At 53.6% G+C, this 55230-nt stretch overlaps 1 protein-coding gene across 5 annotated transcripts; it reads right to left on the reverse strand.

Annotated features, from left to right (window-relative positions):
* Window positions 1–3105: 3105 nt before the first annotated feature.
* ACOX3 (acyl-CoA oxidase 3, pristanoyl) lies at window positions 3106–51245 on the reverse strand. 5 transcript variants are annotated; one of them, XM_060106461.1, is made up of 18 exons: window positions 51093–51245; window positions 44119–44274; window positions 43581–43811; window positions 42474–42548; window positions 41905–41994; window positions 39372–39515; window positions 34556–34644; window positions 29011–29107; window positions 26976–27158; window positions 25158–25280; window positions 23514–23634; window positions 21307–21429; window positions 20954–21067; window positions 16054–16169; window positions 10499–10673; window positions 9288–9355; window positions 6865–6951; window positions 3106–3719 (listed from the first exon to the last, which is right to left on the reverse strand). In XM_060106461.1, exons 2-18 carry the CDS (start codon window positions 44260–44262, stop codon window positions 3600–3602), a joined length of 2100 nt encoding a protein of 699 aa, XP_059962444.1. In that variant the 5' UTR covers window positions 44263–44274; window positions 51093–51245; the 3' UTR covers window positions 3106–3599. The 5 variants fall into 5 exon arrangements, with proteins under 5 accessions (XP_059962444.1, XP_059962436.1, XP_059962453.1 ...); XM_060106453.1 differs by having other exon boundaries at window positions 26961–27158; XM_060106470.1 differs by lacking the exon at window positions 25158–25280.
* Window positions 51246–55230: the final 3985 nt, after the last annotated feature.

Raw genomic sequence — 55230 nt, forward strand, 5'->3', positions numbered from 1 at the left:
ATTTCCTCACAGGCCTGGAGGCTGGAAGTCCAAGATCAAGGAGTGGGCAGGGTTGATTTCTTCTGAGGCCTCTCTCATTGGCTTGTGGACGGCCGTCTTCTCCCTGGGTCCTCACGTGGTCACCCCTCTGCGTGTGTCTGTGTGCTGATCCCTGCTTCTCATAAGGACACCAGTCTTACTGGATCAGGACCCATGTGTATGACCTCATTTTACCTTAATCACCTCTTTAAAGGCCCATCTTCGAGTACAGTCACATTCTGAGGTGCTGGGGGTTGGACTTTGGCGTATGGATTTGGGGGGACACAATTCAGCCATAACGTCTTGTGTGGTCATTACTTTGGTGAAGAAGGGCATCAAATCCAAGGTGCAGTAGCACTGTGGTCACAAGGGAAACCCCCGGACGCAAGGTCCTCCCTGCTGAGCTCCCCCAATTCAGAAGATGCCGAGGGCTTCCCTGGTGGCGCAGTGGTTGAGAGTCCGCCTGCCGATGCAGGGGACACGGGTTCGTGCCCCGATCCCGGAAGATCCCACATGCCGCGGAGCGGCTGGGCCCGCGAGCCATGGCCGCGGAGCCTGTGTGTCCGGAGCCTGTGCTCCGCAACGGGAGAGGCCGCAGCAGTGAGAGGCCCGCATACAGCAAAAAAAAAAAAAAAAAAAAAAAAAAAAAAAAAAAAAAAAAAAGAAGATGCCGAGGATGCTCCTTCCCTGGGGTTGCTCTTCCCACCTGGACCTCCCTTTTGCATTTCCCTTCCTGTAAGTTCTCGTGGAAGGTCAGCATCTGCTTGCTGAATGACCAAGCCTGAGCATGACCACTGCTGCTTCCCTGGCCAAGTCGAGTTTGTGTTCACAAAGCCTTTATCCAGCGTTCTGTCATTTGATACATGATTTTCTACATAGGAGTAGAAATACACTCCTTAAAAAAACACTTGGTTACTGAGACGGGCAAGTGAGTAGCTCTGGAAATAGCATTTGTTCATTTAATAGGGCTGGAGGGGAGCAGTGGCTTTGGTTTTTTTTTTTTTCCTTGTGATGGTTTTTTTTTTTTTTTTTTTTTTTTTTTTTGGCGGTATGCGGGCCTCTCACTGTTGTGGCCTCTCCCGTTGCAGAGCACAGGCTCCGGACGCACAGGCTCGCGGCCATGGCTCACGGGCCCAGCCACTCCGCGGCATGTGGGATCTTCCCAGGCCGGGGCACGAACCCGTGTCCCCTGCATCGGCAGGCGGACTCTCAAGCACTGCGCCACCAGGGAAGCCCCTTGTGATGAGTTTTAAAGAATTTCAACTGCAGTGATATTGCAAGATGAAAAATGGATTTTTCAGTGGCTGGTGGGCTCCGTCTGGTCATACTGTACTCCAGCATTATTTTCACGGCGGTCCACACATGCTGCCTGCTGTAGATGGGATGCCCTTGGTCTTCAGTGTGAAGGACGTGCCCACCCCTCTGCTCACCTCTCCCTCCACGGAGCACCTCATGGGTGGCACCTTGTGAGGGGCAGAGCTAGGAGACCATCCCTGGTCCCAGGGATCCAGAGGGGAGGCAGCCCCACCCAGGGTAGAGAGCCCTGGCTACTGCCTTGGAATGGGGCTGACCAGGAGCTACAGCCAGTACCGGAGCTGGAAAGGTGGGCGGGGGTCAGCATGGGCTCAAAGCAACAGCACAAGCCCAGGTTGGAGACAGGAAGGCCCGAATCTCACACAAGAAGGCGAGCAGCCCCACTTGATGGAGGGATTGGGACCATGGCTGTACCTGCCATCGCTGGGCACTGGGGCCAAAATGGTCCTTCTTCCTTCAGCAGCATCTAAATCCACCCCAATTATTCTTTTACTCATTCATTCATTCATTTCTTCACTCATTCATTCATGAGTTTTTTCATGCAACTCATTCACTCATTCGTTCATCCATCCACCCACTGATCCACCCATCCACCCATCCACCCACTGATCCACCCATCCACCCATCCACACCTCCCTCCAGCACTTGCCAAGCTCTTCCCGTGTGTGGCCTCGAGCTGGGAACTGGAAACAGGTGATTCAGACCTGGTCCCTGACCTCATAGAGCTTCCAGACCAATGGGAAGACTGACTACAAACCAGTCAGTGCTGTGCTGTCCGGGGAATTGGGCTATGCATGTGGTAAAGGCAGCATGTCACATAACTCCTTCTGGCAGACGAGTGACAGTTCAGCAGGGCAAGGGACAGGCCCCCCGGCTCAGATACCAGGTGGGAAGGGAGTCTGCTGCCAACACCACATCCGTGTCCACACAGAGGCCGTTGGTCAGTCAGGGAAGGGGGACACGCCAAGGAAGGACGGAGGGAGCTGGGGTTGGGACGCCACGTGGGCAGCCCTGGGACAGAGCAGATCGTCCGTGGGGCCCCTGGCCCTCGACAGCCAGGTGTTGAGGGCGCTCACAGACAAAGACCACGTGACAAGGGCTCCCCCGGAGGGCAGGCTTCTGTGCAGCCCAGTATTTGCAGAGAAGGGCTGGCCTGGAGCCACGTGAAGCTCCTCCTGCAGCCCCACTGGTCCCTGGTCCTCAGACAAGACCCTCCGCCCAGGCAAGAGGGCTGGACGCCAAGGGCAGAGCCAGACCCGGGCACACACAGGAGGTGAGGGGGCCGCACCTGGTCAGGCTCCATCCTCCATCTCGGCCTCTTCGTGAGGCCACAGGACGGCCCCTCCCCTGCCCCAGAGGCCAGGGGGAACGGAGACGGGGTGTCGAGTGAGAACCCACCCACCAGCCATCGTCCTGACCTGGGACACTCGAGTGACAGGTGGAGACGCCCATCAACCTCCTCCATCTGTCTCCCCCCGCCACCCCATCAGGGCGCTCAGGACCGTGGAGCAAACGCACCCCCCCGCCACCACTGGCGGAGCCAGGCAGCAATGGATGTTCCACTGCCTGTAGGAACAAACCGATTCACGTAACAAAGTGACAAAGCACACAGCTGGGAGGTCAGAACTTAAGGATGACCAGACGTTCAAATCATTATGCATTTTTTTTCCTTTGGAAACATTTCTTTGATGGAAGCTTCCAGTTCCACACAACAAAGTAATAAAACTGATTTTCTTTTCCTTCAAAATCTTCAACTGTGTCATTCGGGTGGTCCATGGTGCAAATCAGTAAGGTTATAATTTAATTACATGAGAAAGTCAAACCAGAGTGAACAAAGAATCAGACTGGCATCATTTAGGGCTTAGTGAAGCAGAGGCTTGTAAGAAATCTCAGATGAAGGCAGAATATTGCCTGACCCGAATTACCAGTGGCCAGTTTCATAATCAGCATATGAAAATAGAACGTACAAAGCTCTAATTATCAAAAAGTGCTCAGTCCATCAGGAAGAAATGATCTTACAGGTTTTCTTTTCACCCAGCAGATCAGGATGGACCCAAATCAGCCCTGCCCTTCAGGCGTTACCCATCCTGCTGGGACTCGGGATGGGGGGCAGGCCAGGATGAGCCAGTCCCGCCTTGGGCTCGACAGGACGAGCAGCCGGGCAAGGGCAGAGCTGTGGGTTCAGAGAGCGGCAGCCATCTCTGGGGCCTCCAGAACTTAACTCGAGGTCCATGTCTTCACGGCTTCATCATAGTTAGCCAGTGCGACTACAGCTTTGATTTCAAACTTCCTATGACGGGCTTGTTGGCAGAGAATTCCGACCACCACGATGCCCTCTCTAGCACCTTGCTTTCCTGAAGCACAGCACTCCAGAGGTTTTTATAGAGCTGCAAAAAATACATACAGAACACACATGTATGTAATAAGAAAGATTTTTGAGTGTGCCAGTGCAACTGTGAAAACCCAGGGAGTTCTCTCCTGACACTTCATGGAAACATTTTAAGATGATTTAAATTTAATTTACGTAAATCAGTCTTTGTCAGTAGAGAACAATTGTGGAAATGCAACTATAAAGGACCACAATGTACACTTAATGATGAAGACATCCTGCTTGCCCTTTGCTTTGGAAATTCTCCTGGAAGGTGGATTCTGCAAGTCGACGTTTCTCTCGCACCCACGTGGCTGCTGGCTGGCAGGTGGCGGTGCAGCCAAGCAGCAGGATGATGGCTTGTCCCCTGGGCCACAGGGCCTGGGCACACACTGTCCCCTCTCTGCCTGCCCCGTCAGACTGTGCAGACTGGGCCAGCTAGCCGTCGCCTCAGGGCCCCCCAGGCAGAACTGCTCTCAGTTGTTCTCTTAGAGGAAGGTCCTGAGAGTGGCAGGCAGCTGCCTGCCACCTCCCTGCTCCCAGCACGGCCAGCACCCAGGCTGAGGTCCGTGGAGACAGGGAAGGGGCCGATTTTGTATCTGGCTGATGTTGACAAGTGTTACTTTTAAGAAGCCACCCTCCCCTGCACCTGCCAAACAAACACACTCAGCAATTCTGCCCACGTTCTGCTATTCTTGGCTCCCAGGGAGACACAGAGACAGGCTGTGTCTCCACAGGTCATCAATCCGAGGCGACATTGCACAGCCTGGAGCGTTATGCTTCACTTACTGATGATCTCAATCTCCTACAGCTGTGCTTGTTCATCTAAAATGAATTTCTGGGACTTGCCTGGTGGCGCAGTGGTTAGGAATCGGCCTGCCAATGCAGGGGACATGGGTTCAAGCCCTGGTCCAGGAAGATCCCACACGCTGAGGAGCAATGAAGTCCGTGCGCCACAACTACTGAGCCTGCGCTCTAGAGTCCGTGTGCTGCAACTACTGAGCCCGTGCACCACAACTACTGAAGCCTGCGTGTCAAAACTACTGAGCCCGTGCTCTAGAGCCTTCAAGCCACAACTACTGAGCCCACACACCACAACTACTGAAGCCCGCATGCCACAACTGAGCCTGCGCTCTACAGCCTGCGAGCCACAACGACTGAGCCCACGCACCACAACTACCGAGCCTGCACTCTACAGCCCGTGCGCCACAACTTCTGAAGCCTGCGCACCACAACTAATGAAGCCCACGCACCTAGGGCCCGTGGTCCGCAACAAGAGGAGCCACTGCAATGAGGAGCCCGTGCGCCGCAAAGAAGAGTAGCCCCCGCTCGCCGCAACTAGAGAAAGCCCACGCGCAGCAACGGAGACCCAACGCAGCCAAAAATAAGTAAATAAATAAATTTATAAAAAGTAATGCCTGACATTAAAAATAAAATAAAATGAATTTCTTACCTAGGAGCACCTAGTTCAAACCTCAGCCCTTAACACTAGGAAAAACGCGTGCCGTGTCAGGCTCCCTGTTGCGTGAAGCCTCAGGCTGGCTCCGGTGTCAGTGTGGAACCCGGGGCCCCCTCTCGGGACAGGACGGGATGGGACGGCCCTCCCCTACTCTGCCGCCGCCCGCGAGCCAGGGCCGCCTTCTGCAGAGCCGCTCGGCGCCGCCTGCTCAGGGCTAATGCTCCCATGCGCCCGTGTCGCAGAGGCCGGCCCCTCTCCCGTGGGCCTGTCAGGACGTCGTCCTTGTGCTCCCACGGGGGCCCTGGCCAAGAGCAGGGTTCACTCTCTCCTGCCCTCCCTCCAGACGGTCCATCTCCGCCTCAATCCTGGCTCCGCTACAACCCGCCCGGCCCCTCCGGAGGCTGGGTTTCTCCCTGGCGAAGTGGACGCAGTAACACACACCGTGAGCGGGGACGCCCCGCCCAGCTGTGCAGCCAGAGGACAGAGGCCCTCCACAGATGTACGGTCCCCGCCGTTCTGATTCGATGGGGGACTCGTCCAAACTGCCCACCCCAGCGCCTGGTACTCCTGTCCCAACCCCAGGTGTGGCTTGGGCTGGTCAGAGGTCCAGGCGCCTGCCCCCCCAGACTGATTGCAGCGTCCCCTGGGGACAGATGGAGGGTTCCTAGCACCCTACGTTCAGTCTCCTGGGTCAGCAGAAAGAACATGACAGCCCTGGAACCTCAGCACGTGACTTCAACACTGTGAAATGCCATGTCTCCATGGAAACACAGGGACAACCACCCACAGGTAGTGGGAGGCACTGGGCAGACCCGTGGGTGTCGTCCAGCATGGGCGTCTCCACGTGGTGGAGGAGGTCAGGTGGGGATACCCGTGGGCACTGTCAGGGTCCCCCAGCAGGACCAAGTGGGGCCACTCTTGGGGGTGGCACTTCAGCTGGAGGCTGGAGAAGACGTCTCTGAAGAGGCGGCGTTCCGCTTAGAATGAACAGAAGCGCTCCGGCAACAGGAACACAGGTGCAAAGGCCCTGGGGTGGGAAGGAGCCCAGTACGACGGAGAAACAGGAGGACAGGGAGACTTTAGTCCAGAGGGTGGGAGGGGCACGGTGTGAAATGACCTTGGAGAACCGGGCAGAGGTCAGGCCGCGTGGGCTGGGGACGCAGGAAGGGATTTGGGTGCCATTTCAGGTGTGGGGCTCCATCAGAGCAGTTGTCTGACAAGGTCTGCTTTTTAAGCCATCACTGTGGAGCGTGGGCAGGAGGGGGAAGAGAGGAGCTTGGGAAGCCACGTGAGGGCTGCCGGCGAAGCACAGGTAGAAGGGTGAGGGGTCACGAGCTAGTGCCGTGAGACGGTCAGAAGACCCGGGAGCGGAGAGGCTCCCAGGAGAGCGTGAAAAGAGCGAGACAGCTGCAGGGCCCCGAGCTTCACACAGGCTCGGGCTGACCTCGGCATCACGGCCCAAGAGGGCGGCAATGCCATCCCCTTTCTCGGAGGAGGGCAGGCTGGGGGATGGCTAATCCGCCCATGACCACCCCCACGTCTCCCAGCCGCTCCCTCCCTGCTGCCCACGTGTGACCAGAGACTCCCGAGCCGCCACGTCATCATCTCAGGCTCGGCACCGACTGCCATCAGGTCCCAGAGAACCCCTGGCTTGCGGTCCTGGGTGCAGTGCCCCCAGCCGCCATGGGAGGGCGCTGCTCTTTACCTCGCCGTCAGCTCTGCCGATCGGTGAGTCCAGGATGAAGTCAGGAGGGGCGATCACATCAACCAGGGCAGCAGCATCATCTTTCAGCTGTTGGAAAACAAAGTCCATACACTTGGCAACTCCCGGCATCTCCATGGCGACCACCGAGCAACAGAGCCTACAACCCACTAGCAACGGTCCTCCAGCAGGCAGGCGCATGCGGCTCAATTACTAAAGCATTATCTTTTCATTGGCCTGGATTTTAGGTTCCCTGAGTGTGTGTCTGAATATTTTCACCATGTTGCTATCCACTCAAGACTTCCAATGTTTTATTTTTTTTCAACAAGGTACGGACCGCTCGTAAAACTGATGATTCTGTGGCTCATTAATTGGCAACTGTCTTCAGAGGTTTGTCTCTGAACCCTGACTTATCTGGGCAATTACTGTTCCAACAAAGGAAAATATGTCTGGAAAAAAATGTAAGAGAAAAAGCATTTATGAGCACCTGGAAAAGCCATCATTCCAACGCTCTTTGGATCCCAGTAGTTTTATTACTCTCCCGTCCCATTATACAAATTATTCTTCAATATGACAAGTGGAATTTATATGAGAAGACTCCCAAGCATTTTCTTGAAATGCAAAAAATAATTTTCTTAAAATGACTGTGAAATGCCATGGCTGAACTGAAGAGAACGCTGGAATGGGGGCAACTTGAACAATGTATGAAAGCAGCTGTTGAGCAAAGAGTCACAAGAACAGAGGAAATGCAGCCCGCTTTGTGGTTCAGATGCTGCTCCACACACCCTCAGCACCACGGTGGGTGAGGGGAGATGAGCCTGCCCCACTGCAGGGGGAAACATCAGCACAGCAAGGTCCTGGTCTCAACCGGGGTCGGCCAATGTTTAATGTAAGGGGCCCACAGGAAAGAGTCCGGCTTTGTGGGCTGCAGGGTCTCTGTCTCATGCTCACCTCTGCTGCGACGGTGTGGACAGCCCCACAGACGATGCACAAGGGAATGGCTGGACCAGGGAAGGAGCTAGCGCCCTCCACCCGGCCAACCCTGGCCTCCCTGAGTCAGGACGAGCCTGGATTTGCCAGGTGGTTCGGGCTGCATTATGGCCCAGGACCACCAGCCACCAACTCCGTGGTGTAAGTGTCATGTTTGAGAGCAAGGAAAACGATGGTTGTATTTTTAATAATGGCAACTCACCACCTGTGGAACACACGAAGGAAAACCCTCTCCTGTTTAAGTAAACGTGGCCTGTGTATGCAGCACGATCACAGGGACACCCTTACCCAGAGCCCACGTGGGGAGAGATGGGTGCTTAGGAAACAAACCCAGGGAGAGCCTTAATGCCAACCACAGAGGCATCACCTAGAACTATATCAACTTGAAAGCCCTGAAAGGGGAGAAACGGAGCGGCCTGTCGCCTGTCGTGTGAGACACTGGGCAAAATGCTGGGGACTTTGGTTCATGTCTTACCATCAAAAGTAGAGAAATGCCTCTAACTGCACCGCCCAATACGGCAGGCATGACACACGTGACTGTTTCATTAAAATTAAAGAAAACTGGATTTCCCTGGTGGTGCAGTGGTTAAGAATCCGCCTGCCAATGCAGGGATCACGGGTTCGATCCCTGGTCCGGGAAGATCCCACATGCTGCAGAGCAACTAAGCCCATGCGCCACAACTACCAAGCCTGCGCTCTAGAGCCCACAATCCACAACTGCTGAGCCTGTGTGCCGCAGCTACTGAAGCCTGCACGCCTAGAGCCCGTGCTCCGCAATGAGAGAAGCCACTGCAATGAGAAGCCCGTGCACCGCAACGAAGAGTAGCCGCCGCTCTCCGTAACTAGAGAAAGCCCACGCGCAGCAACGAAGACCCAACGCAGCCAAAAATAAATAAATAAAATATAAATAAATTTGTTTAAAAAAAAATAAAGAAAACTAAAAATTCTTGGTCACACCGGCTGCCATTCTAATGCCAACAGCCCCAGGTGGCCAGTGGTGACGGTATGGGACAGCGCTGCCCCAGAACATGTTCACCCCCGCAGAAAGCTCCAGTGGTCAGTGTTGCCAGAACGTGACGTGGGGCTGGGGCCATCTGACTTTTCTGGGCGACAAAGGTAGAAGGATGCAATAAGAAAGGAAAATACCATGAAACGAACTAAAATTGGAGGCTAACTTGAAATGCTGGAGAGAATTATCGATTTCGCTGTAAAAAACTATTATTAGAGCGAGCTGAACATGTACAGATTCTACGAGAGTCCCTGAAAGTGATGCTTCCTGAAATTTCTGACATAAGCACATTCTCTTAAGTTTCCCGGCTGTGCTAACGGTTGCCCGCACACAAACGAGTGGGAAGCTAAGGTCAGTGAACGTTAATATACGGGTGATCGTGTGTAATGTGGAAATCGTATAAGGATATAAGGGGATTTCAACTCACCTGGGCACACAGGGCCAGGATGGCGTTCTCTACCATTTTACCTGCTTGTTCACCAGAAAAGTAGCCACCTGTAAGCAGAGCGCTGGTTACTCTGGGTTCAGCTACCCTAACTCCCAAATTACCCACAAACTGCAAACATGCTGAAACAGCTTTCCAAAAGAGCCCATTCTGTGAGAAAATGCCTCGCTACTGTTGCCCGAGCCCCGCTGCGACCCCTTCACAGAAAGGCACCGGCCAGGGCTGGGCTCCTGTGTCCCCCTTCCCGCCAGCTCACTGAGCCTGTGCTGGGGGTCAGAGCCGGGAGCTGGGGAGGCTGAAGCCCAGGAAGGCGGCCTCGCGGGGCTAGGGGGAGACCTGCAGGGCAGGGCCGGTGGCAGGCAGAGCACAGTGCGGGCGGTGGCAGGAGGCTGGGCTGGGGGCTGACAAGGGCTGTGGGCACACACCTGCACCTGCGGGCATGTGGGCGTCTGTAGCCACCAGGTGCTGGGCACGAGACCCAGCCCCTCAGCCTCACCTCCTACACTGCGGCGGGCTGTGCCGTGCCGTCCAACAGGCCTAAAGAGGTGGCCCCAACTTCGCTGCGGGACTGGCTTTTGTCTGACTTTTGCCACACAGAATGGTGCCCGCTCACTCGGAGTGGGTGGGCGCCTCGCCCCACACCCTGCTGCTCCCCCACCTGGGAGCCCTTGGGCACCACTTCCCAAGGGCAACACCAGCCCCAAGAGGGAAAACATGGGTTCTTGGCAAGGGGGAGGGGGAAAATGTACTCCTCACACAGCCCAGATGTACACACAGAACGTGAACAGATACACAGAATAGCTATAGTGTTAACACGTCATGGGGGTGGTTAGGAAAAAACATCTAAAAGGGCTCCTTGGGGGATAATAATGAAATTGAAGGTTGAGAAACTCAGGTTTACCCGCTTCCCACCAATCTTCCAGGAATCAGGCCATTCACCACCGCCTCCAGGAAGCCCTCCTAGATCCCCAGTCTGGGCATTCCTGGGGGTGCTGCCCCAGCAGCCCGGGCTCGGCCCTGTGGGCGCCACCCTGCTGCTGTGCTTTTCTTCTTGTGGCCTCTGAGCTCCTCATCTGCTCTTCACTCAACATGTGATGAGTGCTCAGAAAATGGCACGGAAGGAGCACCACACAGGGAAAGCAGAGTCTCCTGGGTAAAGCGGAGGGCGCACAGCTCCTGGGCAGGGGGCTCACCTCGGTAGAGCAGGGCCGTGTGCTGGTTCAGGGACCACAGGGCGTAGAGAGCGCTGAGCCTCCCAAGCACAGCCCGCAGCGGGGATGGCACGCCAGGCTGGTGCACGTGCTCGTGGAACCTCCGCACGACCGTGAGCTCCAGGAATGCCAGGGCCAAGGGGCGGCAGCAGTACACCTTCAACAGAACACAGCGCCGCGTTCGGGAACGCACACCAAGGTCTGCGTGCCAGCAGCACTAGTGCAGCAGGGGACAGACGGGGCCGGGCAGTGCCTCTGGGGAAGCACCATGGAAAGGCCTGCAGTAACACAAGCCCAGCTGCAGTGGCTCTGGACCTCAGACCCGGCGACCTCTCAGCTCAGTCCCACCTGGGACACGGGGTGACCCCACAGACAACACACAGGCACGGCGGGCTTGTCCAGCGCGGCCTGGCACTGCGGAGCAGTGGCGTCTCCAGGAGGTGGGCTCCCTGAGAGCACAAGGTCAGTTCTCTTGTACCCGGGGCCACGGACAAGGCTACTCCGGGGACTCACCTGAGAGTGACGTCAGCCCCTCCAAGGGCGTGGCCACGCCCCTGCCTCCCAAGTCTCTAAAGATCAGCCTTTCTCTCCCCCGTCTCCTATCACGTCCAGGAATAAGGGAATCGCTGAACAGGGGCCAAGATGTGCAGCCGTTCCCAGCCGAGTTTTACTTGCGTGTGAGTTCTGATGCTGGCTTTGTCTGTGGAAGCAGGAAGTCACCACGGATCTTCTGGTCCCAGTTTTTTCTTTTTTAACCAAATATCCAAACATCTGTTGCTCATCATTAGCTTTGCTTGTCAGCTTTTCCTTCCCCATCTCTAATTTATCAGTTTACTGTTTTTTTTATTAGAACAATTATAGATGCGTTCCTGATTTGTTATAATGAGCATGTGTTGCTTGTGTAATTAAAACAATAATCCAGCAAGAAGGTGACCGGGGATGGGGCAGGGTGAAGACCTTTATTCAGTGTCTGCCTACTTTGCCCCCGAACATCAGCCAAAATCAACAGAGCGTGGTCCAGAATGCCGTCCAGGGGGGCCGGGGGGAAGGGGGCGCAGTCACCAAGGGGCAGGGGCTATGATTTCAAGGCCTGCTCTCGACTTTCAGAGCAAACACTGGGTCGTACCTTGGTCACTTCCGAGGCCGAGGCTCTCCCAGGGCCTGCCCGAGACTAGGTGCCCTCAGGAGAAAATTCAAGGAAAGGATGCTTCCCCGGTCTCGTGCCAGTCTGCCTGGTCCGACCCCAAGACCCTGCTGGGCTTCTGAAGCCACGAGGGCACACATCCTGCGTCCCCGTGTCCTGCCTGGAGGGCCAGCCTGGGGCCTTCAGAGAGGCTTGGTCCCCTTCCCTCTCCACGCGCTGTGGTGTGTGCGCCCTTGGCTTTGGAGGGTGAGCGTTGGGGGAGGCTGGGTGAGGAGACGTCACAGGAGGGAAGCTGATGAAGCTGACGATGGAGGTGGGCAGGGAGTGCCCCACCCTCACCCCAGGCCAGGCACTAAGCTAACAAGAGCCAGAAGTTTATCACCTTGATCCTCCCTGGACCCCATGGATGAAACAAGGTCTGCAACGGGCAAGAGGTGGAGACACAGTTGAACCCAGGCAGGCTGGCCCCAGTGTTCACCCCTTCACTATGTCGCTAGAGCATGTCATTACAGTAACAACCAGCACCCCTAAACGTGCTCACGCGCTGTGGGCTCCGCCCTGCGTGAGGGCCCTTGCGAATCCCAAAGGCCGGGCTCAGAACTGAATCCAAACTCTCCATGCTCTCCACTTTACTCTCTCCTTTTCAACCACGTGGACTTTCTAGTATTAAATCACATTGCATTCATCTTATTTTCCCGTGCAAGCAGCGCACGTCCATTTCAATGGCATCAGCTGGTGAGGGCCTGGAAAGGCAACGCCACCTCTGACCTCGCCACCCGAAAAACGCATCCTGAGCCCCGCTGAGCTCTGAGTCACTGACACAGAAGTGATTCAGGATCGAGGGGAACAGCCTCCAAATCCACTCGGCTTTTCCAAATATGCACGTGTGCACAAGTGGTTTCCGCCCCAAGCCCAAGCTTCTTGGTCTGAGAAGAGGGGGCGTCAGCGTGCAGCCTCCAAGCGCTGCCGGGAGGAGCATCAGACAGCATCTCATGTGTCCAGCACCCGCTCGGAGTCCTAGAAGCTGCTCTGTGGTGGTGGCTGCTATTCTACTCTGTCTCAATGCCAGGACTCGGACACTCATGAAGCTGCTACGTGTGCTTCTGGAAATGTTCAGATGAGGCCATCAGCCGCCTGGGGGACCTGGGCTTTGGGGGTCCGCCCCACCGCGACCTCCATGCCCAGGACGCCCGATGCAGCAGCAGGCTCAGAAGCCCACGTCTACTCCCCACCCCGCTGACTGGGCGCCAGGGGCTGGCTGGCTGGCTCTCCTAGCCACTCATCAGGCCACCTGACCTGCTGCCTGAGAACCTGAATTAATAGCCGTGGAGAACACAGTGCACGGGCAGTATGTGCTGGGCCTGGGTGGTCACGTGGATGCAGGGTGACGGCCACGCCAGGCCATGGGCAGGCAGGAAGTGTCTGAAGGGAGACATGGCAGAGCCGAGATTCCATGAGCCACAGAGAACGGATCTGCTTCTGCTTCCCATCAGCTCCCCACTCCAGACAGGAGGCTCCACTGACTCAGGGGTCCTTGACAGGGGCCGGTTTGGGTTGTCACGACGCGGGGTTGTTGTTGGCATCTTAGTGGGTACAGGCCTGGCGTACTGCTGGGCACCCCACAACGCATGGACAGGTCCCCCCAAATCACACAGCCCGAACATGCATAGGGGTGAGGGCCTCACTCCAGCTCCCGTGCCCTCAGCTTCCCTCCCAAATCCTCAGACACAGTGCCCGTCCTTGACTTCTCCCAGACAGCCTGTCCTTGCCGCCAGCAGATCTGACCACACTATTCACAGATGTGGGCCAGTGCCCACAAAGCGTCCTGTATGGTGTCCACTCTGGGGCCATGGTGGGGACAGAAACACTCAGGGGTGGTTCTACCCCCCATAACACAAGCTGCTCCACACTCAATGTTTCTGCCTCTCTGTAATCATGAAAAGCTCCAGAGAGAGGCCAGCAGTCTGACGTGTGAGGCCAGGAAGGTCCGTTCCCCTCTCCCTGCACGGGTCCCAGTGCCAGGGTCCTCTCTCTCATGCATTCCCACCCCCAATAAACCTACAGCCCCAGGGAAAAAATTCGGATCCAGGTATCAGTTTCTGGTGTGCTCTGATTTCTGAGTATATTTGCATTTTAACAAGTAATAAATATTTTAGGCAAAAAACGAACTCTGAACTATCCAATTGTGGACATAAGCCGTGCAGTGTGGGGAAAAGAGCTGGGCTCAGGGGTCAGCTGGCTTGGGTTCGATGCTTGGGAGTTCTTACGAGCAGGAGCAGATAAAGAAAAGTTTATCACCTCCCCCCCCCACCCACCCGCTGAGTCAAAGAGTGAACACGCTTTATATTTTCACAAAAGCAGCCAGTAACCTCCCCCAAAGGGCACACTAGTTCACACCCTCGGCTGACAGCGCATGGAGTGGCCCTTGTCCATCAGACACTGTCCTCTGACCTGCACATCCCTGGTCCTGGTTCATGGTCAGCGACTGCTGTGGCTGCCACCTCGGGCCAGTGGCTGGTTTCCGGGCCAGGCTGACCCTCAATCTGTAGGAACTCTTTCTTACCGTCGGTTACGTACGTTTCATGCTTCCCCAGACTGGAATCTGTCTTCTGACTTCGCTTGTAGTATCTTTTGCTATTTAGAAAGGGTGAACGTATGTGTAGTCAGAGCTGACAGTTTTGTCTTCTTCCGCAGCCTCTGAGTTTCCTGTCGTACTTGAGCAGCTCGTCCCGCCAAGGGCACGTAAACATTCGCTGAAGTTTCCCTCTCATGCTCTACTGCTGCTCCCGTCACCATGCGGGCGGGGACCACATCTCCACAGGACCCTGAACGTCCGGCCCAGGGCTCTGAGGCGCTCTCAGCTGTCAGGATGACCCAGCGCTCACTCTCAATGCTCCGTGATCCAGACCAGGTCTGGAGAACGCAGCCCCGCTCTCGGGTCACCTTCCCCTCCAAGCCCCGCGGCTGCCTTCCAGTCCACATCACGGCCGCTCCGTCTGGCCACACCTCAGCTCTGAGGCTCTCCCCAGGGACACCCGTCTTGGCTGGACCCAGGCTGGGTACGCTGGCCCCTCCTGTCCTCTGCCACGAGGCTCACTGAAGTGCCGTTGCCAAGTTCCCAGTCGAAGGTCTAAATGTGAATTCCTTCTCAAACGACCAAGCCACACACTCGGGTTCTGTTGTCTGTGTGTGCAGGTGCCGGGCACAGGCCGGCGGGCACGGCGGTGTCACAGAACGGCTCAGACGAGACCTGTGGTGACCTTCTGGGCAGCTCTGCGGGATTCGGATGTGGTGGGAATGGGTGACCTCTGTGTCCTCCATCTCTTCGGGGTCTTGGGCTACAATGCAGAGAAAGGAGGAACTCCGCAGCCGTCGGTGTCCGAGTGACCGAGGGTGCCGTGGCCCCAGCCCACGTGGAAGGATTGTGTTCACACCTTCTTTCTCGGGTTCCTGCACTGAACTAGGGTTTCACCAACCTTGATGTCTGCTGAATTCATTGAAGACACAGGTTTGATCTGGGTTTATTCGCCCTCGGTCGGAGCCTTTCCAGTGAAGACCCGTCCTTGTGTGCTCCTCTCCCTTCCTGGGGCAGGCGTGCCCAGCAGGTCCCTGGATGCCTGCTCTGCTCTGGCTGCATCTGCTCAAGGGGGTGAAGCTGTCCCTCGCAGCACAGGGGGCAGGGCCCTCGGAGGTGATGGGCAGACGTGGCCCCAGGCTCTCGGGGGAGGCTCCATCGCCCAGTGTCCAAGGAGAAGGGATGACACCAGTTTTAGAAGTTTCCTGGGCTATGTTTTTCCCAAATGACACCCGTCACTATAGATGCACGGGGCCCACGGACCACTGCAGGACCAGATTCCGGGTAAAGAGGCGTTTAGAGCGGCTGTTTTCGTGCTAGGGATTCCAGATACGAGAGGCAGCCCTGTCCCAGAGTGAGAAGCAGAGCTGCCCTTGGGCCAATCTCACCGAGCCTCCTTGGAGAGAAGCACAATGACTAAGGAAGCAAATGCAGACAGAGCATGGTGGGACCTCACAGGAGTCACCGAGCCGTCACTCTGCTGGTCGGGAGGGACCCTGGTGGCTGATGGAGCCCATCAGCGCACCAGGCACTGTGTGCCTCAGGCTCCCACAGCCCTGGGTCCCCCCTCCAACCAGCACAGCTCTGGTCGACGGGCCACACACTTGTCGGGGACCTTAGATATGATGCCCACAACCTCTTCCACATGGGGCAAGGGCGGCGCCACTGTCCCAACAGCAAACCAAGGTGCGGAGAGGTCAGGCGAAGCGCCAGAGGTCACAGGGGCTGAGCACCAGGGCCTGCAGCTCACCAAGGACACGACAGTGCAGGAATTAGGAGCGAATCATTAGAAAAGCAACTTTTAAAACAAACACATACCTGACAGTTGTTTCTTGCTTCAAAGTCGTTGCTTCCTGACTGTTTCTCTTGATTTAATTTCTGATAACTCTCGCGGAGCAGGTAACAGACCAACCACTCATATGCCGCCAGCGGGACTTCAAAATGAGAAACAGAGAGAACTGTAACCGATGTAACCGTAGGGCGTCTCATCCTTGTCGAGAACTCAGCTCTCCAGTTTACAGGTGCGGAAACTGAGGCCCAGAGACGGGGGAGTGCCCATGGCACAGCCCGGGTGGTGGCCGGGCTGGGACAGGCGCAGGTGAGGGTATTTCCTGGCTCTGCTGTGAGGCCAGCCCGTGTTCTACATGGTTCTAGCAGCCACAGAGCCCACAGGGTCACGGAGGCACTCTGGGGGCAAGCATCTCATTTACAATGAGGATACACAGTCTGGAAGAAACTTGGATCCACATGGACGTCAGGACGACTTTCCAGCAGGTGGTAGGAGGCGGGGCGCCCTGTCCACCTGGCCAGCCCAGCCCTGGGGCCCTGGACCTCACACTGGGTCCCCTGAGGCCTTGCCCCCCTTGCCCGAGAGCCCTGAAGGGCAGAGAGGAAGCACCACGGCAGGGGTGTAGACAGACGGGGACGGGCTGGAATGGGCTGGAGGGAGACCCCTGTCCTCCTCCCCACGCCCCAGCGCCGTGCCCGCATCTGTGGGTCCTTCTCGTCACATCTCTGCTAGTTCCGAGGACTCGGCGACCTCAGAACAGCCTGCTCGGCAGGACCGCTACCGCCTCTTCCGTTAAGGACACAGGGCGTGAGGATGAGCCCAGGCACACGGCGAGTGAGCGGGGTAGGGGTGCAGAGTGTGGCCTGGCCACGTGGCTCTGCGTCCACACTTTCCCCCCCGACCCAGGCAGAGGGCCCAGAGCCAGGGCACCCAGGCCTGCGGGGCCTGCAGCTGCTCTTGGCTCCGGACTCCCAGGTGGGATCTGGCCCAACTGGGTCTGGGCACAGAGGCGGGACACGGGGGACCTGGGATTTCCTTCGATGTCACACAGCCCGTTCCCTGGGAAGATGACACATGGTACCCACTGCTACAGGTCCTGCTACAGACCCCCGACCGTTTCACGCTGTCGTATCCGTTACCTCATAGCCCAGCTGAGAACTTCATTAAAGAGCAAACGATCCATCTCACTGGGCTGAGGAATCGAAGGCTCAAAGGCTGCAAGCAGCCTGCCCGAGCTCACACAGCTGTTCTCAGGAAGCCCAGTGAGGCGGGGGTGGGGACCTGGGACGAGGCACCCCTCCCAGCGGCCTGCCAGGTGGGGTGGCTGGAACGAGGCCCCCCGAAGTCACATCCATGTCCTAAACTCCTGAAACCTGTGAATGTGCCCTTACTTGGGCACAGGACAGGGTCTTTGCAGATGGAATGACGTGACAACATGGGGTCATCCTAGATCAGGGTGGCCCTGAATCCAATGAGAAAAAGGAGAAGCGCACACACAGAAGAGAGGCCGTGCAAAGGCAGAGGCAGAGATGGGGGACGCGGCCACAAGCCCAGGGACGCCTGCAGACCCCAAGAGCTGCGAGACGAGGAGGGAGCCTCCCCGGAGCCTCCAGAGGGAGTGTGGCCCCGCCCACACCGGGACAGTGAGCTTCAGTCCAGGACACATTCCTACTGCTTTCACACCCAGTCCTGTGCCACGGGACGCCCACAAACCAGTGGCCCAGGGCGCTGCCCTTCAGGACATCCCTGAAAAGCCAGATGGACACTGGAAACCAGCTCTGATGCCGACGGGGCCCACTCTGACGCATGTGTGTCCCAGAGTCTTTGTGGTTAAACTCTTCCTGCCAGATGGACCGTCACCAAGACGGTAACAGGTGGGCGCCACGGGGACTCAGATTTTCCATGATTTATTTACGTGGCAACAAAACCCAGGAAGTCGCCAAGGCCAGAAGCAGCTCAGGCTAATTCCTGACCCCAGCCAGAGGCCCCGTCATCCCACGACGCAGCAACCGCGGCTCCTCCGGACTGTTCCCAGACACTGCCCGGGCAGGAGACCCTCTGCAGAAGTGACCCGGCTCCCCAAGGGTCCCACACCACGTGGAGCCACCGTGCCTGACGTCAGCAACCAGGTCACAGATTGCTCTGTGCTCCGAGTGAGAAGCAAGCTTGATACATGAGTTGCTGGAACGCTTTTCTTTAGAAATTCCACTTTTAACCCTTAGTTTTTCAGAGAAGCGGGTCATGCTGCTCTGTGTCCACACGGAAGGGCGGAGCCCCCAGCAAGCACACAAAAGGTACAATCATAGCTGGGTGGCGTGTGGGCCACTCGGAGAGTCCGTCTGGGCGTGAGGAGTCATCGGGAACAAACTGGGGGAAACTGGCACAGGTGGGCGGTAACGCTCTTGCTTCGGGGGCTGCTGAAGGCCCAAGACAAATGCTGCTTCAACTTCAGTCCTCAAGTCCTTCCCAGGTTCCTGGGTCACAAATGGCCTTTGAGACGCTGACACACAGGGCCTCCTCGGGGCTCCCCTGGCTGCTCCCCTGCACCCCTCGAAGGCCCTGGGCACTGCCTGTCTCCCCAGGCCGGCGCCCCCCACCCAGGCATGCTCCCAGGGCGGCCACTGTCACTATGGTCAATGACTACGGTCAATCAACTCCGAGGTCTGCCCACCTGCATGGCCTCTCAGCGTCGGGGCTCCCTGACACGCCCACCAGGCACTCAACGTGGGACCCCTGAACTCCCAGCTTCACCAGCACCCACCCCCCGGGGGGTCTCTCACCTGGCCCTCCATCGAACGTACCACTCAAGCCGTCCTTTCCACCTGACCATCCCCCCTGCCCTCACCCAGCTCCCGTCACTCTCTCCTGTGCTGCCCCTGCCCGGGTTCTGGTTTCCTGGCTGGTCTCCCGAGTCCAGCCTTGCTCTGCATCGGCAGCAGAGCATGCCTTCCAAAGTGGGGCTCTGGCCCAGGTGCGCCCCAGAAAGCAAGGCTTGGCCACCTGGCCCCAGATCCTCGGCTGGCACACAGCCCCAGGTGTGGGAGCCACCTGCTCTCCCACCATGCCCACCCCACGGCTCCTGTGTGGCTGACTGCTGTGACCAAACACACCGCTCGGAACCTCCAAGACGCACCTTGCAAGCCGCCTTCCTGGGAAACAGCTAAGCTCACGCTGCAGGGGTCACTCTGCACCCACCATTCCCAAGGGATGGTCCCAGCTCATGGCAGCGAGCCGCCCACGAGGGCGGGGGGTATCGCATTCCCTCCTGATACCTTACAGGGGAAACTGAGGCTCAGAGAGGTTAAGCATCTAGCTCGAGGTTACACAGCTGACTCCAGACCCTGAGCTCCCAACCTCTGGGCGGTGTGCTGACCGCACCATGTACCCCTCTGAACACGTGATGCTACACAACCCTACTGTCCTGTGTATATACACAATGGTCAGAGCAGCCAACACGCTGAACTCCAACTATTTAATATTTTTGCAAATAAGCCAACTAAAGGAAAGAACTGGGCCTCAGTTATTAAGCGACGTGCAGCTCCTCAACACCCAGGACCATTTGTTAAACCCATCCTCTCAGCACACACGCACCCTCAGCACATAAATCAGAGGAACCAGACAGAGAGCTGCCCCACCCAGCCCCTCCCTCTCCAAATAAACCTTTTAATCCCTGAAGGAAAAATCTCCTGACCTTGCAGACAGCCCTCGCTCAATACTGGAAAAGTCTTGAGTGTCCAGCCCTACAGAGCCCCAGGGTCATATGTCATTTATGGACTTTTTACCAAAGATGCAGCTGAGACAAAGGCTGGCCCCGAGATGTGGGATTTGATGAGCGAATGCCCTGGAGACACACGGCTGGCTGTGGGCTCCCTTCTCCGCGTGGAGAAGATCGTCAGTGTTGGATGCCAAGCCCCTTTTGTCAAATGAATTTTGTTTGCGTTCTTTGCTCCAGAAAATGTTTTCACTTTGTTGGAACGAGCAGAAATTAGAGCACCCACAGGAAAAACAGATGACGCTGCCCTGGCGTGCTTCCTGCTGCCAGCGCACAAAACAGCTTCTGCGTCCACAGTTCTAGTGAGCGGGGAAGGGACACGGCGGGCATAGCGGACACATCCTGAAGCTGGCAGACCACGTGTTTATGTTCTGATTTTACAGTGGGGGACAGTATTAGGGGAAAAATTCCGGTGGGGTTGATGTTATTAGAATGATTAGGTCATTTCTGGGGGCTTCCTGGGGCAACATTTGGGGAGCTCTGTAACCATCAGAAAGAGATTTCAAGTGTGTCCCTGCGTCCTCTTAGCACTTTAAAAAGGGAGATAAAGGAGGTGAGTTATTGTCAGAAAAGCTGTAACAAAGCGTGGTGAGGGAGACGAAGCAATTACTAGCAGCAACGTTTCTGGCTGATGATAGTGATGAAGAAGATGGAGGAGAGACGGCTGGCAAGTCAGCCCAGCCCGGGTCTGACGCCTGCTCCGGCCGCTGACACGCACTGGGGTGGACTGGGGTGTATTGGGCAGCCGTGGTCTCCTCTCCTGGAGACATGAGCAGCGGTGCAGCCCAGCGGGGTCCCCCAGAGACGGCACGCCCGGTGCCCGCAGCTGCTGATGCTGCGATGTGTCACATGCTCTCCATCCTCCGAGTAAGGGAGGGGGCGGCTCCTTCACCCAGAGGACCCAGCAACCCACCCCCGGGGGACACAAACACTCTGTAAAGCCAGGTGCCCTCCTGCCAGGCCAAAGGCTCTCTGCTAACAGTGTTCCGTGGAACACACAGCATCTCGACAGCAGTTTTTGCGATTAAAATCACAACCGTTAACACGGTGGGGGGCCAGGAGCAGACCCAGCACCCCTTGCTCTCTGGCAGATGGGCTGCCATTCCAGCTTCTGCCAGGCACAGTGCACCCTGGCGACACGGAGGGAGTGTACTTACCTGAGGAGTCCAAGCAGTCCTCAGGGCTGGAACCCTCGAACCTGTGGCCAAGGATATTGGGATAGGCTTCCAGAAAGTCCACGGTCTTCAGCGGGCTCTCGATGCGGGCACCGCCTAGGAGCACAGCCAGTGACTCGGGAGAGCCAGGGACCCCCCCCAACCCCAGGGGATGTCCGGCGGAAGGACCCCACCTGCCCCAGCCCATCACTTCAGAAGCTGGTCCATCGCCATTTAATCACACATTTCCTTCCTGCAAACCCAGAGTCCATCCTGGCAGAAGAGCTAACTCAAGGGGGCCTGGGAACCACACCCTCCCACCCCCAACTGGGCTGCAGGGGCGCCGGCCTCCTCACCTTGGTCCCGGCGCACCAGCAGGCCAAGCAGGTAGTTGCTGGTCTGCTGCAACAAGATGTTGTTGTCACCTTCGTACGTGCAATTTGGGTCGTTGTCATCTCTGAGGTCTCCCAGACGGTTCACTGCAAGGAGGGGAGGCCCCAGCATTCTCCTCACTGGGGGTGCACATGTGAGAAGTGCCCCCCAACCCCCAACTGCCACCTGGGACTCTGAGGTCCCAGGCCCGGCTTGACCAGATGAAGCACTTCCCACCCTGCTCCCGGTGCCAACTCCACCCCCGACCCGCGGTGTGTCTTCTCGATCCAGTTGCTCCCTCTTTAAGGACATATTGGTGACACCGCAAGGTCCCCGGGAAGAGAAGCGGGTGGCTCCCCATGAAGCCCCAGTGCCGTGCTCAAGAAGCATCCGCTGGCGTCAGCATCCCTGCCCCTATCATGAGCCTCTCAGGTCACCTGGCAAAGCGCCCTCCAGTGGGGTCACTGACAGAGCTGATTACCTGAGCGGCAGGAGGGTGCCCTTCTTCCTTTTCCAACTGAAGGAACCCTTCTTTTGACACGAGACATTTCAAATATCTGAAGACAACTCTCATTTTTCTCTTGTCTTTCCTACCAGTGAAATAACCCAATTCCTTTGCAGATTTTATAAAGTATGCTTCCCAGATCTTCACCACCTAGGTTTCCATCCTCTGATGGAGAATTTTCTCCAAACGTAAGGCTGAGATGGGAGAAAGGGTAGGACCCTAACTTCTCACACTCACGTATTGCTATGAACAGCCCAAGAGGGTGTAAGATGTTCGGCAGCAGACACCAGGCTTGTGGTCACCTATGACACCCTGATCATCTTCCTCTAACTTGCTGCCCATGCCACAGTTAGACCACTGAACATGAAGGGCTAAGAGTGCCCTTAGAGAAATGATTTGCAACTGATATTTAAATCTAGATAAACGGCTTTACATTTATCCCTGCTGAGTTGGGCCTCACTGGCTTCAGCCCTGTTTGTATTAGGTGATAACACTTCCTTTAGTCATTTTTGTTGTCTGCAGGGCTGCATGATTCAAGTTCCTCCTTCTAAACTATTTATAGTATCTCTATATGAGCTATAACAACAAACAAATACTACAAAGAGCACTGCACAGAGGACAAAACACACGGATGAGTAACTTCTGCAGCCCCACGGATACCCACATGTCAGTAAACGTGGAGTGTGGAGGAGGGGAGGGGCCCCCCTGCCTGCTGCCCCCGCACGAGGAGTAACTGGGACACATCCCAGTTACTAAAGGCTCCTAAAAGGCTTCTGGAGGAATAAACTGTCAAGAAGGTCTCTGCCAGCTCTGTTGTTGCCTTCTTTGAGTAACCAGACTTTAGCCAATCAGTTATTGAAGATTAGCACGTGGGGAGTTAGGCAGGTAAGCTGCAATAATGCTGACGATGACAATAATAATGATAATAATAATAGACCAAAATGACTGGGCACACGCCATATGCCGACACTGTGCTAGACCCTTCATGTGGGTTAGTTCACTGACTCATCGCAAAAACCCCCGTTGTGCTATCCTATCATTAGTCCCATTTTATGGAGAAGAAAGCTGAGGAGCAGTGAGGGTGAGCAGCTTGCCTGCGGCTATGCAGCCAGTGGCCGGCAGAGCCGGGGTCTGGTCCCGGGCTGTCGGTCTCCCCGTCTCTCCACCATCCACCAGCTGACCGAACAGCTGCCAGTGTCAATAAAAGCAAACTCTCTTTTTCTAAGTTTCAGAATTTTTCTTCGGAACAAAACTTGGTGCCAGTTTACTGCCAAAGTCATTAACTAAAAAGTTCCAATTCAGATGAACAGATAAGCTCCTTTCTGTTCTGGTTTTCGGTCTCCACGCTGCTTCGTGACACCCGGATTTCGACCGAGGAACATCAGGTGGCAGCGAGCCGAGGGACTGGACTAGGGCAGGGTTGGCAAACTTGCTCTGGAAAGTTCCAGCCAGTAAATGTTTTATGCTTTGCTGAGACGGCTCAGCTCGGTGGGTGGAGCGGGAACACGGCCACAGGAAGTGTGTAAACGAATGGGCGTGACCGGGGGCCAATAAATCTTTATTCACAAAAACCTTTACCCACAGAGACAGCCTTTGGCCCACAGGCTGTCGTTTGCCGACGCCTGGCCATGAGCCACATGGTGCGGGAGAGGACAGAAGACCAGCCCACGTGTCCCCAAAACCTACTGGCCAGATAGCCGTGTCCTCCGCACGCCTCCCGGCACTCCTGGATTCCGCGCTGGGCCGTCCACGAGGCCAGGGGCTTGCCGGCCGACGCCAAGGCGTGGATTTCGCGTCCCAGCTCTGCCTTGGGAGAGAGAAGCCAACGAGAACAGGTGAAAAAAGGCTCCGACCCCAAAGGTCAGGGGTCAGTTCAAGCACAGCCTCAGAGGCTTATGTCCCCTCCCGTCTAATCCGAGGTACCCGACAACTACAAAGGAAAGAAACCCAATTTTAGTTTAAAAAACAGGATTCAAGTAAGCACGGATACCTTGCAATACAGTCACACAACTTCATGACAGTGAAAATAAACGACCACAGCTCTGCCTAGTCGGTAAACACAGGGTGCGAGTGCGGGGGAGCGGGGAAGGCTGATCGCAGAAGAACATAACGTTATGACTCAGTTTACACGAAGTATGCAGCAGGGACTAAGAAACCCAAGGGGTGGGAGGCGGTGCTGAGACACTGCCCCCAGGGGAGAGGGTGGCAGGCGGCCCCAGAGGACTGCGCAGACATGGCCACTCAGTGCACACTGCGCAGAGGGCCCAGCCAGCATCCCCAGCCTTAACACGTCTCGTAAATATTCTTTCACCTCGAGTCAATATTCAATGCAAACAATTACAAGAAAGACACACACACACACCCGCTAAATAACGTGATGTGTTTTACCAGCATTTTCAACTTCAAAGAAGGGCTACTTTATAACCTGTGCCTGGGTTGAAGCACTGAGTTTCAGAAAGAACAGAGCTCGATGACGCTTCAAAACATTTTTAACAGGACAACTCCATCGTCAGCTGGCAAAAGTTTCAATGACTCACGCTTGGGAGAAAAAACACGCGTAACCCTGCACTCTTGATGAAACGGTCTTCAGGGTCACGGTCGTCACCGTCGGCCTGACTGCTCAGCAGTGCACACTGCCGGCAACCCCCACCCCCCCCGCCGCCCCCGCCCCACCTCTTGACTCCTGGATGTTTACGCTGAATATTCCAAAACGTGCTAATTTGATACAGGCTTTTCAGGGCATGGTACATAACCCCGATCTGCAGCATTCCTAATCAGTTTTCAGATGCCCTTGGTGTGATTCACATTTCACCGCTGCCCAGGAGGCAGCATAAGAGGGGAAAGAAACAATAATGAACCGTCCACATAGAAATTAGCCGAGGACCCCTTTCTAAGATCTCAGTGGATTTGCACGCTCATTTCTGGAGCAAAGCCTCGCCTGTCAAGTCAAATCCAGTCAGCTGGATTCAGACCTTTGTCGGGTTGTTTACAAAGGGATCAGAACCGTGAAATCGACTGAGGGGACGGTAATGTGGATTTTGCAAAACCATCATGTTCTCAGGAGGAGAACAGCAGCTGAACTCACAGACGGGAACCAGGAGACGTGTCAGCACATCCTTGAGAATCGGGAATGTGGACACGTGCCGGACACGTTCCCATCGCAGCGAGGGCTCCGAGAGGACACAGCCCACGGGTCAAGTCGGACGGAGCCTTCATCCCCGCGAATCCACGCACCAAGGTTGTTTTGAAAGAAAGGCTGAATCTGTGCTGCCCAACCCCAGTGAAATTTAAAGGATGATAAACGCTGTGGAGAAAAGCGGAGACCCTCACCTGCCTGGCACTCCGGTCTTTCCCCAGAAGGCCTTGCTGAAGCTCCACCAGATCCAGGAAGAGCGATTTGGAAAAGTGGTCCAAGGCATAGGCCGCGGCCAGGTACGGAAGTAAGCGCCATTGCTGAAACAGACAAATCCCTGCCTGGAGACCTCCAAGTGCCCCCAGGGCCCGCCTGCCTTCCGGGGTGGGCGACAGGGCTGGAGCGCCAGGAACCCGCTGCCCACCCTCCCCACTTGTTGCAGAAGGCCCTGCACGTCTCCCGGACCCACCCCCGTGACGCCTGCCCCCCGACGCTCTTCCAGTGCGGCCAGGTCTCCTGCACCACCCCGACGACCCCACTCAAGGAGAAACTGTGCCGCGTGCACCACGTTGCATGGCCCCCTCACCGCTCTCCCATCCACGTGACCCCTGAGCCAGAGCAAATGCTGATCTACAAGAGAACTAAGAAAGCCAGGCGGCCGTGCCCGAGTGTGGGGCCCACCCGGCGATGCCTGTGCTTTGGGAGCCTACGGGGAATGAAGCGACCACCCCCCGAGCCAGACGGGGAAACAGGCTCGTGGAGAGCCGAGGGAGGGTGTCTCTTTCACCAGCGCACATCCGCTGTTGCGCAGATGGAGGGGGCGGAGCCTGAAAGGACCTGGGAGGCAGGTGCCACCATCGGCAGCACCATGGTTACCTGCCGTTTCCTGGGTGTGGTCACGGTGCCAACTGCTTCTCATGCACTAACGTACTTAATCCTTACAGCCACTCACAGAGAGGTATTATCATCAGTCCCAACTTACAAAGGAGAAAACTAGAGCACAGAGAGGTTCCGTGGCTTGCCCAAGGACACATAGCAGGGAGGGGGTGGATCTGGGGTCAGGAGCCCAAGCATGTGGCTCAGGTGGGCTCTCGTGACCGCTGAGCCAGGCCTGATGCCCAGGCAGTCGGACGTGCCATGACCTCACCAAGGCCACGGGGTTAGTGGTGTGGTGGACACTGTGTGCCAGCCAGGCATGAACCAGGCACTGGGCTTTTCCTTACTTGTTTATTTGGTATTAAAACAGGTTCACGGCCATAGTAAAAGAACTGTTAAAAGAAACAACTTCAATTCAGTTACAATTTCCTGAAACTTTCACTCAGATACCTTTGCTCAGGCCTAACTGGCCAAGACCTGGGTCCGATTTAGCTACTGACTCTGGCAGGAGCCACTGACTCGATCCTCGGGGACCCACCTGGAACCCGGGGATAACCACCAGCCCACGCAGTGTGCAGGGCAGCTGCATGGTGTGCACGGAAGGGCTGGGGACGCAGGGGCACCGGTGGGGGCTCGCTGTGATAAAATGCATCCCCCGCCCCGCCCCGGTGTCCAGGTGATGCTCAGCCTGAGTTGCACCTTTGCCATCGAGGGCTGCCTCATCTCAGAGGAACTGGAAGGCAAGCATCCCCTCTGCTAAAGGACGTCACCACGAACAGCGCTGTACACTCAGGCGCTGTGTCCTGGGGTCACTTCCCAGGGATGGGACGAGTGCGTTGGAGCGAGGCCTGGACGTGCAGGGCCCTGCAGGTGGGATGGGCGTGCACACCTGCTCCCTCGGCCTCACCAGAGCGCCTCCTGCTGGTCATACACACTCCTTTTCAACTAAAGACCATTGATCGAGACCACGTGTGGCCCCAGACGCCGCACTCCTTCCCTGTGAGTGTCTGTCACTCCCTCTGTTAACTCCTGGAGAGGCCTGATCAGCAACCAGTAACCCAGGTGCAGCGACCTAAGAGAGAAGGTATTTCTGCACGCGGAACAGAAAGAAAGTGAACTCACACCTGCGGAAGCTGTACCTGCAACGGATACTCCAGCACCGGTACTTCCTCCTTGTCTGTGGGTCCAAACTGACGCCTGGTGGCTGAGAAACGCAGAGCTATGGATATGGCCAGCTTTAGGTTCACGACGGACATGCCCGCGATGGCGACCCGGCCGGAGGACAGGCTGCCCAGGGACTCGCTGAAGTGCTGCCTGGCGTCCTGTGGGAGGAAAGCAGGTGAGGGCGGAGCTGGGACCCGCAAGCTGCCTTGGGGACGGGCACAGACATGGAGGGGCGCTCCTTTATTCACTCAACACTTCCAGGCCCTGCCCCCAGGGCACCCCAGAAACAGGCCCCTGGGCCCAGGAGGCCAAGCTGCATGGGGGCCAGCGTCCCCATCACGGGATGCTGTGGGGAGGCACAGGGGATGCCTAGTGACAGGAGGATGGGGCCCCGGGCAGACGCACCAACTGCAGAGACCTGCAAACGGCCACCTGGAAGTACGAAGCCCTGCTCCCGATCCCACCGAGGACCGGAAAGCCGCGCCGAGAGCGAGGCAGGAGCTGAGGGCAGAGGGCATGGCTGGCACCGACATTTCGTTTATAAAACAAGCTCCTTCCCCCACCCCCTCACCCCCCAACCTGGGATCCCTCCCGGCCCATCAAACCACCTTCCTAAGGGCTGTGATGGTCAGCTGCTGTCCTTTGTGATTTTTGAAACTGGCTAATTGCCTGTGTGCATCTATTTTTAATGTGTTGTAGATCGCAATGAGCTTATCGCTGTTTCCAACAGTGGCTTGTGCTTTAAGGGCCGTCGGTGGCGTTTGGGTATATCCGCCCGTAAGCCTCACCAAATTATCCTAACATGTGCACCTCCCTTACCCCCTGCTGCTTCTCCTGGGTTCACTTATTTTACTATTCGGACTTTTCTTCCAAAACTATGTCCACTCTGGTATTTGTATGGCAACATTTCAAGCCTCTGGCTGAGAATATTTATTAGGTTCTCATGCACGAGTGACAGCCCATTTGGATTTAGAAGAAGCATGTTTACAGTTGTTTTCCCTCAATGGTTTGAAATGTCATCTCACTGACTTCTTGCGTTCAGCGTCGTGCCGGAGAACGCTGAGACTAAAGGGGGTTTTATTCCGTGGGAGCTGGCTCAGCATCCTCTCTCTGGAAGGCCTCAGCATCCTCTCTACGAGGTTCTGACATGTCTCTACAGTGAGTGTGGGATGGGAGACCCTGACTCCCCCTGTATGGGCCCCTCCGTCAAGGTTTCCTTCCTTCTTTACTTTAGAGACATTTATCTTCATCGTTTCTGCAAAACATTGTCTCCGTGGCTCTCTCCACTCTTTCCTGCCGCCTCCTTCACTCTGATTTCCCACCGCTAATTCACTCTCTCGCTGTATGTAGCCCATCTGTTGGGTTCTCTCAATGACTTACTTACATACTTTTCATTCAGTTTTTTATATCGACGTTTCCATTCTTGAACGGCTTCCTATGTCACCTCTAACTTCTCTCGTCATCTGAAGGTACCTGTCACACTCGTTGAAGCCCTGTTCTCTCGGCTCCAAGCAGCCGAAGCTCAATGTCAGGCAGGGTTCTCACACGCACACATGCTCCCGGGACTCGTCATCCCGGCTGTGGGTTCAGGCCCGGGAGGGCTCAGCTACCCTGACTTAGCCACGTCTGGAAAGCGCCCGAGGCCGTGCCACTGCATGTCTACACTCAATGAACTTAGGGGCGTGGTCAGCCCCAGACACCAGAGGACACTGTCACCCCCGTTGGTGCAGAGCCCACCAGGCGACCCTTCACTCTTAAGCCCCTGGTGGGAAACGGCACTGGCGGGGGCAACCTCCCTGACTGAAATGCCGGGGGGCTGGCAGGGGTGGGGTGTGGGGAGGTCATCGTGCTCGGGGCCTTGGGGGTGTGGCCGACCCAAGCACTCCCATCCCTGTTGGCGGCACTGGGACCTGATCCTAGACACGTTTGCATGGGCCACGGGCTCCTCTGGTGACTCTCCCCATCTGAGCACAGGGGGTGGGTGTCCTGTGGGCCTGGAGGCAGCTGTACCTTAACATGGGTGATGTAGGTGCCCTCGGGGGTGATATCTCCTGAGCGGTTCAGCAGGTCCTGGCGAGGAATCCTGACCTTGTGGAACATGGCAAATCTGTGTGGAGACACAGCGCTTCTGGTTAAACTGGGGTCGGCCCACAGGGCTTATCTCCTCTCCCTCCTGAAACTCAGTCAAATAAAAGCAAAGGACAGGGCTTCCCTGGTGGTGCAGTGGTTTAGAGTCCACCTGCCAATGCAGGGGACACGGGTTCGTGCCCCGGTCCCGGAAGATCCCACATGCCACGGAGGGGCTGGGCCCGTGAGCCATGGCCGCTGAGTCTGCGCGTTTGGAGCCTGTGCTCCACAACGGGAGAGGCCACAACAGTGAGAGGCCCGTGTACCGCAAAAAGAAAAAAAAAAAAAAAAAGCAAAGGACAGCTCAAAAGGTGACATAATCCCCTAAAGACCAAAAAAAAAAACAAAAAACAAACCCAACAAAACAAAACAAAACACAACGCAGGAGAGAGAAGGCACCAGTAGACAGGACATTTCAACAAATTTTTCTATCCAAAAAAAGCAGGCGTAAGCAAAAGGTGGAGTGAGTGATGGGCTCTGCGTGAGATAAAGCGGCCGTCTGTTGGTAATGATGGAGGCCAGCCCCCCGACCCCCCAACCCCGGCGCTCGGGCCTCAGGGCTGCACGTGGGCTCCTGCTACACTACACGCTGGGAGGAAATGTCCTCGCTCACTGCGGCCAGAACACCCGGGACCAGTCATTCAGCAGAAAAGGTGGGACCGTTTTCATAAAGATGAGAATCTCCGGTTCTCACACTTGAATCCCACACCAGGGTCCACACACAGTGACAAAGTCAGCAAACTGAGGTTTTAAACGTCCCGAGTCAAACAGGAGAACCGCACCATCCCATTAGGGCTCCAGGGGCAGGCGAGTCAGCTCCCCTGAACAGCTGAGAACACGCGTGCACACGCATCCCTGGGGATCACGTGTGTGTCAGTAATCGAAGGTGTTTTCTGTGGTTGTCAGGAAGGAAAATCTATCTCATGATAGTGCAGGGAACAAGGTTATGCGAAGTAACGGGTGGTACAGGCACTGTGCAAAAAAACCCAAACCATCTTAAAATATCAATAGTTCCGACAGCACCTTATCTGATTTCTAAGCAGTTTCGATGTCACACGGAACATTCTTTTACTGAACCACAGGAAGCAGTTCTGGGAAGAAGAGCAGTGCCCTGCGGAGAAGGGGGGCAGCTCCGCGTACCACTCCCCAGCTCCACCTTGGATCCCAGGCTGCGTGGCTCCCCAGGCACCGTCCCAAGCCACGGTGCTTACCCCTACCCCGAGCTGTGTCTTGATGGTCTGTGCCTCTTCTTGTCCCATTTCCTGCAACAGTCTCCCCCTCGGCTCTTTCCAGACCCCACCTCGGTCCCCTGTCCCGCACACGGGAGCAGAGGCCTCTCCAAACTTCAGCCCGGAATGGTCACACCCGGCACGAGAATCTTGGGTGCCTGGGACCAACAGAATCTAAACCCGTAGGAAAACGTGGTAAGCCCTCCAGCGGGACCCCTGTCAGCTGCTGCAACAGCACCAGCCTCCTCGTAGCCCGCAGCCCTCAGCTGGGTCACATCTGCCTGTGACCGTCAAGCCGTCCAGGCCCTCTCCTGGCCTCTGGGCCGATGGCCCTCAGAGCGCTGCCACCTCCTCCAAGATGCCTGCCACGATTCCCACCCCTGCCCCGAGGTGAGCACCCAGGGGTCCCACAGCACCATTAGATGGCGGTCCTGGCCACATTGCCCACTGAGCCACTTGCTTCTCGGTGGCAGTTAGTGACCCTGTTATAAGGGGGCCACATGCCTGGCACCTAGCAGACATGTAATAAGTGCCGGGGATGAATCAACAGCGGCGAGACATCGTCCTTAGGGCGCTGGTGCACCGGCACAGGACCCCGAGTCCCGGGGCAGCCCTGAGGGGTGACACAGCCAGTGCACCTGGGGAAGAGCTGAGACCCGGGGCTGGGCGTGGGGCGGCTGGAGGGGCCCCTCCCAAATTCCTTCGGAAGCAACTAGGATTTCTGCACGTGAGGCCACCAGGCCCCCACCAGCATCCAGGCCAGGGTCTCCCTCCGGCATGTGAAACGCAGGCCCGGCCCAAGCATCCGAAAGCACTGCCTGGAGGGAGCCACTTGTCAGGGCCTTTGTGGGGCAGCTCTGACTGGCCCCGGGAGCCTTTGGGGGTTCAGAGACCCACGTCTCTAGAACACCCGGCCTCAGTCCCTGGTCTGGTCCCGCTCGTCACTTGAAAGGCAAGGAATGCTTTTCCAAGTCTGATGCTGTCAACTCAAAGCGCCCTTTTTAAGGAGTGGAAAATCGTCACCCTTCCCTGCCACACGGGGATGGAACAAGGCTGAATATATTTATAGTTGCAAAAATATTCACTGGAGTTTAACTGAAATCAAAATTTTACACATTCTCTTTTGAGCACTGCCATGTGGCAAAGGCTGTTCCAGAAACAGTCGATGCTGGCCAGCCTGGTCCAAATCCCCAGTGTCCCCAGAGGGCAGGGGGGCGGGGGGCCGCATAGGTCGTATCTGATATGGGGTGTGCATGTGACACGAGAGTGTGAGCATACGGCAGGGCTGGGGAGCTGGCGGGCAGCAGGCCCTGCCCCCAGGCCCTGCACCCCCTTCCTCCTGGGCCTCCCGTTCCACGTCCCAGTGGCCTCCTTGCTCCTGGGGCCTCTCACTGCTGCCCCAGCCCCACCTGGGCCCCAGAGCCTCATGGGACGTCCTCCCAGCCGCTCTGGAGATGTTTCCCCGCCTCACCTCTGAGCAAGTGTGAGGATGCCCTGCAGCCCACCTCGAAGGTGAGGCTCAACAGTTCACTTGAAGGATCTTTACTGATTTGCTTTTACAGTTATTTGGCTAAAAGTAATCCGTGCAATTTACATCTGCCTCTGATTTCTAGACAGTCTTCCCACAGACTCGCGAATTCTTGTGACCTACCTATGAACTGTTAACGACTTTTTCAAAATAAAAGATCTCGGACAAAGATCACTCAATCGTGACACTGCTCTGCAAGCGGCAGGCAAGCAAGGGAAGCCAGGGATTCAGACCCGCACGCCCTCTGCTGGGCGTGCGCCCCGAAGCTGGCGGGGACAGCTGCGTTTCTGGCGGGGCGGGCACTGCCTGCGTCACCGCCCCTGGCCCACATCCCAGCCCCAGCCCAGGGGCCGAGGGACCCCAGGCACCACTGAACCTTCAAAGGCTCAGGGACCGGGTACGGCTGCTTCCACGTCCTGTCTGCCGGCCTGCAAGTGGCCCCATGGGAACGGCGACTCTGGTTTGGGGGCGCCGCTCTGAGCCAGCTTCAGGGTAGTCACCATGCTGCCCCCTGGTGGCACCCGGGCTGGCACTGCTGAGTCTCAGAAGAGCTTTGCCCTTCTGACATGACATGTTTATTTAGGAGAGCCTTTGCTACGTTGGCGTGACTCCCTGGGACCATCGCGATAAGAAACAAATAGTCTCTAAAACGGGACTAACAGTCTCTAAAACGAAACTAACACACCATTGTAAAGCAATTATACTCCAATAAAGATGTTAAAAAATAAAAATTTAAAAAAATAATACATAAATAAAACGGGACTTGATTTGGGAGGACCAAGGGCAGAGTTTTTCACGGATGTCCCAAAACAGGGTTAAAGGTTCTAACTTGTAAAACCAAATGAACGGGGACTGGAGATCTGTGACCTCACCCAAGGCCTTCCTTGGACAGCAGTGACCCGGCAGCACTTGTTCACAGCTGGAGGGTCATTTCCCACCGCCAGGCGCTTGGAGATACACCTGCCCGGCCTTACGTGTGAGCACAGACCCTTCCATAGATGGAGTCACCATACACGCATTTTCCGGGTCCCACAATGGGACGCGTGGATCTAATGAAAGGATGCTCGTGCTCAGGGTCCAGAGCAAGACGGGGCCCTTCCACCTCCACCTCCACCTCCGGCACGGTCCTCCCTGATGCTGCCGCCCCTCGGCCAGGTCGGGTCCGTCTTCTCAAACACACCAAGCCGCGTGGCGGCCTTGCTCTGAGGGCTGCAGAGCTTCCCCTGCCCCAAGGACCACAGGCCACATGACCCGTCCCTGCCGGGGGGGCCCCATGCACCCCGCACAAAGCAGTGATGGAAGGGAACTGACACCCTCCTCTCCCCACCCCAGGCTCCAGCGTTAATTAACAGGCTCTTTTCACAGGCCAGCGAGAGACGCACTCAAAGCTCTAGACAGGTATAGGTTAGAAAGGCTGTGTGTGCGTGTTTCTGGTTTCACTTTTTAGCAACATCCTTCCGTTTTCTCCTCCAGCTACACAGAGTGAAAATCGATGGTTCTCCCGCCCTCTCTGGTACAGGCTGGGTCCCCACCTGTTCTGAGGGTCCAAGCAGAGGTTTGAGACACTCTCCATGCCCCCAGCTCCCCTACCTTTGGGGAGGGGGGACAGCTGAAAGGAGGTTTCTCCACCCTTAGGGTGGTGGGAGACCACCTGGCCCAGTTTCTGTCTCGGAGATGAGCTGCCTCCTGATTTACACTCAAAATGACCGGGGTCAGGATAACCAGCGGGCTTAAACTACGGCGAGGCGGGCTCCTCTGTTCTGTGCCCCCCGCAATGAAGCAGCAGGTATGCAAATGTTCCCGAGACGCAGCGTGAGGTACACGACTAAGGAACCCCCAGCTGTGCTTGTCCCCCAGGTAGAAAGCATCTCAGGAGAACAGAGGGGCACAAAGCATCTCAGCCAGGCTTTCCGGGAGACGGCATGTGAGTCCCGCCCACAGGCGCAGGTGAGGGGAGCACTGACAGGTAGCAAAGGTCGGTAAGACCATGCCTGGCCCCCAGGCAGGGCTACGCGAGGGTCCGGCTTGGGGACATCATGCCCACCTTACAGACGAGGAGATGGCCAAGAAAGCTGGTCAAGATAACACAAAGAGGCAGAGGTGGACCCACGATTTGAACCCAGATCTGTCTGATTCTAAAACTCATGCCATGAATGAGCCCTGGAATCCCTCAGGGAGACTCCAAGTCCCTTCCTGACGTGGCTCCCCTGCCCACCTGCCCCCCTCCAGCTCCCCAAGCCCAGGTCTCATCTCAGACCACTCTGCCCCCGCTACCCAGAACCCGGCTCTATCTCCAGAACCAGCGTGGACACCTGTTGGGTGCCTGAGCTCCAGGATGGGGAGCAGGCCCGGGTCACAGGCTGAGGCCCCACAGGATACGGGTGTCCAGCCTGAGCCTGGCCTGAGAGCTGGAGCGGCCACCTGCTGGGGAGAAGTTTGTGTGCTCTGCACTTGGGGCCACTTATGTCTCCTGAGGTTGGAGTACAAACAGGACCCGGCCCTTTCCAACATGATCTCAACTGCAGAGGTGAGGCGCATCCCGCAGGCGTCTGGGAGGGTACGGGGACAGCACTGAGGGACCCGGTGGGCTCACAGGTAGGACGTACTGAGCAGGCAGCCTTGAGGAACGACCCCTGGAGGAGTGACTGTCAAGTACAAGGTGCGCGCTCACCCATTGTCCAGACCGTTCTGTCCAAGCTTCCTTCCGATGTCGCCAACCATCACCCCTGGCATGGGAAGAAGGGTCTTCGGGTCCCGAATCTGCACAAACCACAGATGGCAACTCTTACGACCACACGAAAATCAAGATGAAAATGTTCGAAACCCCCAGTGACCAAGCCACAGGCTCCCTCTGTGTAGCTGCCGTGGGTTAAAGTGTCCTCCAAACATGTGACCTTGTTGGGAGACAGGGTCCTTGCAGATATAATTAAGGATCTGGAGATGAGGTCACTCTTGGGTTACCTGGGTGGGCCCTGAATCCAATGACTGCTGTCCTCCAAGAGTCAGGGGAGGAGAGGGCATGGAGAGAGGGGGGCCACGTGCAGACGGAGGCAGAGACGGGAGGGAAGCGGCCACAGCCCAGGAACTCTGGGGTCACCAGAAGCTGGAAGAGACAGGAAGGACCCTCCCATGGAGCCTCTGGGGGGCGTGTGGCCTTTCTGACACCTTGATTTCAGACCTCTGGCCTCCAGACTGTGGAGAGTAAATTTCTGTGGTTTCAGGCCCCCAGTGGGTGGTGCTTTGTTTGGTTATGGTGGCCCCAGGACACTGACGGAGGAGCTGATTAGTACGTGCTGCCTGGAGGATGCCAGGCATTCCCCAGTCACATTTTAGATGGAGGACTTTCCACTGGCTTTTAATGAAATGACAGAATGGTTGTGCACATACTTGCTGTGGATTATTTTTGTAAATCTCTGCTCCCCCAAATGAGTTTCCAGTAAATATACTTACTAACACACACAGAGACAGCTAGCTGACTGGTCCTCGCTTCGTGCGCTCTAAGCAGACAGTATGGAGTTTCGTTCTCAAAGACTTTTAGTGATTCCTACCAGGCGTGATTACGCCACCCTCCCCTCCCAGTGTCATTTGCCGACGTCTGCTGATACTTTTGGTTGTCCTAAGTGGCAGGTACTACAGGCATCTAGTGGGTAGAGGCCAGCGATGCTGCTAAACAGCCTACAGTGCACAGGGGGGTCCTGCAGCATGGAATTATCCAGCCCCAAATGTCAACGGCACGAAGGTTGAAAAAAAATCCATGTTAAAGAACTACTGAATTTGTACTATTAGAAATTTAGCTATTTGTATGAATTGCTAGTTTTTCCTTCTTTCAGTGGAACAGTTAGCTAATTTAGTTGAACTTTATAATACTGATAAAATAAAATTGAAGGCTAGCGACAAACAATAAGGCTCAGTAAAGATTCAGATAAAAACTCTTGAAATCCTTATGAAGTAGAAAAAAATAGTTTTAAAAAAAAGATGGAGGGCTTCCCTGGTGGCGCAGTGGCTGAGAGTCCACCTGCCGATGCAGGGGACATGGGTTCGTGCCCTGGTCCAGGGGGATCCCACGTGCCATGGAGCGGCTGGGCCCATGAGCCATGGCCGCTGAGCCTGTGCGTCTGGAGCCTGTGCTCCGCAGAGGGAGAGGCTACAACAGTGAGAGGCCCGTGTACCGCAAAAAAAAAACAACACACAAAAAAACACCAAAAACAAAACAAAACAAAAAAAGATGGAGAGGAGAAGAGATATAAAAAACAGTTAGTGATTTTCAAGTAATCAAACAGAAAAATACTGCTAATGCCAGTTTTCAGTTCATCTAGAAAGAAATGATAACATCGTCCTTACAAACTTCATGTTAACCTCTCAAATCAAGGAAAGGACACTCACTAAAGTCAAAACCAGAATTAAGTTAATGGTCTCCTCTTCTCAAAAGTATTTAATTGTATCAATTTACATATAACATTTCCCACAATATTTGGAGAATGTCCACCTGATATGATATAACAAACCTGCAATAAATTATGCCCTCTGGTAGGTACACACTACTACGTATAAAGTAAATAAGCTACAAGGATACATTGTATAGCACAGGGAATATAACCAATATTTAATAATAACTTTAAATGGAGTAAAAACTATAAAAATTTTGAATCACTGTATTGTACACCTGAAACTAATATAACGTTGTAAATCAAGTATACCTCAATAAAAAAACCGACAAAACTTTTTTAATTAAAGAAAAAGAAGTATTGGTACCTAAACAGTGTAAGCCACTATACTGTATTAAACTAATCCTGTTGAATTTTCCAATAAAAAAAATTATACTCCTCCATTTATCAGCTAATGACCTATGGCACATATCACATTCTAATTAAATAGTTTTGTGATGACTTATTTCAACCTCTCTTTCTAAGTAGACGGTAAACTCCACAAGGACAGGATTCATGCCATCCTTGAGCCTGCACTGGATATGCACTAAGTACACACAGAGGATATGTCAGATAAAGGGCCGCAACATTGTACTGAGTGTTTAAAGCACAACGTGTAACAGAATCCAGAACAACATGGCTCTACAATCTAAGAACCAGAGACACTGAAAGACGTTGCATTCAAGTCCTATTTCCATAAGAAGTTCACTTCGGGTACAAATCTATACTCCAGAAACAGTGTATGATTGCCTTAGGTATCAAAAAATACCTAAGGTCTGCAGGGGTTCATTGCAAATTGAAAAATAAGGACATGAGCACCAAAGGGAAATGGGTCAACTGGACGGCATCAAAATTCAAGCCCTTGCGCACAGAGGATGTTATCAAGAAAGTGAAGATAATTGTAGAACAGGAGGAAATATTTGCACACCATCCATCTGAAAAGGCTTAGTATGCAGAATATATAAAGAACCCTTGTGACTCACCAAACATCACAAACAATCCGAGTAAGAAATGAACTGAGAGTCCGAACATACTACAACTGGACGATGACCAGACCACGTGTGAAAGCAGGGCTCTGACCCTCGGCCCGCAGCCGCCAGCCCCGGAAGCCAGCCTGCTGGGAGTCGGACCTGCAGGAGGGCAGACTGCTGTCTCTAGTGACAAGCCAGGAAGCCAAACAGCCACCCCTGGATAATCGGCCAGGACTCGATCCATACTGATGGCCTCCCTAATCGTTGTCCTGCTTCCAACTCAGGACCAATCCCAGAAGGTCCAACCTGCCCCCTGAATAATCACCTGGGATGCCTCCCTCTTCTGGTATCCCCTCCTCCCAACCAGGCGTCCAGCCCCATCAGAGGCCCCTGAGCCCCCTTTTCTCCTCTGCCTGCCTCTGGGTCTCTGCCAATCACAATGACGAAGGCGGACCCCTGGCTCAGCCAGCTCTGAGCAAACAGCCTTTGCTTTCTCAGTCCCTGCTTGGTTCCCCAGGGCAAAGGATTTGAACAGACATTTTGACAAAGAAGATAAGCAAATGGCACAGGAAAATACGTTCCACATCGTTGGTTATTAAGAAAATGCAAATCAAAATCACAACCAGATACTGCTTCATACCCACGAGGGTGGTTATGGGGGAAAAAAAGGAAAATAACAAGTGTTGGTAAGGATGTGAAGAAACTGGAGCCCTCGGCATTGCAGGTGGGGATGTAAAATGGTGGAAACTAGTATGGGATTCTACAAAAAATTTAACACAGAATGACCATACGACCCAGCAATTCCACTCCTAGGTACATACCCCAAAGAACTGAAGACTGGTGTCCAAACAGACACTGCTCATGAATGTTGACGGTGACATTACTCCCAACAGCCAAAAGGTGAAACCACCCAACATCCATCAAAGGACGAATGCATACACAAACTGTGGACCATCCACATAATGGACCATTCAGGCTTGAAAAGGAAGGGGGTTCTGGGACAGGTTGCAACATGGATGAACTTCAAAAACACGTGAAGAGAAAGAAGTCAGACACAAAAGGTCACATAGTGCATGATGCATTTTATATGAAACATCCAGAAGAGGCAGATGCATAGAGACAGAAAGCAGACCACTGGCTGCCAGAGCTGGGGAGGGTGGCAGGGAGGCAGTGCTGAATGAGTGCGGGGTTTCTTCTAGAAAGGAAACGCTCTGAAACTAGAGAGATACAACATTGTGAATTCCCTAAATGCCACTAAATTGTTCACTTTAAAGTGGTTAATTTTGGTAATTCTCTGGTGGTCCAGTGGTTCAGACTCTGTGCTTTCACTGCCGTGGGCCTGGGTTCAATCCCTGGTCAGAGAACTAAGATCCCGCAAGCCACATAGCGAGGCCAAGCAAATAAATTAATTTAATTTAATTTAATTTAAAAATAAATAAAATGGTTAATTGCATGTTACATGAATTTCAGCTCAATTTTTAAAAAATGATGATTTTCTTCTCTCATGAGAGCATTGCCCCCATCAGAAAAGTCTTTGAGAATAAAAAATACCAGAATGGGTCTGGGGGTGGGGGAAGCAAGGTGTCATTCAGTATCCAGTCAGCCCAGATAGAAAGGTCCTGGAGAACCTCCCAGAGCTCCAAGTCCAGGGACACTGCAGCCGCCCTTGGCAGCGGGAAACAGGCCGGCCATCCCAGGCACCCCCGATGGCCAAAGCTCCATCTGTGACCCAGGAAGGGGCTACATGAAAGCCCCCAAGTCAGACTTCATGTTGGAACTCCTGGAGCCCCTGAGACTGGCTGCCAGAGCCTGGGGGGTGGGGACAGGTGTCCCACCATGCCAGTGTGACCCCCAGGAGGATGGAGATTCTCCCCCAGATGATCCTGGGCTCAGGGTTTCTCAGCAGCAGCACGCTGACATTTGGGGCTGATCAGGCTTCTGGCGGGGGTTGGCAGCAGGGCTGTCGTGTGTACTACAGGGCGTTTAAGGAACCCTTGGTCTGGACCCCCGATGCCAGAAGCACCCTGTCCCCAGCTGTGATGAAAATGTCTCCACACTGGCCAGACACCCCCTGGGTAAAACCTGCCCCTACCTGCACGACAAAGGGGTGCAGCCCGTGGCACTGGCCCTCCGGCGTGTACAGCTGAGCAAACACCACCGCGTGCGTAGCCGTCTTGCCCATATTGCCAACCCAGAACTTGGCAGCTTCGAAATCAGGGGAATGTATGATGAGTTCCTGCACGAGGAAAAGAAATTAAAGTTACAGTTGGACACTGGGGAATACACGGAATTTCTTTCTCTCTTTGACACACTCGATTTTCTCTGTTCAAAATCTTTTGAGGCAGGAGCAAGAACAGGCTGAAGGTTATCTCCTGCATGGCACAGGTCGCCCTGCTTTAAACAGAGCATATCCTAGGTCTTATGACTTAAAGAAGCACCTTCCTGTGGAAAACGATGACCAGCCTGTCGAACAATAAAATATACGCAAAATACCTTGGAAGCTGCCAACGCCCAACAGCGTTTACCTTCCCAGCAAGCCTCCCCTGAACATGGCCTTTGGGACGAGGGACGGGTCCCCTCCTCTGCCTCACGCCTGCCTGACCCCTCATCCACCTCTGATTCATGACGTTCTGTCCCTTTGCTCGCCCTGTCTCTCCCACCTACAGGCCGGGAGAGATGATGGGGGGGGTGACACCCCACGAGCCCAGGAGCACAAGGCAGACAAGCACAGGAATTAAAGAAGGAGCAGACAGGAGAGGACAGGTCCTCCGAGGACACAGCCGGGGCCTTGGGGAGGCAGGACAGAACAGGAGAGCAAGAGGAAAGCAGGGCTGGGGGCTGCCCCCGGGGAGGCGGCCACTGGAGGGCCTGGGAAAGATTGAACCACTCCAAGGAGAGGGCCTCCTGGTCACTAGACGGACAGCGCCTGCGGGCAGAGGAGAGCGTGTCACCTCCCGCATAAATTCCCGAGGCCCCTGGAGGCCAGTTCCAGTTCAGCTTTCCTTGTTCTTGCAGGGCTCACAGGGAGAATCTCCTTCTGTAACCGGCGGTGTGTATGATTTTATAAACTGTACATGTGCTACTGCACAAGATAGTACACAGACACCCTCCCCACACCCTCCACACTCTCTCCTCACCCCCTGCGTCTCCACAGCCCTGGCACATCCAGCTTCTCCACGCCAGTGACCGTCGGCATCTCCCCTCCAGCATAAGAGTCCCACCGGCCTGCTCACCGCTGTGAGTCCAGGCCCTCACTGCAGCTTATAGCACACAGTAGGTGCTCAACAAATACCCGTTGTCTAGACCAATACAACCCACGGCCCACGGGAGGCTCGGGAATCCTAATCTTGACCGATCTGCACTTAAGGACAAACGCCAAGAGGAACAGGATCAGAAACAACGGCCTGTCCGCGTTCCGCCCAGGCCACCAGGCCACAGAGGCACTGACCTCTCTGTGCCAGAGTTGGAAGCCCCCCTTCCCCCCTACACCGAGAGCCCAGGGGCGTGGGGGCCGAGGAAAGAGAAGGCCGAGAGCCAGAAAGACCTGGGTTCAGACAAAGGTATGTCGTGGCTTAAATGACAGGTAAGAACCCAAGAGGCCACGTGGCCTGCTCTCGGCCCCGAGAGCGTGGCTGACCCTCAGCTCTGCTCCCAGGCACCACCCGGCAGCCTGCGGGGCGCCCACTGTGACCCTCCTCCACTGCTCCACTGTCCTTGCCCTGCCGGGGGCTCCTTGGGTTCATCCTCTTGAGTCCCCAGCCTGCAGCATGGCAGGCACACAGCCCACACTTGGCCAGCGCTGTCCCGTGAATGACTGGCCACGTGGTGAGCAGATGCACGGGACACGGCTTCACTCTGCCACACAGGACTCTGCCGAAACACAGGACCAACTGGGTGGGTGAAGGCCAAAGGGTTCCAGGACACCAGAACCGTGAGAAAGTGGCAGAAGGATGCGGGCCTCTGGGAGACATGGGGGCAAAGGGGCCCGACGCCAGTGCTGGGAGAGGGGCCGGAGGATGCGAGCAGCAGAGGTCACAGATCCCCCGCACGCCCCGTCCTCTCCACCTCCCTCACTGCCGTCTGCCCCACACACCACGACCCCATCTGCTCACAGGCTCGCCTCCTAGAAGTGCCCCCTGACAGCAAGGACCACCGGGGTCCCACGGACATGTGCCACGAGAATCCACGAATGCAGGAGGAGTGCCAGGACCGGAGGGGCTGGGCCACTGCCCGCAAGAGCCTGGCCATAAGCAGGGGATGCAGACAGACAGCTAGAGAGGGACAAGGGTCACAGAGAATCTTCTTTACTGTTTGTTCTACAAAGCAGGAGCAGTCGAACGGTTTACAAATCAAACACCAAACCTGGTAAACAAAGAAATACATTTTACTCAATGATAGCTCGAGCCTTCACCACATTCAAATGCCACCCAAATGCAAACCAGGACAGATTTCTGGGTGGGACTGGGTTTCACCTCTCACAGCCTTTATCTCCTAAGCTCCAGTGTTCTGCTTGACAGATCTCAGCGTGCACTCACGTAAAAAGACGGGTTTCCTGGTCTCATTACATGACAACACCACGTTTCATGTGCTCGAAGCCCAGAGACAGACAGGCGGGTATCACGTACCTCAGTGGTGGGGTCATAGTGAGCAGTCGTCCGCATGGCCTTGGTGTTACTCCCGTGACTCACTTCAGTCAGAGCAAAACATCCAAAAATCTAATGTGGAAACAGAAAATGGTGTAAGGCGAGGGTCCCCTTCGTGGAGGGGCCCTGCCAACGCCCTTCCCTTACGGCCTAAACCACCCATCAAAGCCCCAAATCTGCATTTTCTATGTAACAACCAGGGACCTTACTGAGCCATCCTGCCGTGCTGGCCACTGCCTGTGAGAACAGCAGGTTGGATGAGCTGACGGTGGCCTCGCTAAGTCAGCACGGCGGCAAGAACGGCTCCCAGGCAGCAGAAGAGAACGGAAGGCTTTACCCCGATAACAAAAACCTAAATTCCTATAACGCTGGGGATCTGGCACACCCCAGTTTGGTAAACAACAGCCTTAGCTATTTGGTGAAAAGCCTAAAAACATCATGAGATAAGAGGAGCATCCCTACCCTCTGCTGCAAGCTGCCCCTTCCACAAACCTCTAAGGGGAACAGGGAACAGGACGTGAGCTCATGACTTACCACGAACCTCAACTGACCTCCATATTGAAGATCTTTGGAAGATATTTGAAATGCCTTTCAGAACCAGAGTTGTAGATCGCTGATCCAAAGGTCTGAAAATATAACATCATGACGTAAAAAGGTGGAAGCTAAAGAGTGCTGCCATCCTGGGACTTCACACCCACCCTACCATGGTCCCTGAGCACCACAGCATCCCACAGCGAGGTCATCAGGTTCCCAGAGGTAAGGGCACTGGCGGCCAAGGTCCAGGGTCCCCTGAGACACAGCCTTGAGCTCGTGGAGTGGCGAGACCTGGGTCCTTGTCCCAAGCAGTTTACGTGAGTTACACAGAACTGTGAGGGTCCATGAACAGCAAGGAGATGGGGGTTGGATGAGGGATGAGGGATGAGGGTGCAGGAAGGGCAGAGTGAGCCCACCTTTCCTTCACACAGCACGTGGATGAGGCCGCCTTCTCAAGTTCAGCTCTACCCATGTATTTGAGGCAGAAACACGGGCTTCACCTTTGACCTACTTTCTCTCTCTCTCTCTCTCTCTCTCTCTCTCTCTCTCTCTCTCTCTCTCTCTCCCCTCCCCTCCCTCCCTCTCTCTCTCTCTCTTTCTTTCTCTCCCTCTCTCTCTCTCTCTTTCTTTCTCTCCCTCTCTCTCTCTCTCTTTCTTTCTCTCCCTCTCTCTCTCTCTCTTTCTTTCTTTCTCTCTCTCTCTCTTTCTTTCTTTCTTTCTTTCGGTATGAAGCAAAAGCCCCAAAGCTTCTGTTCCTATGAGGCTTTAACTTCACAGCACTGCACTTTATCCAAGGACTTAACACGTAAATATTTGCATAAATGGCTGAAAAGAACATTGGCCTTCTCACTAAAAGTCACAAGATCTGCCCACACATTCTCATCTCTGCTTTTGTTTCCTATCTTATTTTCTAGAAATCTCTTTAAATGAATATTTCCCCAACGCATAGATCTCCCAAAACTTTAGAAGCAGGCAAATGCTGACAACCATGAACCCACAAAGGCACCTGTCTCCCTCTCACGGGCTGAGTGTTTTAGGTCCACATGGACAGAGAGCCGTCGTGGCCCTGGGGCACAGGGTGAGAGTGGGAATCCCTCTCCTCTCCTCTCCTGGGGCCGACTCACCAGCGTGTGCAGGAAGAACTTGGTGGCCAGGGACCAGTCGTACATGCCCAGGCACTGGATCAGCGCCAGGACCCTCTGCGGGCTCCCCAGCAAGTCCTCCACGCGGAGGAAGTCGTATTCGAAGACCCGCTTGCAGCGCAGGAAGTTCAGCTCCCGGTACTTCTCCAGCGAGAGACTGCCGGGTGGATGGGCGAAGAGGGGGTCGTTCTCCAGAGCCGAGAAGATGTTTTTCTGGAAACGCAGGGGGCATGGAATGGCTGATTTGGAGGTAAAGTATGAAATGTCGCTATGCTCTGGCTTATGTGGATTTCTCATGGCCACGTCTCACGGCCTCAGACGTGCAGTCTAACCCAGAAATGCAGGGACAGAGATGAGAGTCCTTCCCCAGGCTTAGGAAGCTCCACCTGTCTGTGTTCATTCATTCCCAGCTCCCTATGATTCCCCGAGGGCCCGCCCCACCTTTCTGCCAAGGACCCAGCCACCCAGCAGACCCTGCCCGGCTGTGAGGGTCCCCCAGCGCCACCTAGCCCAGCCTCACCTTGAAGCGCAGCATGTCCGGCCCTTCCCAGAACAGCGCCAGTTCCTTCCAGGGGAAGGAGGCGCGCGCGCGGGCTGCATGCAGGGGCCCCGGGGGCAGGTCTGGCAGCACGGGGTCATCGCTCCCTTCCCCAAGGGGCGCCATCACTCCCGCCACCTGCACAGACACATGAACCAAGTCAGCTCGTGTCCTACTCACACCATCACCAACAACGGCATGTGTGCAGCAGGATGTGAAGGGCAAACGAGCTCTGACTGTGAAGGGACAGCCAGTGGGGACCACAGAGCTGACGGCCATTCTCCCGGAGAGGAGGTGAGTGCTCCGCGTTTCTATTCCTGAACCAAGGTGATGAGGCGTTGGACGGGGGCAAAGGGCAGCCCAGGGCCGGCGCTGTGAAGCACCAAGGTCCAGGGCTCTGTGTGCTACAGCCTGGCCTGAAGACACCTCGCCCCTGCCGGGCCATCCAGACCGGCGGCCCAGGAAGCCTTTGCCCTGGAGTCGAGCTAGTGCTGGCCATTGCACTCTGGCCACACCCCTAGGGTCCCCTTGAGCCTGCCTGGATGGGGGATGCCCGCCCAGAGCCTAGACGGGGGATGTCTAGCTTCTACTAACAGAGCAACCCAGCTCTCTTGACCAAAGGTTCGATCTGGAATTTCCTGAGCAGACTGGCTCCTCTTCCACAGTGCCTGGGCCAATGAAGCCAGGGATGAGAGAGGCTTGTGAACACAGACCTAGAGGGCCACCAGGAGAGCAGAGTCCTGGGAGTGAACCCCCAGCTCAACTCTCAAAGGCCCAAGGGAACCTTTAAATCCTTCTAGTTAAACATTAGAATAGTCTAGGAGGTCGGACTCTGAGTATGATGGTCAAGGTTGCTGATACACAATGGGAAAGTGGTCTCTTCACTGGTGAAGCACCTCTGTCTTCTGTGTGTGTGACAGGGGAAAAGATGGGAAGGGGCACATCTGACCACCCACTTGTGTGTCAGGGATGATGCCTCGACAGACTGCTTATTTCATCCCCCAAACTGTGAGCCAAGTACTACTGGCCCTCTCGAAAGATGCAAAAACCCCAGTTCAGAGAGGCTTGCTGTCTTTTGGGAACTCCCACTGCTGAGAAGTGGTAGAGAAGGGACCTGAAACCAGAGTCTGACCCCAAGGCAAGCTCTTCAGGCACCACTTTAAGATGCTGGGAAAAAAGCACAGACTAAACCTAGAGCAAGCAGAAAGGAAGAAGATAAAAGATTAGAGCCAAAATTATGGAATAGAAAAGAGAAAATCAACAAAAATAGAAGTTGGTTCTTTGAAAAGACTAACAAAATGGACAAACTTTTAGCTTGATTGACCCAGTTAAAAAAGAGGGAAAACAAATTACTAACTTCAGGAACCAAGGAGGGACTACTACTACTGACCTTAAAGAAATAAAAAGGATTCTAAGGGAATCCTATGAACCACTCACTGTATACCAGCAAATCCGATACACTCCATAAAATGGACAAATTCCTCAAAAGACACAATCTACCCAAACTGACTCATGAAGAAATAGAAAATGTGAATAGACCTATAACAAGTAAAGAGATTGAATTAGGAATCAATAAACGACACACAAAGAAAAGCCAGAGGCCTTCGGTTGTGAATTCTACCAAACATTTAAAGAAGAATACCAGTAATCTATAAACTCTTCCCCCCATTCCCCCCCCACAAAAAAAGAGGAAGGAACATGTCTGTAAAGTGTTCCATTAAGCCAGTATTCCCTTGAAACCCAAACCAAAGACATCACAAGAAAACTAGAGACCAACACCCCTCGTGAATATAGCAAAAGTCCTCAATAAATCTTGCAAACTAAATCCAGCAACATACAAAAAAGATTCTACACCATGACCAAGTGAAATTTATACTAGGAATGTAAGGCTGATTCAAAATTTGAAAATCAATTCATGTAATACACCATATCAACAGAATAGAGGACAAAAAACACATGGTCATATCAACAGTTGCAGAAAAAGCATCTGACAAAATTGAACACCCTTTCATGACAAAAACTCAATTAACTAGAAATAGTTTGATAAAAGCTATTTAACCTGATAAAAGGCATCTACGAAAACCCCATAGCTATCATTGTACTTAAATATGAAAGACTGAATGCCTTTCCCCTAAGATCAGGAACAAGACAAGGATGTCCACTAATTCTTCTAGTCAACACTATACTGGACGTGCTAGTCAATGTAATTAGGCAAGAAATGAAATTAAAGGCATCCAGATTAGAAACCTATCTCTATCTGCAGATGACATGACTTTGTATATAGAAATTCCAAAAAACGATTAGAATTAATAAATCAGTTCAGCCAGTTTGCAGGGTACAAGATCAGTTTACGCAAAAGTCAACTGGTTTCTATATACTAGCAATGAACAACTCAAAAATGAAATTAAGAAAACAATTCCATCAACAACAGCATTAAATATGATAAAATACTTGGAAATAAATTCAACAAAAGAAGTGCAAAACTTGTACTCTGAAAACTATAAAACTTTTTTTTTTTTTTTTGCAGTACACGGGCCTCTCCCTGTTGTGGTCTCTCCCGTTGCGGAGCACAGGCTCCGGACGCGCAGGCTCAGCGGCCATGGCTCACAGGCCCGGGCACGAACCTGTGTCTCCTGCATCGGCAGGCGGACTCTCAACCACTGTGCCACCAGGGAAGCCTATAAAACATTTTTGAAAGAAATCTAAGACCTAAATAAGACTGCCCTGGTGGCGGAAGTCTTGTACCCCTTGTTCACGGATCAAAAGGCTTAATATTGTTAAAATAGCAATATTCCCCAACTCATCTACAGATTCAGTGTCATCCCAGTCAAAATTCCAGCTGGCTTTGTTTGCAAGAATTAAAAAGCTGACCCTAAAATTCATATAGAAATATAAGGAACTCAGAATAGACAAAAACACCTTGAAAAACAAAGTTGGAAGGTTCACACTTCTTCTTGATTTCAAAATTTGCTACAAAGTGACAATAATGAAGACACTGTGGTACTAGCATAGAGATAGACATATTTATCAATGGAATAGGATTGAGAGTCCAGCAATAAACCTTAACATGTAGGGTCAATTGCTTTTTGAGAAGGGTGCCAAGACAATTACGGAGAAAAACAGTCTTTTCTCAAATGGTGCTGGGGCAGCTGAATAATCACATGCAAAGGAATGAAGTTGAACTCTTTCCACACACATACACAAAAATTAACTCAGAATGGATCACAGATCTAAATGTAAAAGCTACAACTATAAACTTAGAAATACATATGAGTAAATCTTTATAATTTCAAGATAGGCAAAGCCTTCTTAGAGATGATACCAAAAGCACAAGCAACATAAGAAAAAATATACATATTGGACTTCATCAAATGTTTTGAAATTCATGAAAATGTTTTGCTGCAAAGGACACCATCAAGAAGTGGCAAATCAAAACTACAATGAGGTATCACATCACACCGGTCAGAATGGCCGTCATCAAAAAATCTACAAACAATAAATGCTGGAGAGGGTGTGGAGAAAAGGGACCCCTCCTACGCTGTGGGTAGGAATGTAAACTGGTATAGCTGAGACAGGCCTGGGACCTGGGACCCTTTGCTGCAGTGCTTGCACATGGACACACCTCTCCTTGAGCAACAAAAGACAAAGAAACTATATGGGACTAAAGATAACTGCGTGCATGGGCAGTTGGGGCAAATTCTGGACAAAATATACGAAAGACCAAAACACTCAAATGCCACTTCTGAAGAGCCGGGAGCAAAAGCACGGTGGTGAGAGCAAAAGCAGGGTCCTGAGCATGCCCCCTGCACTCAACCCCACCTAAGGGGTGGGCAAACCTCCTAAGCCACCCCTCCGGCTCGACCCCTGTACACACCCCTACCCTCACCCCATATAAGGAAGCAGCTCGCGCCCCCTCAGGGAGCGAACCAGCAAGGGAACCTGTTGTTTGCTCTCCCCTGCTGCAGCAGGGGTCCCAATAAAGCCTTGTTTGAATTTCTTGTCTGGCCTCTGATCAATTTCTATTGGTTGGGGACGTGACCAGAACCCTGGTCACTATCACAGCCACTATGGAAAACAGTATGGAGGTTCCTTAAAAAACTAAATATAGAGTTACCATATGATCCAGGAATCCCACTCCTGGGCATATACCCGGAGAAACCATAATTCAAAAAGATACACGCACCCTAATGTTCATTGCAGCACTATTTACAATAGCCAGGACATGAAAGCAACCTAAATGTCCATCAACAGAAGAATGGATAAAGAAGATGTGGTACATATATACAATGGAATATTACTCAGCCATAAAAAAGAACAAAATAATGCCATTTGCAGCAACGTGGAAGGACCTAGAGATTGTCATACTGAGTGAAGTAAGTCAGACACAGAAAGACAAATATCAGATGATATTTATGTGGAATCTAAAAAAAAGGGTACAAATGAACTTATTTACAAAACAGAAGTAGAGCCACGGATGTAGAAAACAAGCTTATGGTTACTGGGGGGAAGGGGGAGGGAGGGATAAACTGGAAGGTTGGGACTGACACATACACACTACTATATATAAAATAGATAAATAGTAAGAACCTGCTGTATAGCACAGGGAACTCTACTCAATACTCTGTAATGGCCTATATGGGAAAAGAATCTTTAAAAAAAAAAAAAAGAGTGGCTATATGTATAACTGATTCACTTTGCTGTACACCTGAAGCTAACACAACATTGCAAATCAACTATACTCCAATAAAATTTTTTTTTAAAAAGTGAAATGACAACCCAGAGAATGGGGGAAGAGATCTAAAAGTCATATATTGATAAGGGACTTGTACCCAGGCTACATGAAGAATCTTAAAACTTAATAATAAAGCCAAAAAACCCAACTTAAACGGCTCAAATAGACATTTCTCCAAAGATATACGAATGGCCAACAAGTTCATGAAAAGACTCTCAACAGCATTAGCCATCAGGGAAATGCAAATCAAAACCAAAATAAGATACCACTTTGCATACCCTAGGATGGCCATGGAGCAAAAAGATAGATAATAACAAGTGTTGATGAGGATGCGGAGAAACTGGAACCCTTATACATTTCTGGTGGGAATGTAAAATGGTGCAGTGACTTTGGAAAATTTGGTAATTTTTCAAAAGCTTAAGTATACCGCTACCACATGACCCGGCAATTCCGCTTCTAGGTATATAGCCAAGAGAAATGAAAATAAATATCCACACAAAAATTTGTATAAGAATATTCATAGCAGCATTTATAATAACCCAAAAGTAGAAAGAACCCATATGTTCATCAATAAAATGTAGTCTCTCCATACAATGAAATATTATTTGCCACAAAAAGGAAGGAGGTACTGGCATATGCTACAATGTAGACGAACCTTGAAAACATGATGCTGAGTGAAAGAAGTCAGACTTGAAAGATAACAGACTGCATGATCCCATTTAAGTGAAATGATCAGATAGGGTAAAAAGAGACAGGAAGTAGGTTAGCAGCTGCCAGGAGCTGCGGAGGTGGGAAGATAAGGATTGTGACAACTAATGTGTCCAAGGTTTCTTTTGGAGTGAACATGTCCTGGAATTAAACAGTGGGGTTGGTTGCACAACTCTGTGAATACAGGATAGGGAAAACCACTGATCTGTACACTTTAGATGGGTGAATTGTACAGTGAGTTATAGCTCAATAAATAGGTTAAATTAAAAAAAAAAAAAGTAAGGCACAGCTCTTGGCAGAGACCAAGTGCCCCCAAATGCAAGCTACAAAGTCCAAGGGAACTTTGTACCTTTCTGGACTTCCCTGCAGGTGGCCCCATCCCTTGGTTGCTCCAGAACACCACACTTCTCCTCCCTCTGCAGCTCCTCTTCTGTCTCCTGGCAGACTGGGCCTCAGCCACTCTCGCCCTGCATCATCTCATCCGTTTACACTGACTTAATTCACCAAGGGCTCCCAACTCCACACCTCCAGCCCCATGTGCTCATTGGCAGCTTCCTGGACACCCCTCTCCTCTCAAGTTCCAGAGGTCCTCAAACTCTGAATGTTCGGCACAGAACGCACCCTCAGCCCCCGGCTCTACCTGTCCTCCTGCAGGGCCAGTTCTTTGCTGCCAGTGGCCCAAGGGTTAGGTGATCTATAAACCCAAGTGTCATCCTGGAATTCCCCTCTCCCTTGTGCCCCATAATCCAATTAGTTTCCAAGCCTTCCTCCCCCCCACCCCCCGTTGCATCTCTTTAATGCCAACCGAACCCTTTCGTTTCTCGTTGCTCCTATTACATCTATCATAATAATCTCCAATTACTGAGCAAACATTGCGAGTGGGTGGGTGTGTTCATCTCACACGTTGCTAACAGAGATTGAATAGTTGATCTCCATGGTGCTGGCAACCCCAGTATAATCAGTACTCTCACTTTCCACGTGAGGAAACCGTAGCTTGTCAGAGTGGAGTAAATTGTCCACGGTTTTAACGCCGTGATCAGGCACATCCCACCCCAAATGCCAGGATCCTAAGCAGCAAAATGCCGCCTGAGGTCACCAACAGTACTGCATGATGGTTCAGCTGCTACACACGAGGATCTGAAGCCAGACAGCTGGTGTCAGATCCCAACTCTAGAGCTTACGCGTCGGGCGAATTTGGCAGTCACTTCACCTCTCGGGGGTGATGACAACACGGTAAGGCTAGTCCTGTATCTAGTCTGCAGGCTGTTGCCATTCACGGGGGCACTTGGAGCAGTTCCCGGCATGGAATGTCCATGCCATTATTGTGGCAATAGCCGCTTGCAGACAATTTCAGAGATGGCCCTAACATGTTGATCCGATCATTCTCCCTTTAGGTGACCTCAGGGGACAAGGTCGTAACTCCTCAAAACGTCTCGCGCAGTTACCCGCCCGGCCGCCGGCCCTTGCAGACTCTGCGCCCAGCAATCCCGCGCAGGACACACGTTTGCCCCCGGACCTTTGCACGTGCAGCCCCCGCGCTCCCGGGCTAAGGCGGGCTGGACCTTCGGAACTCGCCAGGCCCTCCGGCTCGCGGGTCCTCGCACCGCCCAGCACACACACCAGGCGCTCAACGCTCGTCCCCAGGACCGAGGCCCAAGTCCCAGACGACAAGGAGTGCGCGCAGCCGCAGACAGGCCCTGCCGTCCGCACCGCCCCGGTTCTCCTCCCCCCCTGACGTCATCTCAACGCGCCGCCCGCCCCGTCGCCCGGGAAACGCAGGACGCGTCCGCGCGCAGAGGCCGCTGAGGCTGCGCGCAAACGGGGGACTTTCCTCCGACGGTCCCTGGCGCTCTTCCCAGTGGACCTTCCTGCAGAAGAATCCCGGGGATTCTGTTCCCTCTCTGGTTTTAGGACACTGCTTGACGTGCATTTGACAGGGAACGTGCTTTGGACATCTCTAGGTGGAATTGGGTGGACATAATGACTTTTGGGGCAGTGGCGAGGTGGGGAGAGAAGAAGGGTTCACCCATTACTCAGGGTTGTTTGCTGGGTAGGTAAAGATGCCATGGAGACCGACATAGGAGGAGCCACTTGGGGGAAGAGAAAGGGAGTTCTGTTTTGCACATGTTTTCTTAGCTACTTCCTGGTAAAGCTGCCAGGAGCTGGTGTGAGCAGTAGGGCAGGGTGCGAGCTCTTTCGGTAACTCAGCTAACGATGATCTGGCTGTCCTCTGCTGGGGCTCTGCCGTCAGTCCCCATCCTCCCACTTTTGTCCTTTTGACATCTGTCCCACTCCACCCTGTTGGGCACACCCATTCCCTGCTCATTTTGAGTCATTTGCTCTGTTGGCCATTGTTGGTAACTGCAATTATTTGAACACATTGTTAACACTAAAGTGTCCTCCAAAACTCTGGCCACTTATCTCTCCTTATCCCCTTCCTCCTTTCTCTCCCACCACCACCACCTCCCTTACCAGTTCAGGATCCACTGAAGAGTGGTTGGAAAGGAGTCACCAGGTCACTTGGTTGGGATGGGCCGTGATGATTTGGTACCAAATATGGTCCCGTCACAGCTCTGCCAGGACCACAAGCACCAACCTCCTTCCCCGTAGTAAATCTACATCAAATAGTGGGCAGCTGAGAATGGTATTGGGAAAGAGTTATGCAATGCAATATGGTTTTGTATGTGATGCACACAGAAAGGGCCAAAGCTTTGATCTTCATGGCAAATGTTACAGGCATGAGTCAATGAAAGAATTTATTGTTGGAAACCATAAACCCAACAATTCAAAGGGTTTAAATACTGAAGGAGGCTTGGCATCAGGGGAGTGTCTGGCTGAGGACCTAGAAAGTAATGGGGAGGATGGGCCCCTACTGAAGTGGCATGAAGCCCATGTTCAGTCAGCACGATAGGGCTGGCACTCAGGACACTCAGAGCCTAGAGGGCCTTCCCGCTGAAGCCTCAGCCGCTGCTTTCCCCGCTCCACCCGGCGTCTGGCACTTAGATGTTGAGGACCCAGCCTGGAAGGTGTTTGGGAGTCCCACCTGGGTCTCTCTAGAGCCACACTGTCCAATACAGTAGCTACTAGCCTCATGTGCCTATTTTAATTCAAATGTGCATTAGTTAAATACATTTCACATTAGGTTCCGCAGTTGCATTAGCCACAGTTCACATGCTCCATAGCCACATGTGGCTACTGTTTCAGACAATGCAGACATAGAACATTTCCATCCTCACTGGAAGTTCTCTAGGCTAGCAGTATTCTGAGACCACTCCCAACCCCAGGCCACGGCTTGCAACCTTGACCTAAGCCTGGCTCTCACACACTGCCTTCCCTCACGGACATTTTCACTCAGAAATTATCATTGGGTGTGTCCAGTGTGCCAAAAACTAAGCTAGGGTTATGGTGGCAAACAAGCCAGACAGAGTTCCTGACCTAAAGACGCTTGTGCTCCAGAGTAAGGAAACAAAACACACTACAACGCTTGGATAATTATAAGAAAACAAAACAGGGCAATAAGATATGAGGTGTCTGGGGGGCTCTTTTTTTGGCAGGGCGTGGTGTCATTCGGGAAGCCCTGTCTGAGGAGAGGACATTTAATCTGAGCTCTTAATTGGGAGAAGATAGGGAACGAGCATTCCAGGCAGAGGGAACAGAGTGGGAGAGAGGGGAATGAGCTTCCAAGTTCCAAGGACAAGAAGCGCCCCGTGCAGGGCTTAGCAGGTGAAGGAAGGGAAACGAGGTGGCAAGGGAGGCAGGAACCAGCCTGTGTGGGACGTTGGAGGCAGGAGCCCAAGAGGCAGGTTATATGCAATTTTGATTCAATGTGTGGGCTTCTGGTAGGGAACTGGCATAAGCTTATGCAGCGATACTGCCCCCATCGAACTGGAATTTTCCACCTCCCCCTAAACATTGGCCTCTGGATTTATGACATCACATTGCTGCACTCAGGTCCAACTGCTTGCCACTTGAAAGCTGATACTTGGGAGGCAGGTGTTGGTATAAAGGAAAGGTTGCTTTATTCAGGAGTCAACTACCAGGGGAGAAGGTGGACTCCTGTCCAAAGGCCAACTACTCACTGCCAATCAGCAGGCAAGGGCTTTTATTTTTATTTTTTATTTATTTAATTAATTTATTTTGGCTGCATTGGGTCTTTGTTGCTGCGCGCAGGCTTTCTCTAGTTGTGGCCAGTGGGGGCTGCTCTTCATTGAGGTGCGTGGGCTTCTCATTGCGATGGCTTCTTTCGTTGCGGAGCACTGGCTCTATGTGTGCGGGCTTCAGTAGCTGTGGCGCATGGGCTTAGTTGCTCTGTGGCATGTGGGATCGTCCCCGACCAGGGATCGAACCCATGTCCCCTGCATTGGCAGGCGGATTTCCTGTGCCACCAGGAAAGTCCCAGAGGAGCCTTATAGTGTAAAAAAACTTCCCTCCTTCTGCAGCCTCTGCACCCCGTATATCTTGACTGTTGCACTTTTCATATTCCTTGATCATTGTCTTACCTGTCTGCCTCCTCTGTCGGCCTGAAGGTTCGTCAAGGGCAGGATCTTACTTCGCCCTGCGTCCTCAATACTTAGCCCAGGTCCCTCCACATGTTAGCAACTAACAACGTTTGTAATTATTAATCTTTTGGCTATCCCACCTGGCTAAACATCTTTGGATAGCGGCAGAGGTTGAATTATGTCTCCCCCAAAGACATGCCAAAGTCCTAACCCACCGTACCTGTGACCTTATTTGGAAATAGGGTCTTTGCAGGAGAAGAGACACAGAGAAACACAAGAAGGCCACATGACCATAGAGGCGCCGATTAGAGTTAGTGGCCACAAGCCCAGGGACACTTACAATTGCTGGCGACCACCAGAAGTTGAGAGGCAAGAGATAGATTCCCCTTCCGAGCTTTCAGATCTGTGAGAGAATTAATTTCCGTTGTTTTAAACCACCCAGTTTGTGGTAATTTTTTATGGCAGCCCTGGGAAAGCAATACAGACAGCATGGAAATCAACTCCATGGTCAAAGACTATGAGGTTCAGCATTCATTTATCTTTTACGTGATTCAACAGACATTTGGTTTTTGCTCTTCTCTCTGATAAATCACATGATCTGGGTTAGTTTTCACTCCTTGATTCTGACAAAGACCCTTTAGGGAAAATCCCAACTGAGGGACTATAATGTACAAAAAGAATGAAGAATCTTTGAGGTTTTCGGGATATCACTAGATTCTGCAGACTGTGCAGGTGATGTTGGCCTAAACCCGCAGTACCCGCCCTTCTCTGCTCCTCCTGGGAACACGCAGGTGACAGCTGACGTTCACCTGTCCTAATAAACACCCCAGGGCAGCGGTCAGACGCAGGAACGCACCAGCTGCAACTCTCCCACACGAGAAAGCACGCCAGAGTAAAACCGGAGACGCGTGAGCTTTCATTAGAAGACAACCCTGAACATTCACAAACATAGGCTCCATGACTTTGATCGGTAACAATAGGGAGACAATCAGACGTCGGATACAGGATTGACCTTTATGATTCCATAAATACACCACCTCCAGAATTCTCCAAAACTCAGCTCTTGTCATGTTACTATCCAGCACCGACACCCTTGGATGTTTCCCCGCAGAATAAAGCAAAGGTTAAATTCCTCAGCCCCCAGAATGAAGTAAG

The sequence above is a fragment of the Mesoplodon densirostris genome, chromosome 1 (genome assembly GCF_025265405.1).
Source record: "Mesoplodon densirostris isolate mMesDen1 chromosome 1, mMesDen1 primary haplotype, whole genome shotgun sequence".
NCBI lineage: Eukaryota > Metazoa > Chordata > Mammalia > Artiodactyla > Ziphiidae > Mesoplodon > Mesoplodon densirostris.

Bases quoted from the DNA above. Each gene is read 5' to 3' on its own strand.
- ACOX3 (XM_060106453.1), bottom strand. From the start codon at position 44,262: ATGGCGCCCCTTGGGGAAGGGAGCGATGACCCCGTGCTGCCAGACCTG. The intron at 39,516-41,904 runs GTACGTGATACC...TTCCTCGTGCAG, and splicing joins ACTATGACCCCACCACTGAG to GAACTCATCATACATTCCCC. The intron at 21,430-23,513 runs GTAGGTTTTGGG...CCCTCCTTGCAG, and splicing joins AGGACACGGCTATCTGGCCA to TGAACCGTCTGGGAGACCTC.